This window comes from Cajanus cajan, chromosome 6 (assembly GCF_000230855.2).
Source record: "Cajanus cajan strain Asha chromosome 6, NIPB_CcT2T_4, whole genome shotgun sequence".
NCBI lineage: Eukaryota > Viridiplantae > Streptophyta > Magnoliopsida > Fabales > Fabaceae > Cajanus > Cajanus cajan.
This window is the reverse complement of record NC_138522.1, coordinates 47,511,182-47,572,471: the sequence shown is the minus strand read 5'-3', so window position 1 is coordinate 47,572,471 and position 61,290 is coordinate 47,511,182. Positions and strand designations below refer to the sequence as shown.

Here is a 61,290-nt window from a genome sequence, read left to right as displayed (position 1 = left end):
CACTGAATATATAAACTAGTTATATTATACTCTTAGTTAAGACTTTTTGTTTGAGGACAAACAAATTTCCAAGTTGGGGGTAGCTTGATAAGTGTCTAATTAGTTTGATTTAATACTCACTTGAGACACTTATCTAGCACATTTTGTGTACATATTGATATTATTTTTATCTATATATACTTAGAATCAAAGAGGTGCTTTTGATTAATGTTAGTACAGGGAATAGGAAGCCTTTGATCCAATTTGGTGCTTATTTTGTAGGTTTTGAAACCTGGAGAAGAATGGCTCAGCCATTCTAAAGCGCTCAGCGGAATCAGGTCAGAGAACTTCCCAAACTCAAGGCACTCAGCCACTTCAAAGCGCCCAGCAGATTGGCCTTGGAGGAGAAGGAGTGCTCTATGCCTTCAATCCGCTCAGCCATTCCCATCCGCTCAGCGGATTTTATCCAGGAACAAGGGGTGCTCTCTACCTCTAAAGCGCTCAGCGGATCTCAGGCGCTCAGCCCTTGAGGTTTCTTCATGGTGAAGAACTCCCAATCCGCTCAGCCGTTTCAAGGCGCTGAGCGGATTCTTCTCTTCCTGCCTACTCTGTTTTAATTCTAGCAATTATAAAAGGGCAGGGGAGAGAGAAAAGGAAAAGGGAGACGAAAACAAAGAGAAAAACAAGAGCGGGGAGCACAGGAGGAAGAAAGAACAGAGTGGGAACGAAGATTTGGAGGCTGGATCACTTGGGAACGAGGATCAACTCCTTTTTCTTCATCTCTTCCTTTGTAATTTCTTCTTCCACTCCTTTGATCTTGTAAATGGCCATGAGGGGCTAAATCTTTGAGGATTGGTCTAGATGTAACTACTAACTCTTCTTCTTCTTAAATATATATATGCATTTCATTTTCATTACTTGTGTTTGATTCTTCTCTTAATGCTTATATCGGCTTGATCACCCGTTGTATGATTTTTGGTTTTTGAATCCGGTTGGAAAACGTTTTTGAAAACCCGAACTGAATCTTGCACCTAAACATCTCTTGCTCTAGGAATAGACTTGATTTGTTTAGTCACCTTGTTCAAGTCATTGCTCTTAATGCAAAGTGTTAATCATAAAACATAGAGGAATCATGTTTTAGATTAATTACTTTAGGATTCAATTTTGAGGGATCTTGTTGAATTACTAAATGAACGTGGAAGTCATGAAGATGAAATCATATTTATTTTAAGGAAATTTAGGAGTTAGCAAGTGCTCTAGGGTCCAATCCTTGTTTCATATAATTGTTCTTATAACTTTTACATTACCGTTTTAATTTTGCCTCACATTAGCTCACTTCCAATCATATCAACATCTCTATATTAATCATTAGAGTAAGAATTACTAAATTCTCAAATCCCTGAGGACGATACTTAAATACTACATCGAAACATGGTCCGCTTGCCAAGTAGAGAGATTGCGAAAATCTTCATCAGTTGGCTGAAGATTAACCTGCAAAATTTAGTAGAGATGACGATGGCTAATAGGGTGTTTGGATGAGGAATTTTACAAATTCAAGGAATTTTAAATTCTTGATATTTAAATTACTTTGATTTCAATTTCTATCATTCTTAAAATATTTTATTTGGACGAGTCAATTCAAATTTCTTAAATTTTAAATTGTTAGGTTGAATATGATAATTTGATTTCATCATAGTAAAATTGATTTTAAAAATATATTTATATGTTGAGATTTTTAAATTAAATTTTATAAAAATAAATATTAATCCATTTCTAAATATTTAATAATTTTAAAAATTAATATTAGATAATATTTAATAATTTTAAAAATTAATATAAGATAATATTTAATAGTTTTAAAAATATTTTTTAATATCCAATAATTAAAAAAATGAAGAGATAAGATAAAATATATAGGTGAAATAAGAAAAACAAATATGAAGAATTTCAAATTCTCCCATTTTTGGGAGAATTTGAAATTCTACTATTTTAAGGAATTTTACAAATGCTTGGATTTCAAATTCTTTGTAAATTTTGTAACACCCTTACTACCCCCAACACATATATTGTAATAATGAAAACTTACAAATACATTTTTTAATTTTGGTAAAAGGGTTCACACGAGAATCTTCAAATTTATTCTTCAATAACCACAATAATAAAAATGAAACGCAGGAGTTTACAAATTATTTTCAAAAATAATAATTACAATTCCAAATCCATATAAAAATCTATGTCCTAAAAATCTTATGTCCCGATGTCACAATATCAGAGCATACCCATAATTCCACTGTTAGCATTCTAGATGCTACTCGTAACCGGATCTTCCTCACCTAAAATATCCACAAAACGCACGGTGAGAAAAGAAAACATCTATATATATAGCACATAAGAAAACACAACATATTATCTATATTCCTAAATATTTCAACATATCGTATTTCAATCAATCATGCATTGTCATCACGTCATAATTCTCAATCACACCAATCATCACAAATCTTGCACTTCACACTATGCCAAGGTCACGCTACCCATTTAACAATCTCAGACCGTGCTCACCCCTGATATAACAGGGTGCCAAGGTCACGTTATCCCTATCCCAGGGTCGTGCTCACCCCTGACATGTTAACAAGGTCACGATACCCACGTAACAATCTAGAGTCGTGCTCACCCCTGATATAATACTGTGCCAAGGTCACGTTACCCCTAACCTAGGGTCGTGCTCACCCCTGACATGTTAACCAAGCTCACGATACTCATGTAACAATCTCGGGCCGTGCTCACCCCTGGTCATAGGTGTGAAGAACAACAATCACATCTCATTCACATTCCACACAACATCTCATAGTTCAATTCCATACACGCATTAGATAAGTCCAAAATAATGGGTTTCATACATCTCAAGCAATTCATATCTAAGTCATCAATTTTATCAATTAACATAATAATAACATTCATAAATTAATATAATAATCAATAGAATTATCAATTTAATATAATTTTAACATAAACAGTAAAACCCCCAATTATTCCAAAACCTAACTCACAGGCACTTTTTTACAGTTTCGTTCTTCCTCTCAGATCAGCATTCTTACAAATTAAATATATATTTATAATCCTCAACACATACAGTATCTAATGGTATCATTAATTCCTCGAACAGAAATAATCCAATTTTTCCAAAACATAGCCTACAGGCACTTTTCTATAATTTCGTTCTCTCTCACAGGGCATCATTTTTACAAATAAATCATATATTCATAATCCTAAATTCATACAGAATCAAATAAGACCAATAATTCTCCAAATAGAAATAATTATAAAATTGCTCATAATCCAAAGGATTCTTCTTCTACCCAATTCCCTCATGTAACTCTACATATAAATAATTCCATTTTCCCCTGTACTTGGATATGTAGAAGCTGAACCTACACAAGATTTGGTTGGTCTCCCTCGCTGGGTTTCCCTGAGTCTAAAGCAGAAAGTAGAGAGAAAAAAAGAGAGAGCAGAAGAAAAGAAATCAGAAAATGAGAGGTGTGCTTTTTTAGAGTGGCAGAAAGCTCAATTTATAGGCCTCAGACTTCGCCAGAATGGCCCGTTCCAATTTCAGAACGGCCCGTTCTGGACCCCAAAATCATGGGTAAAAATCACACCCAGAACGGCCCGTTTCCAAACCAGAACGGCCCGTTCTGGCGTGCATTTATTACTCAACTGCCATAGCCCGTTCCAAGCCCGTTCCCACTTAAAGTTCAAAGCAGTCTTTAATAGTCCGGAACGACCCGTTCCAAATTGAGAACAGCCCGTTCTGGGCTATTAATTCACATACAATTTTGTAATTTGGAACGGCTCGTTCCAATTCTGGAACATCCCGTTCCAAGCTACTAAATCACATACATTTTGGTAGTTTGGAACGGCCCGTTCCAAGCTACTAAATCACCCCTAAACCTTTATAAAATTACCAAAATACCCTTAATTAAAATAAATAAATAAAAAGTGAAATAAAAACTGGGGTGTTACAAATTTCTTATTCAAACAAAGCATTTCACCTCAAAGAATTTGAAATTCTTCAAATAAATAAACACCTCGCAACCTTTCATCTTTATTGTATGATTATTTAAATAAAAATATTTTATATTAATAATATAAAATCTTAATTTAAAAATTTTAAATTGCACTTATACAAATAAATATACACAAATTAGACTCAAATACATCAAATTACATGTATATATAGGTGAATTGCAGTTGACAACGTTCATTTTTTAAAATCAAAAGCACAAATTGGTCAGTGCCATAGATCTGTCTCTATAAAGGACTTGAAGCACAATGTCCATGAAATGTTTTTGGACGTTAATGATGCCTGTGAAAGTTTTGGTTATATAAGCTAAAATCATATGATGTCATTTTATAATTTGCAAGTTGGACACTATATGAGATATAAGGAAATTAATATTTTTGTGAATACGGGTAAAAAAGAAGCAAGAAACTTAAATATTATTCAAATATCTTAAGACAAACAACATTATTGTATTCGTTATTTTTTTTCCTTCTAATTACAAAAAAATATTAATAATTTTCTCTTAAAATATAAAAAAAAATGCACGTTCATTTTATACAAACTTAAAACTTCCTCAATTTTTTTTATAAATGAAAAAATTAATTCATATTTTATCTTTACATCTCATCATTTGTCACATAAATAATTGAAACATAAATTATATATATAATTATAAAATAAACAAAACAAAATAACACATTTGGTGCAATGCATAACACGATTCGCCATATTTGTCAAAAAGAAACACGATGACCATAATAATAATAATAATATGAAGTATTGAAGGGAGAAAATGTAGTTCAATTTTAAAATGAGAATGATGCGATTACTGATCCTGATGACAAAGGAAACGAACAACAAAAGCCGGCACCATATAGAGCCAGAAATATCCGGAGGCCAATCCTCAAAATTCAAACATGGATGTGACACGCAACCATTTGTTTCCACACATGGACACAAAATATTATAAAATAATTACTACATGCTAAATAAGAGATTATAATAAGTTATATATACAAATACATATTATGTTTAATATATAAATTATTTACAATTTATATAAATAGATATTTTTAAAATATAAATTGTATATTTTTAACAGTAATTTATAAATTATATTTTAAAATTATAAAAAAAATTATATTATAACAAAATATTATTTTTATTTATTGATAATTTATTTTTTAAAATATCAAAATTTAACTCAAAATAATTGTGATAAATAATAACTGAATTAGATAAGTAGTTAAAAAATTGTTAAAAATTTTCTTGTCAAAAAAAATTCTTAAAAATATTCTTACACAATATAAAAATTTGTGTTTAATATTAGGGGCTGATATCCTTATGTGTAATATGGGTGTCATAAAATTATAAAAGAGACAAATTTTAGATATAAAAAAATATCATTTATTGATGTGTCTTGTTCAAACATAAGTAGATGAAATATAAACATTTTTTTTTACCAAAATGAAGTATAAACATAAATTCATAATTAGTACTACTAATGTATTATTATCACGTTCGCACAAAATAATATTATGGTTTTACTTAAGCAAGAACTTTATGATTTTCCCCCCTGTAATATCATGTGAAGGGTGTTGGATTCATGACTAGACTAATACAATAACACTTGTGAAGAGAGGAGTTGTTCTTTATGAAACGTTTGTAGCATTAAATTTAGAATGAAAGATGAAATTAAGAGTGTTAAATGAATATTTAAGTGTATCACCTAACTATAGCGAAAGGATAATTAGAAAAAGCGACAAACAAGAAACTAAAAAGTAAAAAGTGACGTGATAATGACAGCCTAATAAGTAACCTTATGCGTTTATCATAATCCTTTGCGCACAAACGCTAGTGCATTATGCTTCTATCATAATCCTTTGCCAATAAACACTAGTGCTAAGGATTTATTTATATCCTAATTAAACCAACAACTTTTTCACAAAAGACCATGCTCCCTAAGTCATTTACTATGATTGCAATAATAATAATTGTTCTTGCACAAACACTTGTGGGGGTGAGTTCAGTTCCTGAAGCTGATAAAATAAACAATTTGCCGGGGCAGCCACAGGTCAAGTTTCAGCAATATTCAGGTTACATTACCGTGGATGACCAAAACCAAAGAGCTTTGTTTTACTACTTCGTTGAAGCTGAAGAAGACCCTGCTTCCAAGCCATTAGTCCTCTGGTTCAATGGAGGTAGCTATATCTTTTTATGCATCACATGCATGGTTTTCATCATTCATTCTTTTTAGAATAAAATTGTATGATGCATAAATTAATTTGTAGAAACCCTCCTATTAGCTTTTTCAAAATTTTACTTTTAACTTATTTGTAAGTTAGTTTTAATCTATATAGAAACTTATTTTGATTTTTCTACTCATTTTTTTCTTTTAAAAGTGCTTTTTGGATGTATTTATATCCAAACATATCCTTGAACCTTTAAGAATGATCGAGGCAATTAAGATGCTTTCTTGGTTTTGATTTTTGAAGGGCCCGGTTGTTCATCTATTGGAGTTGGAGCTTTTGCTGAGCATGGTCCTTTCAGACCAAGTGACAACAATGTTCTTGAGAAAAATGATTATAGTTGGAACAAAGGTGAACCTTAAACCCAAGAATTCCTTACTCCAATGGTTTATTTTTGTTGGAGATCAAAATATCAAATACGGTCTCAAGATAAATTGCTTACTTATTCCATCCTTACAACAGAGGCAAATGTACTATACTTGGAGTCACCAGCTGGTGTTGGATTCTCTTACTCGAGCAATAAATCATTTTATGCCTTAGTTACAGATGAAATTACAGGTTCTTTTTCACTTCATTTTTTCCACAGTGGCCTTTAAATAATAACAGAAGAATCACAGTCTAATAAATGCTTATGATTTTATCCACCTCTTGTCTTCATGGTCTTATCCTTGTACAGCTAGGGATAATCTTGTTTTCCTAGAGCGCTGGTTCGTTAAATTCCCTGAGTACTCAAATAACGAATTATTCATTACAGGGGAGAGCTATGGAGGTAAGAATCTAATAATATATTCACTTTGAAACTGCAGTAAGTTAATGCACATTTGTAACTTGTTTGCAGGTCACTATGTTCCACAACTTGCACAACTTATTGTTGAAACCAAGACCAAGTTCAATTTCAAGGGCATAGCAGTGAGTAGAGAAGGGAAAATCTGAATAATTTAAATATAAGAAACCATTTGATTTGTTTGAAAAACATAACTGGTTGATATTTGCAGATAGGGAATCCTCTTCTGGAGTTTAATATTGATTTCAACTCTAGATCTGAGTTTTTTTGGTCTCATGGACTGATATCAGATTCAACATACGAACTCTTAACTACAGTCTGCAACTATTCCTCAATTAGGAGACTAATTCAAAATGGGAATCTTAGTGGCATTTGTGCAAGAGTGAATAAGCTATTGTATAATGAGGTTAGCAATTATATAGATGAATATGATGTCACTCTCGATGTGTGTTTGTCATCAGTAAATCAACAGGCTTATGTGCTGAATCAACTGGTGAGCTTCTTCTACTGTCTGCTTAAGAACCATCTTAATTCTTTTAATATTTGTTTTGCTTAATTGCTTCATCTCTGATTCAGCAAGAGACACAGAAGATAGATGTGTGTGTTGGTGAGAAAGTAACCACATACTTAAACAGGAAAGAGGTCCAAGAAGCACTGCATGCTAGTCTTGTTGGAGTAGCCAAATGGTCAACTTGCAGCGGGTGAGATTTATTGATTCAGAGATGTCAGATATTATTTTTGTAACGTAAAAGCCTTTCCATAACATTTATTTTCTTTAATTTTCCTAAATATGGTAAATAATTTACATGAGCATTGAGCAACACAAGAAAGTTAATTTAAACCTAAGATATAAAGCTTATTTTAGGGTCCTTTGCCCAGAATTGCTCAATCTAATTGCCCTGTTCAAGCACAATTGCTCACCTTTTTTTTTCTGAGACTTACATCTTCTGCTAACAAATTCTTTTTTTTTTTATGTAACAGAGTTTTGCATTATGACTATCAGAATTTAGAAATACCAACAATACCTATTCTAGGGTCACTTGTTAAATCTGGCATCAGGGTTCTAGTATACAGGTAACTGAATTGTTTAATCACAGACATATAGCCGTGAGAGAATAGCATTTTGAAGCAATCAAAGTCTTTTTTCTATGCAGCGGAGATCAAGATTCAGTAATTCCATTGATAGGTTCGCGATCTCTAGTGAATGGATTAGCCAAGGAAATTGGACTGAATACAACAGTGGCTTATAGAGCCTGGTTTGAGGAAAAACAGGTTAATACTTGGAATGCAATATTTCCTTGAAAATTTCAACACATCTAAGCACTCCCATTTAACTCTTCCTTGGTTTTTTGGTATATGTATTTCAGGTAGCAGGATGGACACAAGTATATGGGGACATCTTATCGTATGCCACTATAAGAGGAGCATCTCATGAAGCTCCCTTTTCTCAACCTCAGAGATCACTAGTGCTAATTAAAGCATTTCTGGAAGGAAAACCACTACCTAGTACCTAGCTTGTGTCGTATAAAATATGAATGAATAAATTTAATTTACCACAATAAGTAGAAATAAAATAATAAATGCTGCCAAAATCCGCACAGAAACTGATTTTTGTTGGATCACCTTATGATTGTTATCTTCGTGCCTTCTGCATTTCTGTGTTTTACTATCTTTCTGATCAATGTACTAAGGTGCACAGGATGGAAGAAAGTACGACGATTAACAATTTTCAATCAACAGAATTAAACTGATTTCGGCTAATTGTAATGTGTTTACTGAAAGTAGATAGCTAAGAACCGATTTAATCCAATAAAATATATTTAGGTGTTGCAAAGCTCAAATAGGATCTTTGTTCATTTTGCAACTATAGGTATAGGTCGTGTTTTTTGGGTTGTGTTATGTTAATTATCTTTTGATATTATGTATTTGGCTAGTATACACCTTTGTTTGTGATACTTTCTTTTAACTTAATTTTATAAAATTGATTTAGGCTAAAAACCTATTTTGTCTCTTATAATAATTATTTGTTTTAATTTAGTTCTACTTTTATTTTTTGTCTCAATTTAGTTCTTAATAAATTAATTGATTGTAATGTCAGATTTCCGTTCAAATTATTTAAATGGAATTAACTGTTGGTCACGTGGATGCCACATGGATGCTATGTGGATGCATAGGTGGAAGCTAAATTTCATTAATGCATTTGGAACCAGAATGGCTCATTCTGAAACCAGAACGACCCGTTCTGGTTACACATGTTATGTGTTAATTTTGAATTTGGAACGGACCGTTCTATATGCAAAATTAACACACTACAAGTGCAGCAGAACGTGCTGTTCTGAAATCAGAACGGGCCGTTCTGGTCTTAGAACGGGTAGTTTTGGATTCAGAACAGGCCGTTCCAAAACACCAACCACTTCAATAAAATACCGCAATGTAATTCAAAAATTAAAAATAAAAATTCATAACATATCATAAATTCAAAGACAGAAATATAGTTCAGAGACTGAAAACAAAAATTCATAACATAACATAACATATACTAAAAAAGTTCAAAGAAATTACTAAGAAGGGAAATCATCTGGATAACGCTAAAGGTGTCAATAATACATCTTATCCACCATATAACACTGAATGGCTGATAGGATATCAACATTATCTACCTGTACATGTGGTTGTGTGGTGAAATGTTGGTCTTGTGTATCATCTTCCTTTACTTCAGGTTGTACCTCCTCAAGAACAGGTTGTTGTTGTTGGGGTATATCGGTCAATGACTTCAAGGGAAAATACCATGTCGTTTCATCCTTGACTGTATAGTGTCAATTTGGTAGTAAGTGGTTCACTCCAGTTTGACCAACAATGAAATAAAACTTGCTACCATTAGTCATACACTGCATTGTCCTTAATGATACATTGTATAACCCAAATGTTTAGCAATTGAAGTTATCAATCCCCATTGACAATATTACCAAATCAAGTGTTTGAAATGCTTTGTACCTTTGGTCTGTTTCCTTGCACGATTCACAACCGTGAACTATAATCATCAACCGTTTGTCTTTGGCATTCTGGAATCAGAACGAGCCGTTCTGGTTTTAGAACGGGCCGTTCTGGTTCCAGATGCATTAATGAAATTTGGCATCCACTTATGCATCTACATGGCATCCATGTGGCATTCACGTGACCAACAGTTAACTCCGTTTAAATAATTTGGACGGAAGTCTAACATTGCAACCAATTAATTTATTAGAGACCAAATTGAGACCAAAAATAAAAGTGAGACTAAATTGAAACAAACATTTATTATAATCGACCAAAATAGGTTTTTAGCCATTGATTTATAAGATAACAGGTATTTTTTATGAGTTAATCACCTATACACTATTAGTGTAAAGTTTTTTTACAGTGACAGTCAATCAGAGCCGTTAATAGTACATTTTCATCTGTTCATTTAATTAAATTAAAATAATAATAAAAAGCACTGTTAACAGCTCTGATTGACTGTCAATGTAAAAAACTTTACACTGACAATGTATAGGTGATTAACTCTTTTTTTATTATATATTTTTATTGATTTTATACTTATCAATGCGACTGTTAGACTTCGATTTTTTTTTTCTTGTTAATCCTAATCATTGAAGATCCATTTCCAACATCCCAGATCACCCCCAACTATGGGAAAATAGCTCATTCATTATGAACTCCCTGATAAATTTGGAGAATATAACTATTAATTTGTTTCCTACTCATGTATCATAGTCTCTCAATCATGGTTGTTTGTGCAGTATTCATTTTTCTTTCAATTTGGGAAAATAGAAATGCTGTTATAGCATTGGTTGAGTTGACCAAAGGATAATTACCACCTCTAATGGAAAATAGCATTTATAAATATAGGAAATATCATTGACTACATATCAAAATCATGTCAACACCACCAGTAGTTTGAAAGCAAAATTCCAAAATAAAAAACTAGATATGTTTATTTATCAGTATTCTAAGAATGAAAATATGACTGTGGTCAGGGACATTATTCTTCCTTATATAGTATTAATTTATGTTTTAATTATTTTCATATTTCATTGAAACACATTTTTAAATACAAAGTCATGAGATAAGATTATAATTATCATACCAACCACAAAATAAATAATATCTCAAAATAATATTAAAACATTTATGATTAGAATATATAATATTATTTTTGTATTTATTGATTATAATATGGAATTTATAAGAAAAAATGAATGTCCTTTTTTTTATATATTATTAATTAATTAATTTAATATTATATAACTAACTTTTATAATACTACAAAATATTAAATTTTAAATTTAATATATTTATGAAATTTACTTGATATAATACATTTATTAAATTTACTTAGTATAATGCATTTATTAAATGCATCGCTTTTCAGTTTTCATGTATGTGTATAATACATAAGATATTTTTGTTGTTTTGTAATCGAAAGTAAGGATGTGATTTTGGAATATACTTTTGATATTTTTATAATAAAGAAACAAGTGAAGAACATTGTTGCTTGTTTTTTTTTTATTATTTATAAATAAAAATCAGAGATAATATAAAAAAATGAATTTTCAGTGTGTATTATAATGAAAACTGTTTTCGTTGTGAATGACAAAGTTACATCCCTAATTTTATTTAAATTTAATAATTTTTATAATTTTATAAATTTTATGTTCTGATTTTTATAATTAAAAATATTTCATTTTAATCCTTATATTTACTATTTTGTTTTCTTTTAATTATTACGACAAGGACTAAAATATAAAATTTTGTAAATTATAGGCTGAAAAATTAAAAATAATATGTATAGAAATTAAAATGATTTTTTTTAATTATAAACACCTAAATATAAGATTCATGAAAGTATAGATTAGACGGATTTTAATTATAACACGAAAAAAAAATTTGTTGTGAATTGTAGTCAATGAAAACAAGATTTGGTTAAAGGTATTTTTGTGAAAGAAAAAAAAAATGAAAGTGTGAGAATAAAGAAAAAGAGTGTAAGAATAAGATAGACATAGCTTTAGAAGGAGAGAAATCGACCTGATTAGTGGACAAATTCAACCCATGGCCCATGCAATGCAACATCCCGTTTTCTCTTTGGAGCCTAACCCTATGGGTACTCCTAAGTCCTACCAGCACCAATACAATTTTTCACAAAACTATTAATTGATTGAAATTTCATGCTCATGAATTCTATCCATCATAATAATCATGAAATTCCTCTCATACTTTAAAACGAGATGTAAAACAGTATTGATAAATAAAAGGAAATATTCAAAATCCAAGGTTTAGATTGGTTGGTATTGTGTAAATTGTTGAAAACTTTAATATTAAAAGGATGTATTGGATTGAGATTTTAAAAGATAATTTAAATATAATTTTTTTAAAAGTTTTAATGAATTTTAGGAGAGTATTGAATTAGGATTCTAATAAATTTTAAAATATTATTTTTATTATAAAAATATTATAGTATTCGATCAATATTTTTTTAATATAAAAAGTTATATAATATTCAATTAAGATAATTAGAATTTTTTTAAGAATCTGTCAAAATTTGGTCGTATTTAATTAAGATAATCATAATTTTTTTAAGAGTCCATTAAAATTTAGTAGTATTCAATTAAAACTTTTTTTTATTTAAAAAAAGTTTCTTGATATTTAAAAATATAGATATTTTAATGAATTATTTTAAATACTAAATTTTTTTTAGTATAATTTACATGTGATTCACTCTTCAAATAATCTCACCAAAACCTTTGAGATTTCATATGACTTTTTTCTCTCTTAAATATTTTCTCTCACATTTTTTACTTCTCTCTCATGACTTTGTAAGAATGTCATGACTTTTAAAAAAAATTACAATATTTTGTAATTCAAATTTTAATAAATTTTGGTAGATTTATATTATAAGATTTTAAAGGAGTATGTGGATTTCACAAAAAAAAAAAATAGATTTGCAATATTACAAAATTAATATAAAAAAATATAACATAAATAAGAAAGAAAAGTCAAACTAACATAAATTTTCTATTTTTTTTTGTCAAATAATTGATTTTAATATCTCTTAGCTAACCTTTAACATTTTGACAATTTGACATGTTCTTCTTCATGCACTTGAGTTTGAATAATATGTTTAAAATTATGGTTTTCATTAATTGATAATATTAAAAATGAAGATTTATTCACTAATTGAATTGAAAATTTATTAGAACGATATTTTTTAAGAAAGAAGTTATGTAATGCTATATAATAATACAAGTTCAGCTTGTATCGAGGCTCTTACTTAAAAATTGTGAAATGTGATTTTAAAATACTAAATATCCTCTCGGTCATATTTCTCACAAAAATTAAAAACTTCATTTTCCTTTTAAGGGTCATTACCATGACCTACAAAGTCTTTTTAATATATGCTTCAAAAAATTTATATTTTAATATTAAATTTTATTAAAATTAAATTAAATTTTAATAATTTAAAAAACTTAACAATAGATAATATTTAATAATATAAAAATCATTTTAAATATTTAATAATTAAAAAATATTAATAAGTTATACATCAATTGATAAATAAAAAAAAAAGATAAGAGAAGAAAAAGAAGAGAGAAATGAGAGAGGTGATAAAGAAAGAAAAAGAAAAGAGATGAGAAGAAAGACAAAGAGAAAGAGAAGCAAGAAAAGTGTGTGTGTGTGTGTGAGAGAGAGAGAGAGAAGGGGAGAAAAAAAAGAGAGGAGAAAATGAGATAGAGAAGAAAAGAAGAGAGAGAAACAAGAATGATGAGAGGGAAAGAGAGAGAAAAATATATGAGAGAGAAGTAAGAAAGGTAAGAGAAAATATTTAAAAGAGTGAAAAAAGAAAGAAAGAATAGAAATAGAAAAAAAAAATCATGCAAAATCTCAAAGTTTTTTGTGAAATTATTTAATGTGTGGAATACGTGTAAATTATACTAAAAAGTTCACAAAATCCAATATTCAAAATGATCCATTAAAATTTTTATATTTTTAAATACTAATAAACTTTTTTTTAAGTAAAAAAAATCTTAATTAAATACTACCAGATCTTGATATACTATTAATTTTATTATTATTATTTTCATTGAATACCATCATATTTTAAGAAAATTAAAATTATCTTATTAAATATTACATAATTATTTTATATTAAAAATGTCATGATTGAAATTAAACATCACAAGACTTTTTTACAATAAGAAATATTTTAAAATTTATTAAAATCCTAATCTAAAACACTCCACTAAATTTAATTATAATGGATAATAAAAATATTCAAAACACAAAAAACACGCATGTTCTAGAAACAAAAGAAGAAGAAAAATCTACAAATTCTTTCGAGCATAAAGTTTTAAACGCGAGTAGACAATGAGAAACCGACATTATGTTGTTCACAGAAAAAAAAAATGCTTCCTAATGTTTTTTTCTTTTCCTTCTTTTTTATGAATCTTTGTTCTTCCTAAAGTTTACCATACTTGCACGTATTTGCTGTTGGTCTTTAACATATGTTTATGTGTATGACTTCTTTAGGTCTGTGAAGGCAAGAGTCTACGCGAAAACAACTTAAGTAGCTCTCTTTCATGCAGTTTTTGCTGATTTGAATATCTGAGTCTTTTCTTTCTTGGGCAAATTTTAATTATATATACATGCAATGGACCATGAGTTTGCTTACTTAATTACAACCTGTAAAGGATGGACTATTCTAACAAATTGTCAATAAACAAGCGAATGGGCCAAAACAAAATCCAAAAATGTATTAGCCCACAGCCCCCACATACACAACCCTACAGGTATCTATCAAATAAAACGAATAATGCAAAAGTCATGTCAACAGTTATACATAGATATATAATTAATTGAAAGACACCATAAAGAAATGAGTGTGTTTGAATATCTATTATAACACATTCCAATACATCTAAATGAAAAAGTATGTCTTTAAGTAGATTAAAATCGACAGTGGTGAAATGCAAAAACCAAACATGCACTTGTTTTGGTGTACTTATACTAAATTCTAATTTTTTAATTTAAATTGCAGTGATTTGCCTAACGCATTTTTATTCCTCTTTTAAAGTCAATCATAGAGTGCATCCACACATGAAAAAACAACAAAAGCGATGGAAACACCATATAACCCAAATTCTCAAGGCAGGCAGGTAAACAACTTGTTCCAAAAATGTAAACATAGGTGTAACCGCCACCATTTGTTTCAGGTGTGGACTACAAACATTATATTAATAAGCCCAATGACTCATTCCTTATTTGTTATAATCCCTTGCATTTCACCAATTAAACCAACCACATCTGCATATGACCATGACCATGTTACCACATTCATTTACTATGATTGCAACAATAATTATTGCTCTTGCACAAACACTTGTAGGGGTGAGTTCACTTCCTGAAGCTGATAAAATAAGCAATTTGCCGGGGCAGCCAAAGGTCAAATTTCAGCAATATTCAGGTTACATTACTGTGGATGACCAACATCAGAGAGCTTTGTTTTATTACTTTGTTCAAGCAGAAAAACACCCTACTTCCAAGCCATTAGTCCTTTGGTTGAACGGAGGTATATATATCTTGTTATTCATAATATACATGATTTTGTTCATTGCTTTATTTTGACATAGGCATAAACCTTTTAGACTAATCATAGCAATTAAGGTGCTTTCTTGGATTTGACATATGAAGGTCCTGGTTGTTCATCCATTGGCGTTGGAGCTTTAGTTGAACATGGCCCTTTCAAACCGGGTGACAATAATGTTCTTGTGAAAAATCATTATAGTTGGAACAAAGGTGAACCAACAACTTTGTAAATCCAATTCTTTGTTTTTATAAGGGTCAAAATATCAAATATGCTCTTTCTTTTAAAACAAAATTTGCTAATTTTTCCAGTGGCAAATGTGCTATACTTGGAATCACCGGCTGGTGTTGGATTCTCCTACTCTAGCAATACATCTTTCTATACCTTAGTGACAGATGAAATTACAGCTAGGGATAATCTTGTTTTCCTGCAGCGCTGGTTCACCGAATTCCCTGAGTACTCAAATAACGACTTCTTCATTACAGGGGAGAGCTACGCAGGTACTTGAAATAAATTAATATGTTCATTTTGAAACTGCAATAAGGTAAAAGTAAGACAAACTTGTTTTGCAGGTCACTATGTTCCACAACTTGCACAACTTATTGTTCAATCCAAGGCCAACTTCAATCTCAAAGGGATAGCAGTGAGTACAGATGGGAAATTTGGAATAACTATATAAGTTAAAGAAATCATTTAGAATAAAGTGTTGATATATATGTCAATATTTGCAGATAGGGAATCCTCTTATGGAATTTGATACTGACTTGAACTCCAAAGCTGAATTCTTTTGGTCACACGGACTTATTTCAGATTCAACTTATGATCTCTTTACCAGAGTTTGCAACTACTCTACAATTAGGAGACAAATGATACATGGGAATGTTAGTGACATTTGTGCAAATATAACTAAACTGGTTTTTACTGAGGTTAGCGACTATGTAGACCAATATGATGTCACTCTAGATGTGTGTTTGTCGTCGGCAAATCAACAGTCCTATGTGCTGAATCAAATGGTATGCTTTACCTGTTATCAGCATAGCCACCTTAACTATTTTGATTGTTTTTTCTCTCAGTTGTTGTTCTATGATGTAGCAAGAGACACGTAAGATAGATGTTTGTGTGGACGACAAAGCAATCACATACTTAAACAGAAAAGATGTGCAGCAAGCTCTCCATGCCAAGCTTGTTGGAGTCTCCAACTGGTCAACTTGCAGCAGGTAAGTATTATTTATTGCTTCAAATATGAGTGCATTTAGATATATACAAGTTTTTCCATCTTATTTTACGGTCCTTTATTCATCAATCATCAAATTAATTTCCTAGTTTAGCAACTCTCTTTTAGACCTGTACATGCTTTCTGTTAAGACTAACTACCTTGTGTCACAGGGTTCTCCATTATGACCGTCGGAATCTAGAGGTACCAACAATTTCTATTCTTGGGTCACTTGTTAATTCCAGCATCAGGGTTCTGGTATACAGGTAAGCCAATTTATTGAATCATCTAAATTTGCTTACCTAACCCCATTACCTACCTACCATCATTCATCAATGCATAACATTTTTTAAGCAAAGAAAGTCATTTTCTATGTGCAGTGGAGATCAAGATTCAGTTATTCCATTGCTGGGAACGCGATCTTTGGTGAATGGATTAGCTAAGGAACTTGGACTGAATACAACAGTGGCCTATAGAGCCTGGTTTGAAGGAAAACAGGTTAATACTTGTAAATTATTATGCAATGTATAACATCTTGAACAACGTTTTATATCAATCTAACCATTGGTTTTGGTTGAAAACTCTACAAAATTTTATATAACTGAAAACTTCTATAAAATTTCTGAATCATCTAAATTTTGATATACATAATCTTCAAGATAATATAATATGATTAACTGGATGGATTAATAAAAAATTAACTTTAGTCGTAAAAAGTAAATAAAAGTATTATTTTATCAAAAAAATTGACAACTAATGTTATTAAAGGTGTCATTAAAAAAATTCAGTACATCTAAGCACTGTCATTTAACTCAACCATGATTTTGTATATTTCAGGTAGCAGGATGGACACAAGTATATGGGGATATCTTATCATATGCCACCATTAGAGGAGCATCTCATGAAGCTCCCTTTACTCAACCACAGAGATCACTCGGGCTACTTAAAGCCTTTTTGGAAGGAAAGCCATTACCAAGTATTGTATAAAATAAGAACAGCTTTAATTACAAATTCCTTTTACCGCAATAAGTATAAATCCTAATAGAGTTCTCACGAAATTGGTTACTGCTATTGGATCGCCTTTTAATTGTTTTTTTAGTGCTTTTTATCTTTCTGTATTTTGTTTTCTTTCCCATGAGTTACAAGAGCACAAATTGAAAGTAAGCATAAGCAATAGCCATGTATAATCCATTGAAACGAATGAACTCAACAGATTGTAATCTATAAACTGATTGGGGATATTTTTAAACTGAAATTATTATTTTAGTACAATTAGTGAAAATGAAATTTGAAGCTATAACTTTATGAAATGTATCCATTTCCCTCACCACTAACTCAATGTCAATGACTTATTTCTTAACTGATTTAATCTAAATTGAATGGAATGGAAATTAAATTTAAAACTAAGATTGGATGGGAAAATTAAAAAAAAAAATGATGAGATATATAATTCCCCCTCTTAAACAGAAAATGGCAGAAAGCTAAGAAATGCGATAGAGGTCTGAACTGAAGAGAAAATTCATTTAAATCTAATGGACTACAAATGATATATAAAAATAAATCAAATTATATATATATATATATATATATATATATATATATATATATATATATATATATATATATATATATAGTGTTTACATTTTAGTTTGACTCAGTTTATAGAAAATTAGCACACAAGCCAAACAAAAAAAAGTTCTTGAATTTATTTAAATATAATATTAAACCCCATCATCTACAGCATACTGACCTTTTACTATTCTATTTTGTTCAGATTGATTGTTTTTAACAAAACTAATTATTTAAATCATAATCAAAGCAACAAAGTAACGAGTTAACACCACAGAGATAGAAAGTAAATGCATTATCATTTATCAATATATAGTCAACTAAAATGGAATAAATACAAGCAGTGAACCTAATGTAGAAACCTTTATTATTTTTTATTTGCCAGCCAGTGTATTTGGGTTCTCATCCACACACCTCAAGTGTGGATCATAGACGCAACTATTTGTTGCTTCTGACACAATTTGACGTGAAAATTTAGCCCAATGCAGATAGCCAGTTAGAATCCAAACAAACACTACATGATGCAGTTTTAATTTCTCGACTTCAAGCAACACGGAAATAACAACCAAGAAATTAATATGACGTGCATTGATGAATATTGTTTAAGTTCTGAACATTGTCAAACAAGAATGAAATCGCTACTTTCTTGATTGTGCTCGAACTTGGATTATAGGGTCCCAAATAAAATAAAATAAAATAAAGTCAAAACAGAACTATAAAATGTAAGGCAAAAAATTTAATAACTAACAAAGTACATTCCCAATTGTTGCACAAAATGACATTCTTGGTCAACCAAAAAAGCAACGAAATGTTTTGTTCCGCTACCAAACGTAGACTTAGACATACATAAAAATCAGAACAGAAAGAAATTGCTCAAATGTAGCAGATAAATTGCTACACCAAGGTCCAGCAATGATTTTGACATCAGTCATGCAGTGTCCCCAGTATATCGTCGTCTCTATACAGATGATACCTACACAAAAGCATCTATTAGCCAAGCCTTGAGAAATAGATAGCAGCTATTGCGACTAGGATGACAACCAACTAACTAATCCGTCCCATACCACCCCCCAATATAATAATTCATTTACATAGCCAACCATATAGTTGTTTGTGGGTATACTGTATTTGTGTACATTTGGATGTGTTGATATAATTGATTTAGAATTAATGTGAATTTACATAATTCATTTTGAGTAAATATAAGTAAAAAATAACGTGATATTTGTTTGGATGACAAAAGATATGGACTTGATTTTCATATTGAATGTTGTTTAGAAACTTGATAATAAAATTGATTTTGAAAATATAATTATAAATTTTGGTAAATAAAACTTCAAAATTGATTTTGTTTAATGAAGAAATTACTAATAGTTATTTCTAAGTGGATGTGAATTTAGACAGCTTAAAATCAATTTTACTAATATCTAAACATGCAAAAAACATGATTCTGATCATTTTGGATGTAAAGAAATTGATTCCAGACATTTTAGAAATTAAAACCAAACATACCCTACGTCAACATGAAAGGTAGCACAAGAAAAGAGGGGAAATTAATTGTTGGCTATGAGAAGTGAAGAAAAAACCTTCAGTTCAACATCGATGAAATATTTCCAGAACTAGAACTAGCAAAATCCTCAAACCTTGATCTTGATATTTTGTCTGCTAACTTGCCACACTCAAATCCCACTGTTTTGAGAGGGTTTGAGAAAGCCAAATTTACAGATAAAAAAATCAAGATACTCCCTATCCTCGTCCCCTGAAACTAATTTTGGATAGTGACTGACAGTGGATTTTGGTCAAAGCGTAAATATTGATGCACCAGTAGAAAAACACTTCCTCCCAAATCAACCATAGTAATATCATTTGTTCATCATGAGACTTCTTCTCCTAACATTGAGAAAAATATCTAATTTTTAACACCTTGCTGATTCAAATTATACATTCTTAATTGTCAATACCACAACACATAGATTAGGATAAACTCAACATCTGGTACACAAGAATCAGGTAACAACAAGCAACAAAATTTATTGAATGAAATGCTTAGTTTTTTATACTAATGTTTTACTTCATTAGAACTAAGAAACTATTGAAAAGCTAAATTAACAGCTTCAGCTTAGAAGCTCTATATCCAGGCACAGACATAAGAAACATAAATGAATAATGTAGATTTAAAAAATAAATACACAATATATGAGCTATCTACAAAGCAATTATAAATTCTAAATAATGGACAATATATCAAGCATATAATTTCCTTCTTCAATAAGGGTCAGTCTTGTTTTAATGATTCACAAAAAAGACAGTCTCCAATAGCGTTTAGCCATGAAGGGATCAACTTTGTAACAAGTAAATCTTCTAGGCATCATATAGGCAACGCTATCGAAGTTCAAGTGCTTCCATCTAATGAAACCATTTTCTTACAAAAATAAAGGACCTCAAGAATAATTCTAGACTAGCCCATTTAAACATCCATACTTACCACATTAAACTTCAGGATCAACTTGAAGAGAATGAGGGTAAAAAAATAAAGTAATAAATAAAACATGATAAAAAGCATAGACATACTCTTTGTTCTCAAGCTTGACCTCAGTTCCCCCATATTCAGGCAGAAGAACAGTGTCGCCTTCCTTTACACTCACAGGAATTAGCGTCCCATCCTTATTGTGAAGGCCAGGGCCAACAGCAATAACTTTTCCGGAATTCAGCTAAAACAAAACATGTTAAAATACATCAACTCGGTAAATGAACTTCAACAAACCATATCAAGAAGACAAGGTGAAATTGAAATGGGAGAATAAACCTTGGTAGATTTCTCGGGTAACAAAATTCCAGCGTTGGTCTTGGATGGAGGCACGATTTTCTCCACCAAAACTCGATTGAAGAGTGGAATCAAACGCTTCGCCATTTGTAACACCGACACCGAGCTTCTTTTTGAGAAGTATGAGGTCGCTTGTTAGGGTTTTACAAAGGGTTTATGTTTATGTTTATGTTTATGTTCTACTTTAAATTTTTATTTTTGTTTAAATAAGGTGTTCTAGAATCTTCGCTCGGTGCCCTTCTTTTATTTTTAATTTTATTATGCTCCATGTTATGCTATCTCATTGAATCAGTTGATCAAACCAAAACCAAAACTTCCATCTAAGAAAAAATATATATCTTATGATTCGGTTTGCTCTACGTCCATCCACCAATCTACTTAATTTTCTTTTAAAAAAATTATACTTTAATATAAATTTTAATTTAAAATAAATTCCAATCTAAAATAATCTCTTATCTAAAATAAAAAATTTCAAACTAAGTGTCATATATACATTCAACTTAATTAAAAATATATACAACTTTAAATAATAATAAAAAAAAATGTCATTAAAGTAATTGTCCATTAATATTAAATTTTATTAGATTTAAATAGATAAACCTATAAAAATTTAATGTTATTTAACATCAATTTTATCTTCCTCTAAAAAATTGACACCTTATTAAAGTAATATATATATATATATATATATATATATATATATATATATATATATAATAATAATAATAATAATAATAATAATAATAATAAATGATTAAGTGAATCATTGGTAGGTTGGGTTGATTAAAGGTTAAGTCAATTAAGTGACCCATCATGAGTTCAATTCGAGTGAATCAAGTAGAAAGTAGACCGGATTAAATTTTTGGATCAATTAGGAGTTTTTGGTTTTTTTTTGCCTAACTTGACCTATTTTTAAGGTGGGTCACGTTAGTCCACAAAATTAAAACCTTTTTAACTGTTCTAATTTTTAGTTTTATTTAAATACACTAAAAATATATTTAAATGTAGTTTTATTTAATATACTTGTACTATTTAGTGAAATTAAAAAAAAACTTATATTATTAACTTATTGTAATTAAATTTCTTATTTTTATATTTAAAAAATATTTGTAAAATTTTTTTTTATCCATGAAATGATGAAAATCAAATTCAATACTAAAAGAATTTAAATCAAATCATGTATTATGTTTAGTTAATTAGGTTAGACTCCATTAATTCTTAAACATATTTTTAAAGCTATATTGTAATTTTTAGTAAAGTGTTAAGATAAATAAAATCTTATAATAATAATTTTCATTTTAAAAGATAAAGTTGCGAAATGACAAACTTAAGAATAACATTCATAATTTTAATGTATTTTCTACAATGAAATTTTAATTAATTCATTTAGAACAATTTTTTTTAACACATTATTAACACCATTCACTTTCATATTTAACCTTTATCCCTTAGTCAAAACAAAATCAAATATCATATATTAATTTAAATTAACATAATAAACTATCAAATAATTTTTAAATATTACAGAAATAATGAAATTAATATATTTATTAATAATTTTTAATTTAATAACAAAATTATTAAAATTTAATATAAATTATGAATTATTAAATTAAATAATTTTATCGAGAGTTATTTTTGATAAAATTTTATATATATATTGAAATACAATTATGTAATTTTATGGAGAGTTAGTTTTGATAAAGTTATATGTGTGAAATATAATCCTGTTATTTTTCTTTGTTATAAAATTGTTTTATGACCTAATATCAAAAAGATGATAGTTGTATTACTTTGTTTTACATTTATCCAATATCAATGAGTTTTTTTTTTTTTTGTTTTTTTACAATATATCAATGAGTGTTGAGTGAAAGGAGAAAGTTCTCCTTCTTTTAAGCATGGTTGAACGTAAAAGACTATTTGTGATGATTAAAAATTAAAATATACAAACTATCGATAAGGTGATAAAGAACCAAATTGAAAATTGACTCCACCATCTACCAATTTTCAACAAATTATGGATTCATTCTATAGTTATCATTTCTGTAATTAATTTTCGTCTCAAAGAGAAAAAATTTCCCTCCACAAGTTTAAAAGTATCCTAGTTTTTTTTTGTCTTTTTTTTTTTTTTCTGAGTTGGGATTTGCCATGTTGAATCAAATTGAGCTAGTATAGGTTAATCATGCCGATGCTAAAAACCTATACCAATCAATGTTCTTTGGGGAAGCCCATTTTTGCAAAAGCTTGAATAGTCTTCCATCGTAAAGCAACATAAACGAGCTTTTCATTGCAGGCCCACAAGACCATTGGGAAGCCCATTTTTGTTGGCCGTTTTCTAACTCAATAAAAAAGTGTAATGTACTAATGTTGGTGTAAAAAAAAAGAGAGCAATGTTTATTTATATTATAATTTGACTTTTAATTTAAATTTTCATTCCTTCAAAAAAAATATTTATTTATTTTCATTTTATCCGCACTAGATTGCAGGTTAGTGGGTTAACACACGGAGCTAAATCAAAATATTTAAAATCTAGAGAAAATTTAAAATTTCTAAAAATAACTGAAAACTATAAAAATGTTAAAAATGAAGAACTACTAACAATTAACAAACATGAAATGATCTCAAGTTCTAACTAAATAGTAACTATCAAATATCAAATATAAGACTTAGAAGCTAAAAAGATCTTAATTTTTAATGAACATTTAATATGTTTATTTAGAAAATATATGTTATACAAGTTAAGCCAATTAGTTCGTAAATTCGTAGATCAAACCTATTGAACTATTAGACTAAACAAGTCAACCATATATGTATGATTAACTCTCGTAAGACTCAGGTTCACGTGGACCGAGTTAAATGAGTAAGCTCATAAACCGCAACCTGTAATAATATATTTTGGTAAGAATTAAAGAAATATGGATAAGAAAGAAAGAAAGAAATAGAATAATTTAAAAATGCTTGATTTAAGAAAAATGTGGAGGAAAAAAAAGAGGAAACAGAGAAATTAAAAAAAACATTTTTAATCATTTTTTTTACAATCAATTTTGATTTGATTAAAATCGGTTTCTATTCATCGGTAATTGGTTGTGATTTTTTAAAATCAATTTTTATACTCTGTAGCTGTTTTTAAATCATAATCATTTAAGGAAAACACTCATTTTCGGCCAAAGGTTAAAGAAAAAAAATCCATATTTATCTCTCTCTATCTTTCTTTCTTTCTCTTTTTCTCTATATATATATATATCAATATAGATAAATCCAATATTCATAATATAATAATAATATATAGAATAAAAAAATTTCAATTGTCAAAAAATTAAAAAATGTCAATATTATGCAACTCATAATAATAAAAAATTGTCACAAAATGTGTGAGAAATGTTTCCATTTCTAGATAATTCAGAATGTAAAAATAAGATAGTGAATTATACTCACATTCGTGACACTTCTATAGTTTTTTTAGAGATTATATTTAATACTCTTCTGTTGTGTAGGCCTACTCGGAAATATTTTAAAAGTTTAAAATATGTTATATTTGCACTTGGACTTTTTTTGAAATTGTATTAAATATCCTTTATTATTTTGTCATACAATAAGATATCTTAAAAGTTGAAACAATGTTACACTTATAAACTTGTGTAATTATATATTTTTTTTTCAAGATTTCACTTAATACCCCTATTTTGTAAAGATATTTCTTAAAAAAACACTTAATTTAACCACATAAAATAAATATCCTATGTTTTATACGTAAATAACCAATATCCTATAAACCTCTTTTTTTACATATATTTTTACTCAACACCCTTACTACATATATATTATTGGTTATTTACCTTCCACTAAAATATACGTAAAAATTAACTCACCTAATTTTTTTTGTAAAAAAGAAATGTGTAAAAATTAAAGGATATTGATTAGAGTATGTTGTTGACTATTGACTAAAATAATACATATTTTTATAAAATAATTAAAAAATCCAAAGCTATAGTTGAAAGAAAAAAATTAATATTACTTTAAAATATGAAGATGATAGATAAAAAGGAAAAAGAAAAATCCAAACTATGACACTTAAGAAGAAATGGAAGGAGTATCATCAAATTTCGTAGGATATCAGACTCACTATTAATTTAATCACATAAAATAAAGTTGACTAGTAATAAATAATTAATATAATTATTTTATAATATTAACTTAAATTAATTATTCATCAAAGTATATTAAGAAATGAGAGAACAAGATTGATGTTTCCGCTTTCCAAAGGCATTTTACCTGATCATATATAAATACAATGCAAATAATATTTACACTAATTAGTAATTACCTGTTAGTTAAAATGTCTGCTATGTAATGACCATGTATACCTTCAACCTAATTGATGAGAGGAAACCATGTTTAAAAACCTTAATAATGATTCAGAAAGACAAATCAAAGGACGAAAAAGAAACCCAGAGAAAAGTGGAGGAGGAATGAATCACAGACAGGTTGGCTATAATCATAGTTGATTTGACCACCTTAAACCTAACTAATTTTCATTAATATAAGTTTTATGACGATTCTCATCGATCATAACATCTTGGCCTCAATCATGTTGTTTCATATGTTAGTGGTTGCTGCGTTATGCAGGACGAGTAAACAGTAAAACGATTACGTGTATATATATCTTGTTAGAAATTTTATTTTCATAAACAGAATCAGGTTTTCTACTTAAATTATAGACCTTGAGAATTAGGAAATTGAATTCGTTAAGGGTAAAAGAGAAAAGGTTCCCTGGCTTATATACACAAATACAAAGCAATCCAAGATCTTTTAGAGAAGCTGCATTAATCAAAATACACTTGGTTGTTACAGTTCATACAATTTATAAAAGAGAAAAGGTTCCCTGGCTTACAGAATATGTGCATAATCATGTTTCCACTTTCACCTTGAATTAGCAATCTTATACCCAATCAGTTATGTAATGCCAAGCAAGCAATGAATCTAAAGGCACAGATTGAATTTCTTTAGGCAAGAATTTGCATCATTTGAGAAAGATATAACAAATAAATGTGGTGTTGGTAGCTTGGCAAAGTTAGAATAAATTTGGTAAAAAAGCAGGCAACATGGGGTCTTTAAGCATGATTAGTGATTAATAAAGAAGAATGTTGGGCAATTAATGTAGCAGTTATGTTCCAATGATGGTATGAGGGCCAAAGGGGCATGGGTTTGACTGGTGCAACAGAGCTAAAAAGTAAAATGGTAACACCAAAAAGTGGGAAATTCTAGTTGCTTGCGGAGCAAAGAATTCTTTTTTCTAATCATATCGTTTGTACTCATAACGACATTCCCCATCTTTGCATTTCATCTTTGCTTCACTCAATAGCCTTTCCCAATCCCCATCTTTTAGCTCATCAAAACCCCCCTCTTAGCTAGCACCCAAAACCAAACACCAACGCAGGAAAACCATGTTGCTTAATCACATGTGCAAATCCCATCCATGGATCCAACAATTAATGAATTCACGTTCGCTATGTAAAACTTACAACATAACTTCAATTTTGTCGTAAAAATCAAGTTTATAATAAGAGCACACCATATGTTTATTCAAACACTTTTAAATTATATTCAAACCGACTCTTAATGTATATACAATATTAGTGGTGTCTCAAATATCGATGTTTGTTTTTAGTATTTTAGAGAGCAATATATTGCATATCATAGGGTAGAGCATATATTGAATATTTGAAGTCAGGAACATAATTTATTAGTCTTTGACAAATAAAAACTAGCAGCATGCAGTTTCACTTTCTTTTTTTCTTTACCCTTGCATTATGATTCCACTCTTCTATAGAATGTAGGGAGCATATCATGACATTTCAGCTTTGATTTTCACACACGAAGCCTGAAAACCTCATTCTATAAACTTTTTGTAGCTCCTCCTCTCCACTTGCTACACACGAAACCACTGATAAATTTGTTGTGACTCTCTTTATCTGATCCATTCCACGTACGCGCACACACACATAATTAACATGATGGGATCACATATCAACTTCTAATGGAAGCTTGTATAAGGTGATGATGAAAGGGGAGAAAGAACACATGCAACTTTCTAGTATATATATTTTAGGGGAGAAAAATATCTATAAAACTTTATGTTTTCACATTACTCCATTTACATTGTCTCTTATAAATATACCTCTTTTACATTATTCCAGTGCATATGATGATGGATGATGGACCCTCTGCGAAAGAATTAAAACGCCTTGTGCACGGCTGAATGGTGTAATTCTTCGACCATGGAAATTGCGTACAAACTTACATTTTAGCAAGAGATCATTTCTGAAAATTTCAAATTATTTTATAAATCTTATCAGACAAGTGATGATATTTTAATACAAATAGAATCATATTTATTTGGTTTTAGAATTTTCTTTCTTGTTTAACTCTTTCTCACGTGCTTGTGTGAGGTGAAAAGTGAAAGCATATGTTGATATTGATCTTATTCATAGTTATTTTTGTTATCACCTATTTCACTATTTATCTATTTATAATATATCCTGCGGTCGTTTTTATAAGAAAATATTGAGTTTATTATTTGTCTTAATTATAAAAAAAATATATGGATATATTTTTATGTATTAATTATTAAATTCATTTTATTATTTTATGTTATTCTGAAGTTTATATTAACGAAATTTATATTCACGTAAACATCATTAGATTCGATCTTCTCAATTTGTACCAAAAAAATTAATAATTAAGCTTAAATGGCTAATTATTAGAGTTTTTTGTTTTTTTTTTTTTTTTGCGTTGATGGACACTTACGGGTGTAAAAAGTCACGACATTGAAATTATGAGTGATTAAGTCATTAAATATATAAATCATCACTTAAATTATTTAATTTTATGAATATATATATATATATATATATATATATACGATATTATTAATTAAAGTTTACGGATTTAACTATTTTTAATCGGTTTAAATTATATATTTCTTGTGAAAAAATACTTGAGGAATATAATATTAAATTTGAGGTTATAGCATTGATAACTCAACCTTTTTATTAGTGTCATTTTTATCACATAAGTAATTTAGCTTATATGTCGCATCTAATTTTCGTTCTCTTTATCATCTTCCTACCTAATTTAATATCTTTCATTATACATGAAACACATTAGTAAATTTTGCTAACAACTTGCATTCTTAACCGTTTATAGAGCTACGCTGAATATCACACAAAAAGATGGAGCTAGGCTCAATATCCCTGAAAATAGAAAATACTGTTATTCAATTGCACATATTATTACCAACTAAGCAAACTAAGCAATTTCCATGTATGCTTACTTTATACTACAAAATTGTTGCGAGAAGAAGATAGTAGCACTTTTTTTATTTTATTTTTTATATTCAAGATAAATTTCCCTTTCAGTTTTTGTTCTTTTAATTTTAAATCTCAATTTTGATTTTTTTTTAATTATGTAATTTTTGTTCTCTAATTTTTTGCTTGATCACCCATTTGATACAATAGATATTTGAGGTTGAAAAACTCTTTTAGAATTATGGTCATGATAAAAACACTATAATAAATATAATATGAATTATTAATCACAATTTAGAGTTTCAATCTTAATGCTGACTATTTAATTAATAAATTGATATTTTAATTAAAGAATTTATAATTTTTTACTTAAGGGATTAGAGTTAAAATATTTTTGTTAGTTGATAAATTAACCTAATAATTACATGTGAGAAAATCAAAATTCAATTATCCAATCATTGAATCAAAAAATTTTAATATATAAATCAAGTCTGTAAAATTTTAAAAATTTTAAAATTATTTGATATTTTTTTTCATTTAATGCAAATCAACATATAAAGTATTTTTGTAGTTGTCTTAGTTTGAATTTATGATTAAAAACCAAAGTCTTACATGTCATTCATAGGATTTTGGTAAGCTCACTCGATCAACTTAACATATTTTATCACATCTTAACTAATTTTTATTGTCATTCATTCAATCTTCACTTCTATTCATCCTGGAACACCACAACACCACTTAGGGCACGTTTGGAAAAACGTTAGGTTAAACGTAACTCATGTTTTTTTCTAATTCATCAACATAGTTGCTTTGTCATTTGGAACATGAGAATGTGTGAAAGTTCATTTTAAAATATTGAAACGTAAAATCAAACATACTATTACACTTCTCTTTCTTGTGACTTCACCGTTTACATTTTATTTTAAAAATAAATTTATTTAAACTTATTTTAATTAATAACTCATGTTCTATATTAATATTCAATGATCTAACAATTAAATTTAAAATTTTTAATATATAAAATCAAATTTGTAAAGTTTTAAAAAAATTTAAAAACTATTTATATTCTTTTACATTAATTTAAATTAACCTATAAAATATTTTTATAATTATTTATTAATTTAAATTAATTATAAAAAGTAAAAATCAAAATCTTTCATGTCATTTATTGAACTTTGGTTAGCTCACTCAATCAATTTGGTATATTTTGTCACATCTTATATAATTTTCATCAATACTCATTCAATCTTCATTTCTATTTATCCTCCATCACGAGAACTCCACCACTTATATTTCTCCCTCTTGCGACTCCACCACTGACGACACCGGCCTGCACCAGAAATTCCTCTCCCTGCATTCACCCCAACGCTTGTGTACATATCCTATGAAACAATTGCAATGGGTTTTTCTCATCATGGACTATTTGCATAACATTGATACAAGATCAAGAGACTCTCATTCAAATCATCACATCCAAAACACTAAAATCATTATAAATATAAAATAGATGGTCACCCATGCATTACTATTATTGTTGTTTTTATTATTATACAAAAATCTTATTATTATCACTATTCCTGTCATTATTTATTTATTTATTTTATTGCTACTGCTCAGTCAAGTTTTACTTAATGGGAACTATAAAAAAAAAAATACATTATTTTTGGAAGAACTATTGTCTACAACCTTTTGAAAGAAAATGTATAAGATTAATATCAATTAAAAAAAAAGTGGAAACGAAAAAGTGAAAAAGTGAAAATTGATTTTAATAACTCAAAAAGAAAATAATCTATAGACAAACAATGAAAAAAATATTATCATTTAAATATAAATAATCGTATAAAATAAATTTATTAATTTTTATAAAAACTACTTAGAAGTCATCTATATCATAATTTGTAATTAATTGATAATATTAAATAATTTTATACTATTAATACATATTCATTAAATCCAAACTTAAAACTAAAAACTGCAGTAAACAGTAAACACGTCTAGGAATCATATGGTCTTAAGGGAAAAAATCTCTTTAACTGCTCAGATTTCCTACAATTTAGGATGCTGTAGACGACCAAATAAAATCCAGAAACCTAATTATAGGTTCGATCTGCAATTATAGAATCTATTTATTGGAGATCATATGACAAATAAATTAGGTGAATTAGAGTTATTCATGCGTCCTTTCCATGAAAGTGACAGAAGAAAGTATGTATGGCTTCGAGGAAGGTAGTATAAATTCCTCTAGATTTTCTGGAATAAATACTCATTTTATCTTTAAAATTGAAAAATGATAATCATGTTATTGGTGATATGTAATTAGTCATTGTGAATGATAAAAACAAAAACAAAAAATGTCAACCAATTAAAAGAAATTGTCACGCAGTTAGTAAAATTTTGATCGGATAAAAACAACTTGGAGGTTTGAATAAAAAAATAAAAAAAGACAAAAAAAGCCCGTATGAAAAATAAAAACCAAAGTGACTACTAAAAGTGACATTCCCATTATATAATGTTAAAATTATTTATTATTTTTTTATAACTTAATTTTCTAAACATTAAAAAATATTTGAACCATTATAATTAACCTAATTAATGGAAGAGTTTGAACACAATCAGATATATTGTTTTACTCATATAGGATCAATTTATTAGAAAAAAAAAAGTGATACTTCTTTATAATAAAAAATAAAAAAATAAAAAAGTGACCAATTTACAACAATATTTAAATATGATTTTCATTAATAAAAAATATACTAGTAAATATATTTTATGCGACAAAGAAATTTGAAAATAAATATTTACAACATTTAGACATTATATATAAACAATTATTTTTTAAATTAAAAACAAAAAAGATATTTTTTAAAATTTAATTTTAAAAGAATATAAACATATTTAAACCTAATAACAACAATAAACTAACAAATATTTATATTTATGATAAATAACCGATTGGAATATACTTTTTCTTAGCAATTTAATCTCAACTTATTAACCGAAAAAATAATTGTAAGAATATCAATTTAATGATCAATTAAGACAAATTAAAGCTTACTGAGGTTATTTATAAAAGAAATGTATGACGTGTTCTCCAATCAATTATTTTAATATATTTAATAAAAATAAGCATTAAATAGAAATAAATATATATGTTTAATATTTTAAAATAAAAGAATATTTATTTCCTTTTTGATTTAGTCAGTAAGAAAATTATAAACAGAAGTAGAAAGCTTTAAAATCATTGTTTGTAAAAGATATAGGGGGTTGATTGTTATTTTAATTTCCTTTTATTTAGGCACGTGGATTTGCAATTTAATTTCTTGGTGAGCAGTGAAGTGTAATTGGTGAGTGTTTTTTTAATATTAATTTTAGATGAGGTGATTAAGGATGACAAATATATATGTACTCACGGGTAATACTCGAACCCGTCCCGACTTTGACGGGAAATACCCGGTTTGACCGGGGTAAAACTCGATATATTAAATCGGGTATGGGTACGGGTACGGGTATGTACTTACCTGCCCCGTACCCGTCCCCGTTTCCATTTTTAATTTAATACTCACTTTCAATTTAATTTTATTAAAGAATTTTAATATTTTTTTATGTGTGATTATTTATTATAATATGAGATAAAGAAATAACCTAATTATAATTATAATATAATTAAAAAATAATTTAAAATATTATATTTTTAATAATAATAAAAAAAATTTGACGGGTAGGGGTACGGGTACGGGTATACCGATACCCGACGGGGACGGAAATGAGGATGAAAATCACATACCCAACAGATACGGATACAGAGATGGATGAGTTTGGCTCGCAAAAACAGGAATGAGTATCATGAAACCCGTACCCGCCCCGCCCCGTTTGCCATCCCTAGACGTGATGCAAGAATTAACTGTTGGATGACTTTCATATATGTCTGATCTTCCAAAATTATACTAAAGTGAGGAAGAACATAATCATATCCACTAAGAAAGTAGCCACTACATGCATTCTGAATTTCACCCCACCTCTCTTTAATACGTGCCCCACTTTTATACCCTTTTCTTCTTCTTCTTTCTTTTCAATCATCTTCTTCCTCTTTCCCTTTTCCTCCCTTCCACCCTTTTTTTTATTTATTAAAAATTACCATTAATATCACTATCTCAAACCTATATTAAATACAATCTACATTTTTTTTATTTATATATGTCGCACTGTATATCCGATAATTAGGTTTTGGGCTACTTGATCATGTCCATACCACGTCTGCACTTAAGTATAATTAATAGACATCAATTAATTAATTGTGTCACTGTGATCAACTTTTCTTAACGTAGGAGTACTGATTATGCTATTGACTAATGTATCCAATACACAAGTTTATTACTACTTTTTTGACTTAATCATATATATATGTCTTTCCTTTTCTTTTTCTTTTTTTCCTTAAAAAAAAAAAAAGAGTCTCCGATATTCAACATGCACTAATCAATTATTTGAGTTACATAAGTACACATTCTTATATGAAGTACTATATACTCATAAAAAAATATATTATATAAAAATCAATAATTAAAATGCAATCAATTTTTTGACTTTGTTGGATTAATTGTTGCTCGATCAGTAAATAAATATGGCCAATGCCATCTTTCTACTTTCTCTCTCCCCTATGTTGTCGTGGACCTTCATCCTTACCTCTAAAAGCATTCATTTTTAAGCATAAGAAATGAATAAAATTAATTTAAGATCTTTCAGGAAAAAAAATGCTAAAATAGAAATATTCGTGTAAGAAGTGTTACGAAATTAAAAAGTGATAACTCAAAGATATCTATAGCCAGTGACTAATCTCAATCTCAATGGTAGTTATAAAAATTGTATATATTCAACCATTGTTAATTAGACTTATACATGAACTAAGGTACAATGATGGTGAATCCAATATGAAGGGAGTCAAAGAAATTAACTTTCCTGCCATTGCTGACACACGTTTGTCTGCTGAAATTTCTACTCAGATAGATTAGTTTGAATTGAATATTGTGAAAAAAGGTTCTCAAAGACGTAACTTAATTCTATTTCTTCCCAACGTACATGTTTTTCGTCTTTTCTATTAGTAAAAACACGCCGAAAAGGAAAACCCCAAAAATAAAGCAAAATTAACTTCCTTTCTAAGATTGGAAGGAACCAAATTAAGAACCTTAAATCATGCCTTCGTAAGATTTACGTGTAAATTACATAGATAAGAAAAGTTACTTTTGAATCATTACACACATTTACTTTTTTTTTATTTTAAAAATTAACATTAACTATTACTTCTTCATATCAAGAAATTGAGAAAAATTATATAATTACAAGTTGGAGTAATAAATGAGAGAAATTAATTTTTTATTGAAAGAAAAATGAAAGATACATTCATATTACAAAATTACAAATTACAGATTTAATATATATATATATATATATATATATATATATTAATTCATGCAATTTTTTCAAAACTGGTTACTAAGAAAAATATATATTCGTGAGGCATGACCAATGATTAAAACAAAACAAAGTAGTATATAAACAATTAAAAAAATTGAAAATGCAAGCTTTACATTGAACTAATGAGTCACATAACAAAGTCATTATTTAAGTTTTTTTTATTGTCCACAAATATAATTTACACAATATTTCAAAACTAATAATCTATGTTTATAAGGTGTGATTTTTATTATTGGGATGCAAGTAAAAGTTTCACATCATTAAAACTAGGGGATAAACATGAGTTTATATACAGACGATTGTCTTCATTTGTAAATAAAACTTTTGAATGGTATATCGTGAAGGTTTATACCCAAAATAAATATTTTATCAACATGGAGACTTATGTATGTATGTGATAATCTTCGGTGCCCAACACTCACTAATCAAACATTATTTTAAATATTGAAGATAATCAATCATATGTATAATGTTAGAATTTAAGATGATCTATAAAAAATAATAACTTCTTCAAATTATTAAGAACCTTTGTTTCAAGGTACAATATTGTATTTCTAGGAATTTCATTCCTATGAATATTAAACTCAAGAATGTTATTCCTATGAATATGTTTGTTTGACATTATAAGTTTTAAAAAAATTATTTTTTTATTTAAAAAAAGAAAAGAAAAAATAAAATTAACGAAGAAATATGGAATGAAAAAGTGGAAAAAATAATTATTAGAAAAAATAACTTTCATTCTCATGAGAATATAAGGTTCATCATCTAGCAAAGAATGAGAAACATATAAAATACAAAGGTTTTGTATTCTTGAAAATAAAATAAACTAAAAAATATCCTTTAATAACTATCTAATAAACACAAGAATAAATATTCTCACTTTCATATTTATAAACCAAAAGATTGCTTAAAATGAATGCCTCCTAAACAACATTTTCAATAGAATAAAATCAATGAAAAAGAAATTTTAGAAACAAATAAAAATTAAGTGTGAGCTTGGATCAATGTTAATAATATTAATTTTGAATATATTAACTTTATAAAATGAATTTCAGTTAATTAAATTAATTTTTAAGTGATGTGATTTATGTTTAAATTTCTTATTTAATATACATATAGTAAATTAAGGAATTTTTATGTTAAATAAATAATTTTTTTATTTTTCTTTAACTTTTTATTTTAGCCTTAACTTAAAATATGTTTGAGTGGAAAAAATAAAAGTTCAGTCAAACATATACCTTAATTTTTTTATATTCACAATGCATAACTATTAAATCCTTAATTTTTTTTGAGTAATTATCTTTGATCAAATCCCCTTACGGGGTCTAATTATTTTTATTTTCCATTGGCCCTTTAAATTTTCTCGTACCTCAGTAAAATGGAGTGTTGACAGTGTCTGACAGAATAAGTATAGTAAAAATTAAAAATGATTAAACTAATGATGTTCGATCCTCTCATACATATTAGAACTCTGTTTATATTAAATTTCTTGAATGAATATACATATTGATAAATAATCATTTAAACCATCAGATCAACATATGTCTGTTCTGTGCGCTAATTAATTGGGTGGCTAGGGCGCAACATATGCTCCATCCTCTGCACTGTCACTGCCTAAACAATCGACACTACACAATTTTTTTTAACTCAATAATCATATATATTTGGACATCATTTAATGTCAAACACTCCATCAATATTTATTAATTCTCACTCTCTCTTTCTTTATCTTTTTCTTCCTCTTATAACTCCTGTATTTTCTATCCAACATGTTGGATAAGACTTATAAATAAAAAAATTTATTGAAGTATATGTAAGATTCAAAATTATACTATTAATTATATTACCTATTATATTTTTTTTACACATGTTAAATAGGTTGTTGGGTGTTTAAAAATGATTTCTGTTTTAAGCCAGTGAGATAGTGAGTCAAGATCAATAATCTTTCTAGACTTCAACATCTAACAGTGACAATCTATCGTTTGACAAAGCCCAATCACCACTTAAGTACTTGGTTTATAAAAAAAATATTCACAGGTTATGCTAATGAAAAAAATATATACAGTTTCTTGTATAAATATACAAGTATCAAATTTAATTCAAAAGTTGTTCCACGATTATATCAACTTATTTAGGCTATTAAAGAAAAAAGACATCGATTATTTTTTATCAAATATAAATAATTTTCCAACATTAAAGAGCCTCAAATTGAGAACTTGATCTTAAAAATATTAATTATATATATGCACTCTGAATTTGTATTTTAGTGCACATATTAAATTGTTTTTTTTTTAGTATTTTGCTAACTAACCTCAAAGAATTAGTTATTAAAACAAATTGTCTTTACAGAAAAATACTAGAAGGAAGAAAAAAAACCCTACATTGTCGTACATTAACTTTGCTAACTCTTCATAGCTTTGCTTTTATAACCCTTCAATCATATCTATGTCCATAACAGAAATATATAATGGTCCAAGTACGCATCTAGACTCAAAATAGTCAAATAACCAAACTGCAATTGATGCAACAAAGAATATAGTATAGTATAATTAAGATTTCTATGTTTAGCATCATGATTTACAATATTATTTTAATGAAAAATTAGAGGAAAGAGGTCTCAGAAAATTAGTTGAATGCTCCTGATTAGCATGTTTCTGTAATCATAGGCTGCATCTTGGTGAAACGAATTAAATCATTGAATCTGCTGCAAGCTTTCCATCATCAGTGACAGCTAGTAGATTAGTTAATGATTCATTTTGTATAAATGCTTTAAACCGGAGGAATTGCATTTATATATATATATATATATATATATATATTTTTTTTTTTTTTTTTTTTTTTTTTGTGTGAGACATTACGTGTTTTGTAACAAAAATATAAGACATAACGTGATTAATTAAATACTCGAAAAAATAGACTTATTATATTATTAATAAAAAAATTACTTTATTTGGTCTATACATGTTTTTTTAATGAATTTATCTCTATAACTATCTTAAATTATATTTCTCAAACTACTATTCTCTCCATGTCATTTTTCAAAAACTACTCCTATAATTATATTTTTTTTCAAAAATTTATTATTAATTACTTATTTTTTTTTATTTTAAAAATATACAGAGTTACAATATTTCTTTTATGCTGGTACATATATATATATATATATATATATATATATATATATATATATATTATGAATAAAGTTAATAACATGTTCAAGATATTTATACTATATATTATTGTTCACTTTAAAATTCTCGTGATAAAAAGTGCAAGTTGAGACCAAATCTTAGAGCGTTTATATTTACAATGACAGAACTGGAATATATAATATGTGTGGGCGTATGTAACAGGAGTGAGTGAGGATAACATCAAATTTCAATCAAGACTTTTCGCATGCTATTGAGTAAAAGGTTCGTATCTTTTCCTTTTTTGGGCATATCTTCTCTCAGGGATCTGAGAATAGAGGTAAAAGACATTCTCAATAGAGAGAGCACCAACATAAGTGCATATAACAATAGGAATATAAAAAATAAAAATAAAAAAGTAAGAGAATGTTAAGAAAACAAAATATACAATTTCTATCGTACTTTTTTCAACGCATTCTATTCATAACTGAAATTTATCGAAATATACAAATTTTGTTAACTTTATTACTTATTAATAAGTTTCGTTTAAAATGACAATTTTTTTTTCCTAACATATATATATCTATATATCTTTTATAAGAAGCAATCCTGATTAAGTTTAGTAGGATTTTTTTTTTAATTAATAGGAATTACATCGATGACAATAGAATTTAAATCTAATATTATTATTTCAACTTTCATTATTAGGTCGATAATATGATTTTAAGTTGAGTAGGATTAATATGGTGACAATTTTTTTTCTTCAAATATAAGTTGTGTAGGATTTTTGTGGTGACAAAACTTTTTATTATTTTTTTATAAATATTTGACACATTCATATAATTAGAATTCAAACTCAAAACTATTAATTAAAGTAAATCAATCACATACCAATCAGTTAAGTTAGAACAATCTCATGTCAGTTGATTTATATATTTGATAGTTCATTTATAATAATATAATAATTTAAATATATTTTTAATTTTTAAAATTTAGAATAATTTTTTTTTAATTTCTCAAATTTAAAACTGTTATTTTTAGTCCTGTAATTTTTAAAAATCTCATTTTAATCTCATAAGTCATCAATAACATATTTAAAAGTGATAAATTGAGATAATTAAATAATGTTAGCTTTAATATAATATTTTTACTAATACTAATAGATAGATTTTATGTTACAATATTTTATAGATTTTTTAATAAAATTTAAATATAAGAATTAAAATAAGATTTTTTTTAATTATAGAGACTAAAAACAAATATATTTTATATGATAGAGATTAAAAATATATTTAAGCTTAATATAATCTTATTAACTTAAAAATAATATATATAAAAAAATTGTTAGAATTTTTTTTTGAGTAAAAAGTGTTAATGTGGTAGAGTTTTTTTTTTGTTACTAGAGCTAGAAAAGTAAATTAACAAAATGATTCATCTCACATGAGGCTCAGTTTAAGAAACTCAAAACCCCATCTTTCTCCGTCTTTCTTCTCTTACTCATTCCCACTTCTACTCTCTCTCTCTCTCCCTCTGCGCTGTGCTGGTGTTTGTCTTTGCCTAGAGACTAGAGTTTAGTCATTAGTGTTTCTTTCTCAGCAAAAACAAAAACAAGAAAAACTTGGCTCTGAAATCTGTACCAAACATTTTCTATATCCTAAGGAGACTGGCAGCAAGTTCTATGCATGTTTTGGCTCATTGACTTTCCTACTCTTCAAACTCCTATACAAAAAAACCCTTCTCCTTCTTTTCTTGATAACATAACCAAAACCAAAAGGTTTCATCTCTCAACGTACCCCACATAAAATAGAGAGCCAAAAGCACAAGAGTGTAGCACCACATGCGATGATTTGTGTAAAGGGCAAGAACCAAAAAATGAGTTTTCTTATCCTCCTTCTTGTGCTCTTACTATTGACCACCATCCCGTGTCATGCATCAGCAAGAAAACCCAGATTTGACAGATTCAGTGGTGGCTCTTCAGCTTCTGAGTTCAACCCCTCTAACTTCCATGGTGCTAGCTTTGAAGGAAACAAAGAGGGGGACCAAGTTTTTGGCGCAGACAAAAGGAAAGTGTACACAGGTCCTAATCCTCTACACAACAGATAAGTTACCTGAAGAGACATATCCACAATGTTTCGCGTCCTCAACTCCTTGTCTTCTTATTTTCTCTTTCTTTCTTAATTTACATTTTCAAAGCATTTTTGGTGCTTTATAAGTCTTTTCCGCTAAGTTTACAGGTGTATATGAAAATTCTTAGGTTTGAGATTATATTGGTGATGATGAGAGAATATAGTTAAAACTATTTTTGAAGATATCGTATATAGGATGATGATGATGATGAGTTTTCAGATATATGAAAACTATAGTATTTTTTGTGCTTCTTGTTGGTGCGAATATTGATCTGCTTTTGGTTAGGTAATGCCATGATGGATGTTGTGTTTGTTTGCATGCTTCCAGGATTCTCACAGACATCATCAGGTTTTCTATATTTAGCTAAGGTTTTGCTGGCTTACAAAGAAAGTATGTATGCCTAGCCCCGCATGTAAATCACAATAATAATACATTATTTAGTAATCAATATTGTCATATAACTTTATGTACGTACATTTATTACATTCTAATGAAAACCCCCTTTTTTTTATATTAAATTTTCTTGAACGAAATTACTTCTTCCAAAAGAATTTTGTTTTACTCATTTTTTTTTCGTTTTTACAATGTTTATCTTGGTTTTACTTTGCTTTTTCTATGTAGAATAATGGTACCTTATTTTAAGTACTATTCCTAATAAGTTTACTTTAAATTTGACCCTCTTTTCTGAAATGGCCGTTTCCTTGGTGACAGCAAAATTTGATCCTTTGTTTTTTTTTTTGTCTTCACTAGAAAAATTAACTGATTGAACCCCTACATTTATCTTAATTCTACATGATCTACATAACCAGAATTTGTATAGTGTTCGTACCACCTTGAAGTTTACCTGTAGCTAAAAAGTAAAAATTAAACCTTAAGTTGATGAAGTAGTGAGGTCAGTGGCAATGTAGATGTGTATTATTGGGGCCCAAATTTTAGTCAATAGATAATTTCATCGATAAAGTTAAAAAATTAAAGGTGTCCTATACACACAGTGATTCTTGTGAAATGGACCGTGTGATGAGATGAATTCTGAGCCATGGATCTGCATAAAATTTTTCAACCTACAATAACACTTTTAATCATGAAGCTGAGCAAGAATCAAATGTCCATAGCCGTCCAGTCATCTTAATTTCTCTTTCGTGATTATGAGCCAGGCCCCACTTAAGTTTCATTTTTTTTTATTCTACCTATGCCAGCCATATATCCACTTACTGAAGGGCAAAAATAAAATAATTCAGGTTTAATTCTACAATTAATTAAGGCCTACGTATGTCCATTAATCATGTTAAATTTCATTATTAACTTCATTAGCCATCCATAATCTAACAATTTTCCTTTGTAATGTTTAAATATTTTAATTTGAATTTAACCTTAAATCAATCATAGGAGGAGATAACAACAAGGAATATAGTGATAGGGTTTTCATTTTACAGAAGATACAATAATTTTTTTTTGGGTACAGAGCATGCAATTATTTTGAGAGCAGATATTTTGTCCTTCGTCATTCAAACTGTTTTTGTGCAGTGTGAACAATTTCTGTTTGGCTGCAATTGCATCAGAATTATGGAGACTCCACAAACAGCCAAATTTGACATTTAATGCACACTTAAAATAAATCCGCTGTCAATTTCTAGCACCAAATTGTTGCCAACGGTAATTATTTTAACCTACCATACGCCATCATCACTAGGATGTTGATCAGATACAATCAATCTAACAAATTTGATAATCCAACCACTTAAATTGATTTATTTATTTTTTAATCCAAACTAAATCAATAAAATTCGATGATGATCGATTCAGATATGAAATTATACATTTAAAAGTTAAATCAATTAATTTATAGATCATCTTTTATTTTTATTTAGTTAACAATTAATATATATATATATATATATATCATTTTAATTATTTTAAAAACATTTTTGTTATTATATGTAGATTTTTTTATATTCTTTTTTAAAATACTTAAATAAATCAAGAACTATATTATAATATATTAAATATTTTTTTTATACGCAGTAATTCACTTGAAATCTTTAAGTAGATAAGGGAAAAAAAAACAAAAATAATTATATTGTAAATATATCAATTTAACTAATTTTTGTCAATATCAATTTAGTTAATATTAAAAAAATTATTTACTTTTAAAAAATATTTTTAATTAGATTTTTTTTAAAAAAATCATTAAATATCCGATAATCCAAACCGATCTAATCCAATTAACATTGAATTAGGTTGATTCAAATTAAAAAAAAATGTATAAAATTTAAAATAATCCAAACCAATTAAATTTAGTTGATTTTGATTGAATTTTTATCTAAATTCGAATCAATCTAACGTATATCTATCTCTAATCATCACCTCACAATAGCCCTTTCCTAATCTTCCTAGTGGTATGTAGATGAATAAAAGACAATTGAATATTTATAAATATTTTTAAAATGTTAAATATATTTACCTTAAAATTATATTTTTTATAAAATAATAAAAAATTTGACATACTCCGACACTGAATAGAAAAACTATAGTTTAAAATAATAAAAAACTTTATTAAAAGTGATTGGTAAAAATTTTCAACAAAAATATTATCGACTAAATTAATAGATACTTCACATTAATTACCTTAAAAAATATATTCTAAAATTGTACACATATTTAAGGATATAGTCTTAAATTATGACAAAATCTATGATATAAGTTGTTAAGATTTATGTCTTCGATTTTTCAATCAATTGCATGTTAAATTAGTATTTCATCCTTGTTTTTGGTAACATTTATATAAATCTCTCCATTATATGTATTTTTTTAAAATAATCAAGAGGGATTAATATAAGGTCTAAAAGATGTTAGTTTTTTCTTAAAAAATAATTGAGTAAAATCTAGAAAGAGTAGAAATGTTTGTGGGTTATCACAAAATTTCAAAGAATGTTTAAGGAATTTATTGTTAAAAAAATGTAGAATTTACGCATTATAATGTTATATAAGATTGGCACAATCCACATAGGACCTTGATCTTAAAATGGGAGGGTATGGGACAAGAGGAAGATTTGAAATTTTGATAAAATGACAATTTTGTTAACCGTTGCTAATAAGTAGTGTCAAGTGTGGTTGAAAAAAGGGAAAAGAAAAACCAAAGTGTCTCTCTGGCAAAGGCAACATTATAAGATGATCTCACGAGCATTGTCAAGTCATTTTCCGGGCAACAGAATGTCACAGTAAGCATAAATGTACACGACAAGGCTGGCATTTAAAAGCAAGGTTCCACGTTCAGAGAGACTCGTTTGAGTATCTTTAATGAAATCCATTAATTGTGCATATGACAAGAGATTTTCCCTTTCATTTGAATCAATCCATCTACAACTCAGGACCCCTTGGGTCATATTTCAGTGACAAAGATTTGCAATGTTAGGATGGAAAATAACTAGCCATTTTACCCACTGCAAAGAAAAGGAGGGTCCATCTCTATGTCACAAATATAGTAACCATATCTTTAATTTCTTCATATGGTATTTGCATGCTGGAGACATGAAAGTGCCTGGGACACATAATGTATATGTAGAAGAAAGAAATTTATTCCTACATTTAATAAAATGTAGAAAAAGTGGGGGATTAGGTACAGCTACTTAATTTGTGACATCAAGGTTTATGGAATTGAATGGCATCCAATATATAACGATGATGATGGTCAAGTTAAAGTTAACATGGATTTCATTAAGATAAATTCATGTCTCCTCAGATCGAATCCCTGAGCTCTGACCATATTACACTGAAATAATATTTTGAAGAAAAAAAATGCAATAATTTTATTTTATGTGTGAATGTTGTATATGAGTTTGTGTCCTTTAGGGTAGTTTTTTTTAAAAGAAAAAATTACTTTTGAATTGGAATTGCAATCTATGAGTGAGTCTCGAAAAGATTTGTTAATATTAATGATTGAACCTAAATACTAACAAGACCCAAAAAGTTTTATAGGGCCCAGTGATTTCAAAACTCGTTCCCAGCTGAAGCTTGTGATCACATTAGAAAATGGCGATCCAAATTTTACCTTAGAGAAATGTAACAAAATAATTTGTGACTTTATATAACAGTTTTAAACATTTGAGATTATGGATTCATGATATGCTATTAGAATTTATTTGATCAAATAATCTAGAATTTAATCCTCCCATTCTTTTAGAAGAGGTGTTAGAGATGTAATATAAACTAAATACAAAGACATAGCAGCTGCAGTAGTAACATTGAAGTTGTTATAATTTTTCCGGATGTAAATTTTAGGTTAAAATAGATTTTTCTGTCCTTTATTTTTATTTTAATTATTAGTCCGTTAAATTTACAAAGTTTCATTTTAGTTTTTTTTACAGAATCTTTATTAGTCAATTTAGTCTTTCCATCAAATTTTACACTAACGACGTTAATTTTAATTGATATCTCATTTCACAACATACCACACCACATATCATTATATTAATCAAATTAGTAAAAAGATCAATTTTGTCTAATAGAGATACTTTAAGGGACTAAATAAAATTTTTTGAACTTGAAAGATCAAATTAAAATCAAAATTAAAAATAAAGGATAAAAATTATGAATTTTACTAGGGTATGTTTAGTAAAAAACTGAAGGAAATAGAGGGAGAGAAAGAGAAGAGAAAACATGTGAAGAAAAAAAGAAATAAATAAGAAATAAAGTAGAATAAATGTTTGATTGAATGAAAATAAAAGAGAAATGAAGTAGATGTTAATTTTATAAGAAGTTCTTGAATTAGTATTAATATGCAATGATAAATGTTTATTTCATATAGTTATAATTTATAATACTTTTGTATAGCAATAAACAAATACTTTTAATTATTAATATTATATTATAATTAAAATTCATAATATATATATATATATTAAAATATATATATATATATATATATATATATATAAATTATGTGTTAGATTTATAATTGTAATATGAGATTATTTTTAATTATTGATATTTTTTAAACGATGAAATTCAATTCATAAAAATTAAAATTAAAAAAGATAAATTGAATGGGATGGGAAGTTAAGAAAAATCCATAAAAATACAGGCAGAGAAGAAAATTAACAAAAAAAAAAGTTTTCTTTAAAGAATTATCCCTAAAATTACTCTAATTTAAAATAATTATTATAATTTATATGTATAAAGATATTTGAAAAATAATAAATAAAGATTATTTTTAATTTTATATATTATTTATCTTGAAAAATAAATAATACAAATTCTATATATAATCTATAATATATCATGTCACACTTCCTCTTACATAAGAGAAGTTTTTTTTTTTTTTTACTTCACTAAAATTATTCTTACTTCTCCCTTTCATCCTTTCTACCAAACCATCTCTCAAAATCAACTTTCACTCACTTCTCTTTCCTTTCCCAACTTCTATCCTACCAAATGGATTGTAAAGACAACTCAGATGCACTTATATACTTTTATTGTTGTGTTCTAATCCAAATTAAAGTTACACTTCAATAATTTATGTTTGCATTTGAAACTTTAATTATGTAGCTTTAATTTTGAACGGAGAATAACACTAAAAATATTTAAGAATTATATATAAATTTTGTTAATTGTAAATTTAAAATCCCAAGCGTGTGATTCAGTGGTAGGGGTTGATCCACGCTTAAGCAAGGTCAGGGATTCGAATCCTGCCTTATGTATGCAGCCCCGTTAAATCTTCTATCGGCGGTGAATACTCTAGGGACGAACAAAAAAAACCTTAAATTTAAGGATTTTGATATATTCATTAAGAGACTCATTTTCCCTCTTTCTTCGTCCCTCTCTCTTTTTCTTTCGGTTTATTTGTTTTACAAAATTTTAGGTAAATAGAAGTACGTGAAAAACAAGTGGAATAGAAAATAAATTTTTTTATTGTCTAGTAAAAAAGAGAATTGAAAGAAGATAACTGTGGTGGAACTCGAAAAAAAAAAAAAACTCTTCTCAAGGATAAAAAAAATTATGAAAGAAGGAGAAAAAAAAATTATAGGACTACTTAAAAAGTAAATGACAAATTTAACCTTTTGTTTTGAATTATATAAATTTGTTATTAGGAGTAAATATGTCTTTATAACATATACTTATTTTTCCTTTCACTACTGTTTCTTATTTATTTTCATATACACAACTTAAAAGTTTATTTATTTTCTTCTCTTTTCTACTTCTTTCTATTTCAATTTTTTTTTCTTAAAACATTTGATTATCCAAACAAAGCATTAGTGCATCTAAACTCATTCAACTATTAATTAATCCAAAGAAATAACAGTACCTTTTTCAACAAAAAAAAAAAAAAAAAAAAGCCGTACCAAAATCATTAATTAGATAGTTTTTCAATATACATGTGAGGATGAGATATAACACCATATTAAATAAGGAAAATGATTCAGCTTCCAATCGTGAATGCCGAAATTCTCTCTGAATGAATAAAATAATAATTTAAATTATAAAATATTAAATTAAATAATTAATTTATAATAAATTTATTAAAAAATATTAATATTTTGAGGATTCGAATCATAATTCGGAAATCCTTTCGAATTGTGTAGCATAACTCGTTAAATAAAGTCAAACATGCATGCCAAGGAGACAAACTTCTCAGTGCATTTAAAAGCGGTCTCGATGAAATAATATTGATTGAAGTTAATGAAAAAGTGCAATAACTGCCCGACTTATTATGCCATCAACAACTCTCAACTACTATAATTTTTCAGTTGTCACAGTACACAGAACCTTTGTTTGCGAGTAAATCAAGGGAGAAGCAGACAACACAGAACGTCTCTCTTAAATGGAATTACTGTGTCAGTTGTTAAAGGATTGCTTAAAAGCAGGGTGAGGGCTAAGATTTTTTCAGACAGACATGGGATATGGGATATTCAGCTTTCTAGTTTGTTACTTACTAACTTGGTACTTTACTTGTGAGTAGCTACCTCGTGTTAATGAGATTCTTTATGTGCTCCACAAGTAAGGTGTACAGATGACATCAATATCAATATATTTATATAACACAATACACTCACTAGTAAAAAGCAGTAGCGCAGAAAGGAAGAAACAATTTACCGAGTGCCACCGTAATACAGGATAATGATAATTCTTTGGTGCCAGTGCCACATGCCATAACCAACTTCAAAAATTAGGAACAAATATACACTTATAATATGGACTCATATATTAAATTAGATAATATGAAGTTCACTTCGGTTCTTTGTAACGTAAGTGCCACCGAAGCTTCACTAGAACCTCACAAATCTTGGATATAAGAAAATAAAATTTGGATGACGGCCCCTCAAATCTATACCCAAGAAAAAGAAAAGGTCCAATCAGAAGGGAAACTATAATGATTTCTTCAACTACTTTGTTAATGTGTCAAAGACAAGTGTTGAAATTGGACATGGTATGCATTTATATAATTTTGGTTCCCAAGTACATGTGATGTCTCTCAATAATCAAAGACACTCAACTGACTCAACACAAGAAGAACTGACCAGCATTACATTTGTGTTTGCTGGCTCTCTCTTTCTTTAGGCAGGGCCCACGGGACAGGGAACACCAACATAAATACATACTCAACAGTGGGCAAACAATGTAGCTATGATGCAGGTGCATTACTTCTAGCTTTAGTAAGTCATAGTTTGGAGGCATGAGTTGTAACTTTACTCAAGGCAGTTGCTGCTTTTGAACCAGATACACGTCCTAAATGCTTGCAGATGAAATCCCCAGCCAACATAAGCTTTCCAAGGTCAACATTGGTTTTCACTCCAAGTCCATTCAGCATGTAAACCACATCCTCAGTGGCAACATTCCCAGTTGCACCCTTGGCATATGGACAACCCCCAAGACCAGACACGGATGAATCCACTGTGCTGATCCCCATCTACAAAATAAATAAATGACCACATTTAACTAAATAGGAATTGTTATGAAACATACACAACAGTTCTGAATTTTCACTTCTTTCTACAAGGCTGTAACAAGATAGCTGTACATGGATTTCCATGTTTAAGCATGAAGTATAAACAAGTTTATTTTAGACTCCAAAGACAATTATCTTGCTTGGCAGTAGTAAACAATCTGGATCATCAGCAACAAAGCACTGCATCGTGGATGATAATCAAATTTCTTCAAATCAGAGAGTGAACACGACTTATAAATTTATAACAAGGGACAAGAGCACTGTCCAGCTTAACCACGTTGATTGAAGAGCTAAACCAAAATCTGAAGTTAAATTTGTGATGGTGATTGTGGGGGGATTAACCATAAAAGCACTAAAAAAGTCTTATGCATACAGGCTGTCACAAAATATCAGCATCTCGAAAAGTTATTTACCTGAAGTGAAATTAAAATATTTGAAAGCGCCTGACCGTAAGTATCATGAAAGTGGACAGCAAGCATGTCATCTGGAACAACACCCAGAACAGCTTCGAGCATCGGAATGACAGTACCTGTAAAGATGAGTAAGACTAAGTAAAATTCAGAAAATATGATAAACCGAAACAATCAGGATATGACCATAAAAGTGAATTAAAGTATATTAGATAATATCCAATAACTCATTAAACACTGCATTACTTTGTATGTTTTGACAACATACACTCAATTAATCTTCTAATCTGTGTTGTTTATAACTAAAGCTGATAGGATACTACCCAACACTATTAACATCCATTAAGGTAACAAGATTTAAAAAAGACAATGGCCTCTAGCGAGAAAGATGTCCTTTTTCTCACTTCACATATCTCAAACTCCTTAGATATAAAAATACCACATTTAAATAAATTCCTTCTTAATACATAAAAAAAAAAAAGGAAACTGATTTTGGGAAACATCTACAATGACCTCTAACATGGAACTATAGAATTTTTAATAATCCGGTTCCTCTGCATGCAATTCATCTTCTACACGGTCACATTACACTATAATTAATGAAAGGAGTCAGCCATATCAACAAGATCCATGGCCTTTTAACAAGTCAGATAAATACACCAGCATTGCAACCAAAGCCAAAATCGCTTGCAGAACACGAGACAACAAATGAAAGAAACATTACCAGGTGTGCCAACACCAATTGTATCCCCCAGTGAAATCTCTGAGCAACCCATCTCATGAAGTGATTTTGCCACATATGCTACTTTCGCTGGAGCAATACTTCCTTCCAGAGGACATCCCACAACACATGATATATATCTAAAGTATGAAATCAGTCACATGACTGATCATATAATTTACTATGGTGAATTTGAAATTTAAAGTGAAGATTAACAGAATTCTGTCGGAGATTATTGAAAATTTTTCACAGATAGTAATTCTAGGAAGGACAACAAGGAGTCTGGGACACTTTCTACCATCCACAAAACTATTTCTATAATCTAAATCATCTTTCAAGCTATGCCCTCATCCAACCAAATGTATATCCAATATTGAGAGGTCATGGTTGAAATTAATCTGATGATGAGAATACCATCACATATTGTCATTAACAAAACAATCAGCATCTACTTCAATCCAAATTGAATAGAAATCAAAACCTATTGTTTTACCTGATGTCACTAAATATAAACCCTAAAGCTAAATGAATCTATCAACATGGTAATTTGTGTCTCAGCTCAAGTTATTTTTCCACTGATAGATCTAAATAACAAACCTATAGAAAGCCATATAAATCCAGGTCAGAGTGGAAACATTTGATAGCCAACAATTGATGCTTCAAGAATATTATTAAGATATTTAGTCCCTCTTTTGTATTTTAACCAGTGCGTGTCCAGTAAAAGAAATTGACCATATATAGCAATAAGCCTTTTTGTTTAAACTAGAAGAGATTATAAACACCAAATTTCAGAAAATGCTAAAATTTATCCATTATTGATTGCAGAGATTGACAGACATCAATTGAAAATTATACCCGCGGACTGGGATCGAGAGGGATCTAGCAGCTGAAGCAATATCACGGCAACGAGCAAGATTATCCTCAATGCCACTATTAAGATTTGCTTTTGAGAATGATTCAGAAGCTGCAGGAAAAACAGCCACTTCTTTAGCTCCAGCAGCAACAGCTGCCTCAAAACCCTGGAAGAAACGGGGTCAGATAATCATGTCCGTCCACAGATTCTTAAAAAATAATATCTTTACCATTCAATGTAATTCTTACTTTGAGGTTTGGAGTCAAGACAGGAAACCTAGCACCTTCAACATTTTGAATTGCTGCCAATACATCAGTTGCATCTGCCAACTGAATTCAGTTAAAAATATGAGAAATTAGTTGGTTACATGATCCCATTATTCATTAAATATTGGGTCTCAAAAAAGTGTACAGTTGTAACACAATTTTGAAAAGACAACAAAATTCTTGACTAACACTTCAACATTAGGCCATAATCCATATGAAGAATTGAAGCAGTGAAAAAATAAAGTAGATTATCAAATTACGATTCCAATCATGAATTGCCAGACCAAACTTTGAATTACAAATCAAAAAATTTATGGGACCATAAGATTCAAAAACACAATGAAAAATAGATTGAAATGAATTACATATACGATGCATTATATAAAAATGGCTTGATTCAGAAACACAATGAATTGTGAATTATAAATCTTAGAACTCAATGTAATAATTTAAAACTAAGATTATGAATCAACTTAACCATAAATCTCAAAACAAATCATAAGTCGAAAGTCACAAGTCACAACTGAGTATGGATATCAACTTGTATGGAAGCTAATAAATAAATAACAACACATAAATAACCAAGTGAACTCATAAGTAATAATTTTTTTGTCTTTTACGAATGAGATGTAATAGAGTAAGCAAGTGACTGTGTGAAGCCTCTGTTTCAAAAGAATGAAAACAAAGCAATGGTACAACCAAATAGGTTGCAGAGTCATAAGAGTGACTATGTGAATCCCCAATTCAGAAGAATGAAAACAGAGCGATGGAATAATCACATAGGGTGGTTCAGTGCTCCTTCAGTTCCTTGTCATTTTAACAATTTAAGCTTATCTAACTTTTCAATTTCTTACATGAAAATTGGTGAAACCAAAGCAAAACAGAAAAAACAATGATGAATTGCAAATATTCATGAATGCACTGTGTAACTCAAAGCCATCTGCTTTTCATCACATGATAAGAAATGCTAGCTTGTCAAATCATATTAAATTGTGCATTTTAAATTGTGAATCATGCAATTCAAAGAATTAAAATACTTGTGACTCTAAGATATTTCCTCTATATGATGCAAAATGTTTGAAGACTCAACAATTTTCCTTGTTGAACAATTAGTCAATCATATAGATAAATTAATCACTATGTAAATGAATGTGTAATTAGTCAATCTATTTTAAAGAAAAATTGACAATTTCTCCAAGCTTTCCAGAAAAAAACAGTTAGTAATAACTAAAAGTTCGAACAAGCACATATGTGATGATATTTGAGTGCAATCCAACATCATGTCTCACTATCTAAAGGTGTACATTTTCCTTATCCATAAACCAGCTCATCAATAGCTCATTGTTACTAAAAAATAGTGAATTTTGCTGACTTTCTTAGAGTTGAATTTTGAAGAACCAATAATCAAACATGAAATTAAACAAACAGAAACTCACACCAAAACTGCAGATATTTGCATGGCAATATCACTCATAAATATCTAGCAGATGGACACCACTCCTTGACAAAAGAGAGAACATATTTCCCTGCTTTTTATTCATAAATTTATTCAAAAATGAATTACGTCCCCTCCTTAATGCAATAGAAGCTACTCATGCCATGGAACCTCATGATCACTCATTTATTTCAGAAAATTTGTAGAATGCTTCAAGAACAACTTTACCAGATAAATGTAGGAAAAGTAATCAAGATCTCTAAGTACACTATAAAGAATGTAAACGTAGTAAAAAATATACCAAAAATAAAAATAATGATAAAGAACATCACTAGGTTAAGGGGAAAATCACAAATGATTGATTGTTTCTACAAAAAATATTCTCTTACCTGTGGTACCCATTTTGGTGAGACAAAACTAGTTGCCTCAACCACAAGCAACCCAGAAGAAACCAGCAGTTTTATCAACCCAACTTTTACATCAGTAGGAATAATAGCCTTCTCATTTTGCAATCCATCCCTTGGACCAACCTCCACTATCTTTACATAGTCTGGAATATGTTTGAGAAGCTGAAGCATTGTACATATTATTTGTCATAAATTCTCCAACAATGAGACAATAAAAAAAATGTTAAAAGAAGCAAGAAAATGCTGAAGTAGACATAACTGAACCATCAAAACATCATATTACTTACATCAGAGTTGACTAGCATTTTTCTTGAAAAGAAAATTATATGTTCAACATGATAGCAATAATTATGTATCAAGTTGAGCATGTGTTATCTTCTTTGCTTAGCAACATATTCAAGTTACAATACATAATAATAGGGGGGGTAGTATACACATAAGATCAACTGCACCTTACTTGAGAACTCCTGTGTGTATCTATCATTGCGATCAGATGTAAAATGACGATTTACAACATAGGAGGCAGCATGATTATTGCCATTTAGCCTTGAAATCCAGTTCAGGCATTTAGACAAACCTTTTATATCATACTTGTCAAATGCATTCCAAACTTCTTTGTTTGAAATTTCCCTGGTTCGTTCAAGATTGACAAAGTAAAGAACACAATATTTAAGGTAATGGCCAATTTTTCCTAGAAAAAATAATTTAACAGTCATAATTAATTAAATCAGCAAGGAGTAAAATCAAACAATACATAATTATATTAAGTCTTTCTACAGTGCGCACACTCTCTTGTCCCAAACATTAATTTATCAGCATTAACATTTCCTTCTACACTGCAGTATATTACTTTGTAGGGAAACAAAACTGCACACGAAGATGGGAACACATACAAAAACACCATAGAGGAAACCATGGAAACACGAGTTTAATATGGTTTGGCAACTCTTACCTATGTCAATGGAAATGTCTCAAGAAATATGTTCCATCACAAATAAGCTTACAAGTTTTCCAAACAAAATTGAAAAACCCCCCTCCCCAAGTAGTGTATCATCCTACAAACCCAAGTCTCTCATTCAAGAATTACTGGGAATGGTAACAATCTTCTCACACAAGAGACTCTCATATCTCTTACACCCATCTTCTGGCTTAGGTACATGACTGCATCTTCAGTTTGGGCTTGGGGTGACTCTTCTCATGTCAGTGACCTCTATTTATATTGATGGAAATGGCTTCTAAAAAGACTTTCAAGAGTCGCTTCCCTATCACTAGGATGGACTCCGATACCGACTTAAGAATGTGGGTTTGAACACAATTCAACTCCACGGAATCAATAAGGTGATGATTATTTTCTGCTTATATATTGTTTTAACTTTACCTCTAGCCAACACAATACTTGGTTTTCCCCAATATAAAAAGCTACAACTTGTCCTCGTTTACCCATCAATTTGTATTTTGCCAAGTAATTACTAGGTTTGGAGAGACGATCATACATAAAGTTCATCATTTGAGTGGATTTAACTGAAACCTAGCTAAGAATGACAAAGTAACCAACCCATCCGGCTTCTACCAATAAATATCTTAAAATCACGATATAACTGACTATAGACTAAAATAAGCTAAAATTTCCAGTGTGCAGTACCTCCAACTTATCTAAATGAACTATCCTCCAACTTCTGGCATGAAGTATGCATGCATTGACCATTCAGAGAATACTAAAATAGCTCAATAAGAATTCAATTAAACAGAAAACAATAATCAATCAATTGGTTTAACTTTGAACACTCTACACAACAAAACCCAGAAAGAGCAAACTCATTCCAACTATCTCATGACCCCAAAATTGATCTTCCAATCAGAGGAAAAGGGTTACCAGCAGAATTACCGAACATGAAGAGATTCAGCCCCAGAAGCAGGAAATGTGTGAGAAGCAGCAGAACCAATAATCAGTTGCGGAGGACGGTTCGAGAATCGACCCCTTTGCAAAATCTTATGCATAGCCATTGAAAAACAAAGGAAACTCAATCGATGAATGAGAATTGTGATGAGTGTTGTTGGATTAGGGAGAGAAACAAAAACATTGAACAACAATGACTTGGATAAGGACAAATATTACAATTATGTTACAATCTGGCTGATTGCCCATAGTGGGCAATTTACGAAGTTATTTACGTAACTGGGTCTCTTTTTAAATAATGGACACTTTTAGGATTGTTTATAACGGTGTCGCTATAGTTCACATTAGGTTCAAGGAAGTCATGAAAGCCATGTTGATAAAGTCGCTACAGCCCATAGCTACATTAAACGGTTTGACTGAAGTCACTATAGCCTATAGCACCCCATTTTTAATATAAAATAAAAATTCTAAAAAAATAAGTAAATAATTTTTTTAAAAAATACGAATATGTAAAAGTGGCGCTATGGCCTATAGCGACACAGTATCGCTATAGACCATAGCGCCACCAGTTAAAAATTAAAATATATTACAAGAAAAAAAAAATATAACATAAAATAATACAGAAAAGATAAATATATAAATATCAATTATAAGAACTTAATAAAAAAAAATTAAAATCTAGAAAAAACAAATTAAGTAAATTATTTATAAAAAAACGTAAAAAAATTGTGGCGCTATGTCAAATGAATAATAAAAAATAAAATTTGTAAAAAAGAATTTAAGTTAATAATTAAAAAAAACAAAAAACAAAAAATACTAGTGGCGCTATAGGCCATAGCGCCACTTTTAAAAATAACAAAAATACATAAAAAGGAATAAAAAATATATAAAATTAAGAAATTACAAAAAATATACATTTATAAATATAATGTTATTGAAATGAATAATAAAAAATAAAATTTGTAAAAAAGAATTTAAGTTAATAATTAAAAAAAAAAATGTTGGTGACACTATGGCCTATAACGACACTGTGTAGCTATAGGCCATAGCGCCACTTTTAAAAATAAAAAATATACATAAAAAGGAATGAAAAATGTATAAAATTAAGAAATTACAGAAAACATACATTTAAAAATATAATGTTATGTGAAACGAATAATAAAAAATAAAATTTGTAAAAAAAAAATTAAGTTAATAATTTAAAAATAATAATAATAATAAAACGCTGGTGGCGCTATGGCCTATAGCAACACTGTGTCTCTATAGGCCATAGCGCCACTTAAAAAATACATATAATTTAGTTTAAAATTAAATTTTTACATACCGTAATTTTAATTTTATAAATATATAATAAATAAACTCAGTTTATTATTTTTATTTGACATTTCTATTATTTTCGTTTTTTTTCTTTCTTATAGAGTGTTGCTATGGACTACATCATTTTTGTTAGTCCATCAACTGTGGTGGCCCAGCCTATAGCGACACCAATGTGACTCATTCCAGTCCAACTTACACAAAAAAAAAAATTTGCCACGTGTCACGGGTGTCGCTATGGCCCATAGCGACACCGTTGTAAACAGCCCCAAAGACGTAAATACTTACAAAATAGCCCCATTTACGTAATAAAGTTTTAAAAGGACCCCACTTTGGTAAAAAGCCTTACAATCTTTACCTGCACCCGATTTGTTCAACAACTAACATTTCATATATTTTTTTAAAAATAAAGTATAATTAATGAAAATTATAAATAAAATTAATTATGTTTTTAGTAGTAATTACTTTTTTCTCCAAACTTAAAATTTATGTTTTTGTATCTATAATTTCAAAAAAAAAATTCTGTTTAAGTTCTTGTATAATTTTTTTAGTTACTCAAATTTAAAATATGTATTTTAAATCTTTAAAATATAAAAATTATTATTTTAATATTTAAATTTTTAGTTAATCAAATTGAATAATTCAAATTTTATTTAAAATATATATTATATTTTAAATAATTGTTATATTTAGTCTTAATATAAATAAATAGAGTTAATTATAAATTATAAAATTATATTAACAGTATGATTTTAGTAAGTTTATCTATATTTATTCCGTTTAATAACTCATGTTCTACATCAAATTTCAACAATTTAACTGTTAAATTTAAAAATTTTAATGCATAGATCAAGATTATAATTTTAAAAAAATTTGAAAATTATTTGATACTTTATTTTAGAATTATTTATCAATTTGAATTAATCAAATGAAGTGTCAAATAATTTTTTATTTATTTTTTAAAATTTTTAGACTTTATCTATGCATTAAAAACTTTAAATTCAACAGTTAGATTGTTGAAATTTGATGTAAAACATCAAAATTAGACTTACTCATAAAGTAAATGAATCATTTCTTATATATATATATATATATATATAACATTGTGTCCATGATTATTATTATGTTTACCATCTAATCTTTTCTTTTTTTAATTATAACATACAAGACATACATATAACTTATAGTTAATGATTTTCATGAAATGATTTATTAGATGTAAAAATGACTTTAGACATCCTAACTTCCTTTATCTACTAAATTACTCATGTGATTTCTATATCACAAACATTAAAAGAATAAAGGACCTTTAAAATTTGTGCTCCATATTAAATACATGATGTCATACGATTACTTTAATTGAGAAAAATCAAGTGTAATCGCCTGATCCTTGAACACTTGGAGTGTGAAAATATGAGTGACCTAGTTAACATAAATATTAACTTTGAAAATCTAAGCTCTAATTAGACTTGTATAATTTTCAATGTTTTGCTCGTACTTTTATTTCTTTAGCCTGATTTTATTGATTTTCATGATTTTCACGTGTTATGGTGATTACTCAAGGACAAACATGTATCTAAGTTTATGGTTGTTAGGTGCATTGCATCTCATGTCATGTATTACATAATTCATGTGACTTTGCATGTATTTTGTGTTAATTGAGATTAGTTATACTCTTGTTTTCCTTTTTGTCATTTTGGACTCTGAACTCTTTTTATATATGTGTTTATTTTAGGGATATTGTTATCATATAATTTAGCCTTAAAAATTGAAGATTTAGAGCTTGAGTTGAGAAAAAAAGAAAAGTAACAAACTTGAAAAGTTGAAAAAAAAAACGAAAGAATTAACAATAAATGAAAAGGAATTTGAAAAGAATTTTTATAATTTAAATTTAATTGTACTTCAACTTGATTTGTATCCTAACTACTGACTATAAATAATTTGTTTAAGATTAAGAAAAAGATTATGAACAAATTATTTTTTACCACGTAGATTATTATTAGAGTAAAATGATATCTCTAATAATAAGTTATTGTCCAATATAAGGATTGAATCCAAATTCTTAATTTAAGAATTTAAGTATTGAATCATTTTAACTAACAACTTTTACCATCTCATTTATGTTTTTCTCTTTATTATTATATTATTATTTAATGAAGCATTTGATCATAATTTTTTAATAATTTTAAAATAGTAGGCATGTCGCATGGAGGTTTACGATTATGTGTCTTGATTCAAATAATTTGTTTCTAAAAAGATTTCTTTAATTTAAAAGTCTATGTTTCGTTTATTCTCGTCTATTAGATTACAAATTTCATTATTACAAAGGAAGACCAGCTGCTATTATATTTTCTGTAAAAATATCTTAAAATAATAATACATTAATAAGTTTAGTATGTGCGTCTCTCTACTTTACATTTAATATAAATATAATTTTTTTTGTGTACACATTATTTTTTATACTTTAAACTTTTTTAATAATAATGAATAAATATCTAGAAAAAAGTTATACTATATAAAATTTTGATTTATAATGTTAGAATAGTGGATTAAGCATAACTCAACCCTACAAAACCGGCTTATATGGTGAGGGTTGCTTTCCACTTATATACTATTTAATTGTCTAATCTCTAGTCGATGTGGGGCTTGGGTTTTTCCCAATACACCCCGTCCAGCATTATTAGGCTTGGTACGTGGATAAATGGTGGGTGGCCCTTTTTAATGATCTAAGATTGGCGGGACTTGGATTCTTTCTAATACACCCCCTCTTGCCTATGAGGCATACATCAATGGTGGGTGACCCATTTTTAAAGTGGATCTAAATGGCTCTGATACCATGTTAGAATAGTGGATTAAACCTAACTCAACCCTCACCTTACAAGCTGGTTGTGTAGGGTTGAGTTAGGCTTAATCCACTATTCTAACATATAGTAAGTGTATGTAGAAAGAAAGTCTCATAATGCCTTTTATCCAGTGGTTATTTATAGTGGAGAAGAAGAGAAAATGTTGAATGGGGATGGGGCTTCTTGTAGAAGTTGATTTGTCAGTATTTGCAATTGGGCTGGATAAAGACCCAACAGAGAAAAGGCTTGGTTGATTGGGCGCAAGGGTTACCCAATTCCTTAAATTTTGGCTTTAATCAAATCTATTCAATTATCAATGCTTCGTTGCTTCTGCTCATAACAGTAATACGTCATACTCACCAACTCATTCGGCCCATTTATGATTTATTCCATTCTATTTATTTATTTATTTACTTACTAATGACAGAGAGATAAGTAATGTGTGTGTGAATCCGAACAATGATACACTATCAAAAAACGTATTCCGAATCATGTTCTGAATATTAAAATAGTAATATTTTTAAATAAATTTATTATAAAATAATTATTTAAATTATTATATTAATCGTTCAGAATGAATTTGGGAAGATACATTCGGAGCTGTATCATTTTTGGTGCGAATCCTCTTTAGAAAAAATTGAACGATGCTGTTTGAAATATTTGGCAAAAGTGAGAGTGTGTGTGTCTGGGGTGTGGGAGACACTGAAAATGACAGGGCTGCGAGTTAAGGCCATTTTGCGTGTCATGAAACCAAAACGAGACACCAACGCAGTCGTTTTGGACCCCATCATGCTGCACACTCAAATCACGTACTTGTTAGCTACCGCCGCCGTCTCTCGTTAACTATACTATAATTTTAAAGTTTAAACCATTCTACATTCATTGCTCATTACTTTTTTTTATTATTATTTATTTATTTACCAAAATTCTGCATCTATCATCTTCTCAAACACACCAAACTCGATTATGCTGCTGAATAAAATTATAAAACACTCTCTTTGTAACATATTCTGGGTGTGGTCCAACATTACATGACCTTATTTGCACTCTATTCTAGAATATAGCTTCATGTCATTCCATCGATTATGCTACAATTGTAACATGCAAATTACGTCCTTTAATTTCCATTCCACCTTAAGCTAATCGATTCATTATCATTATACTTAATTCATTATGATTAATTTGTTTCGGTATTCAAGTCATAATATCGATTGACTCGGGAATAAAACTTATCATTGTGATCCAATGCAACAAATTGTTGTTAATCATTTACCTATGTAGCAAATTATATGCCACTTAATTTTGTTTAAACATTTGCGTTAATTTTGGCTACATGTCTATTACATTTGCACGTTAATTTTCGCCTTCATTAATTGTACACTATCACACTATTTTTTTATTATTATTTATTTTTCCTAAATAATTTCTTATTTTAAATTTGATTTAATATATTTAATTCTCCATAAAAATGTTATTTAATATCTATTAAATATTAAAATAATTAGGATAATTTTTTCCTTAACATATTTTTTTTGTTCATAAATTTTACTTAATTGTTTTTTCAATAACACATTTTGCTTATAATTTTTTATGTTGTAAAAAACATTTCCAAAACATGTAATCCTTTTGTTTTAAATTTTTGTTATAAAAATTATTTAAATCCTTACATAATATTTATCTCCATAAAAATAAAACATAAAATGGATTTTAATTTTTGAAAACTATTTTATAAAACAATTTTCAAAAGCTGGTTTTTAGAGAATATATAGGAGGGAAGAATATGTGAATATATTATTATTATAAGGAAAAACAAGAGTAATAGAAACTGAAAATAGAAAAGTATAGAAGAAAAAAATTGACTTCTAAAAATAAAAATTTAAAGTTTTATCTCATTCTTGTTTTCCTTCTAACTACCAACAAGGCAACATACATCCTTACTATTCCATCCTATTTTTCTCTCCTTTATTTCCATTAATTCAAGTGAAGTGTTAGTCATCTAACTTATTTTTAAAATTTCAATGTAATTCAGTATTTGCTCAAAGCAAAAAGGTTTTTGATATATTAATTTAATCATTGATTAAGATTTAGTTAATAGTGTGAATGTGACGTAATTCACTTTTATTAACCGTCGTTGAAATAAAAAGAGTCAATTGAGAAAGAAAAACTAAACTAAAGTTTAAAACAAATATAAAAGACTTAATTTTACCTCTTAAGATTTATTGTCTGGTCATACACGTAGCATAGCCATGCAATTAATTTAGATATTGGTGGCTGAATATTCGATTCTGCCGCATGCATTCATAATTGGTTCCACATTTTGAGGGTTTGGCATGTAATTTGTTGTTTTGTTTGCGAGCAATTTGTGCTTTTTAATTTAATGCTTCTTCTTTCTTCCTCTTGGCTCTTGCATTGCTGTGAAATGAAATATATATATATATATATATATATATATATATATATGTATATATATATATATATAGCCATAGCTAGTACAGAGGCACATATATAGAATTGTCATTATCATTGGATTCCTTCCATGCTACTAATATTCTTCTTCTTTGTTTCTTTCCATATTCCTATATAACATTTTATTATTTTCATGCACTTGTCTCCATTTCTCACAAACTTCAACCTACCTATTGTAATCTTTGGATAATGCATGACGCAACAAACATTCAAACACTTCACAACTTGAGCTTCTGAGTTCTGACTGTCTGGTTTAATTTATTGTTTTTCTAAAAAATGGACTGCACCAACTCAACAGAGACTCTTCGATCATATTCATGCCCCACATTTCTCTTCCTTCAAATAGCTTGTCGTGCGTTTATGTCTTTTACTTTTCATTTGCTCTTTCCCACTTTTCTATCACGTTTCGCTAGCTAAATGACAAAACACTCTCAAAAATTACTCCAACATCAACATTGCTACGAATATATATTCATTAATAACAGAAAAAAAAAAATATGACCCGTATTAGTTAATCATATATATGCATATATAGTTGCCAATAATCGAAGGAAAATTCTTCGTCCAAGTTGCAACAAATTCACTGACGAAAGCTGTATTGTAAAGGCACACCTACTTTCCGCCAAATCCATTATATTTTTATAATTTTTTATTTGATTTTTTCCAATAAAATATAAACATGTGACTTCAATTCATAATAATAAATTAATTATTGTGATACAATAATTGTTCTCTTAATCGATCAAATTGTGTGTGCTTGTAGAAGCAATTATTTTGGTAAATAATTTTCTTTTTCACTTCTTTTAACATTGTGTTCGATTGAGAGAAAAAAAAAATAGAAATAGAAAGAAAAGAAGTGTATAAAAAATAAAGTGAAGAGGAAGAGAAGTAAGAGAAGTATGTAAGTAAGAAAGTGAGAATTTATTTGGTTAAAGAGAGAAAGAATATAAAAATTAACTTTTTGAGAAGTTACATATTTAGTTTAAAAAATAATAAAAAATAAAAAAATTAAACTACATGCGCACACCACGCACAATATATGAGTCACACCAGTGATAATTGCAGCAAAAACACACACAAAATAAAACAAACAAACACGAGCATATGTGGTCGCTCATTAATAATGGTACTCGCAATATATGTGGTTTAGGGGAGAAAGTAAAATGAAATAAAAAAAATACAAAATATATGATTTTATCTTTATAATTAGTAATGCATATTAATTTGATATATAAAAAAATTGCATGTATATTATTTAATTTATGAATATATTTTATGATAGGTTTAATCGTTGAATTTAACGATGAAAAATAAATCACTTATTTATTTTGTCATGAAATTATCAGTTTGAAAATTTTAAACATATACATACAAATTTTAAGAAATTAAATTAACACATTAAAAAAATTA

At 28.4% G+C, this 61,290-nt stretch overlaps 4 protein-coding genes across 6 annotated transcripts; 2 read left to right on the top strand and 2 right to left on the bottom strand.

Annotated features, from left to right (window-relative positions):
- The first annotated feature begins 5,908 nt into the window (after positions 1-5,908).
- Positions 5,909-9,070, top strand: LOC109797632 (serine carboxypeptidase-like 45). The gene is made up of 10 exons (XM_020357734.3): positions 5,909-6,240; positions 6,535-6,639; positions 6,751-6,846; positions 6,965-7,057; positions 7,127-7,197; positions 7,284-7,565; positions 7,649-7,773; positions 8,054-8,146; positions 8,227-8,344; positions 8,440-9,070. Exons 1-10 carry the CDS (start codon positions 5,994-5,996, stop codon positions 8,584-8,586), a joined length of 1,377 nt encoding a protein of 458 aa, XP_020213323.1. The 5' UTR covers positions 5,909-5,993; the 3' UTR covers positions 8,587-9,070.
- A 6,291-nt stretch (positions 9,071-15,361) lies between these two features.
- LOC109797880 (serine carboxypeptidase-like 45) lies at positions 15,362-17,973 on the top strand. The gene is made up of 9 exons (XM_020358035.3): positions 15,362-15,674; positions 15,797-15,901; positions 16,001-16,189; positions 16,262-16,332; positions 16,421-16,702; positions 16,782-16,906; positions 17,076-17,168; positions 17,283-17,400; positions 17,740-17,973. The coding sequence occupies exons 1-9, from the start codon at positions 15,416-15,418 to the stop codon at positions 17,887-17,889; spliced, it is 1,392 nt and encodes a 463-aa protein (XP_020213624.1). The 5' UTR covers positions 15,362-15,415; the 3' UTR covers positions 17,890-17,973.
- Positions 17,974-19,187: 1,214 nt separating this feature from the next.
- LOC109797461 (10 kDa chaperonin, mitochondrial) lies at positions 19,188-21,473 on the bottom strand. The gene is made up of 3 exons (XM_020357509.3): positions 21,278-21,473; positions 21,043-21,182; positions 19,188-19,444 (listed from the first exon to the last, which is right to left on the bottom strand). The coding sequence occupies exons 1-3, from the start codon at positions 21,380-21,382 to the stop codon at positions 19,396-19,398; spliced, it is 294 nt and encodes a 97-aa protein (XP_020213098.1). The 5' UTR covers positions 21,383-21,473; the 3' UTR covers positions 19,188-19,395.
- Positions 21,474-46,677: 25,204 nt separating this feature from the next.
- Positions 46,678-53,506, bottom strand: LOC109796565 (uncharacterized). Of its 3 annotated transcripts, none has more exons than XM_020356230.3 (8): positions 53,246-53,506; positions 51,813-51,990; positions 51,343-51,522; positions 49,501-49,581; positions 49,255-49,418; positions 48,403-48,539; positions 47,682-47,797; positions 46,678-47,229 (listed from the first exon to the last, which is right to left on the bottom strand). In XM_020356230.3, exons 1-8 carry the CDS (start codon positions 53,362-53,364, stop codon positions 46,981-46,983), a joined length of 1,224 nt encoding a protein of 407 aa, XP_020211819.1. In that variant the 5' UTR covers positions 53,365-53,506; the 3' UTR covers positions 46,678-46,980. The 3 variants fall into 3 exon arrangements, with proteins under 3 accessions (XP_020211819.1, XP_082933390.1, XP_082933391.1); XM_083077264.1 differs by having other exon boundaries at positions 51,813-52,051; positions 53,234-53,490; XM_083077265.1 differs by having other exon boundaries at positions 51,813-52,051; positions 53,246-53,490.
- Positions 53,507-61,290: the final 7,784 nt, after the last annotated feature.

Bases quoted from the DNA above. Each gene is read 5' to 3' on its own strand.
- LOC109797632 (XM_020357734.3), top strand. From the start codon at position 5,994: ATGCTCCCTAAGTCATTTACTATGATTGCAATAATAATAATTGTTCTT. The intron at 6,241-6,534 runs GTAGCTATATCT...TGATTTTTGAAG, and splicing joins AGTCCTCTGGTTCAATGGAG to GGCCCGGTTGTTCATCTATT. The intron at 7,058-7,126 runs GTAAGAATCTAA...ACTTGTTTGCAG, and splicing joins TACAGGGGAGAGCTATGGAG to GTCACTATGTTCCACAACTT.
- LOC109797880 (XM_020358035.3), top strand. From the start codon at position 15,416: ATGACCATGACCATGTTACCACATTCATTTACTATGATTGCAACAATA. The intron at 16,190-16,261 runs GTACTTGAAATA...CTTGTTTTGCAG, and splicing joins TACAGGGGAGAGCTACGCAG to GTCACTATGTTCCACAACTT. The intron at 16,333-16,420 runs GTGAGTACAGAT...CAATATTTGCAG, and splicing joins TCAATCTCAAAGGGATAGCA to ATAGGGAATCCTCTTATGGA.
- LOC109797461 (XM_020357509.3), bottom strand. From the start codon at position 21,382: ATGGCGAAGCGTTTGATTCCACTCTTCAATCGAGTTTTGGTGGAGAAA. The intron at 21,183-21,277 runs GTTTATTCTCCC...GTTTTGTTTTAG, and splicing joins TACCCGAGAAATCTACCAAG to CTGAATTCCGGAAAAGTTAT. The intron at 19,445-21,042 runs GTATGTCTATGC...GCTTTTGTGTAG, and splicing joins GTCAAGCTTGAGAACAAAGA to GTATCATCTGTATAGAGACG.
- LOC109796565 (XM_020356230.3), bottom strand. From the start codon at position 53,364: ATGGCTATGCATAAGATTTTGCAAAGGGGTCGATTCTCGAACCGTCCT. The intron at 51,991-53,245 runs GTAATTCTGCTG...TGAACGAACCAG, and splicing joins GCTGAATCTCTTCATGTTCG to GGAAATTTCAAACAAAGAAG. The intron at 51,523-51,812 runs GTGCAGTTGATC...ACAATGCTTCAG, and splicing joins CACAGGAGTTCTCAAGTAAG to CTTCTCAAACATATTCCAGA.